Genomic DNA, 72,089 nt, shown 5'->3' with positions numbered 1-72,089 from the left:
TAATAACAGTTCAATGAGATGCTGAGGTTTTGCAGGATGCGAGAGGAGGCTGGAGATTCCATGGTGGCTGTCTAGAGAGGGAAGGAAGCTGCCCATTTAAAAACATTGGCAGATTCCTGCAGCTTCAAATGGTTCTGGTTAGAAATTTTGCTGTGTGGTGTAGTCTTCTACTAAAATCATAACAACCAACACCTCAACAAGGTAGGTTAAGTGGGAACAAAGTGCCACCCTGGGCTCCTGCTGGGAGCAAGGGCGGGATATAAATAAATAAATAAATAAATAAATAAATAAATAAATAGCTTTCTTTTTATTTTGATCATGGAGACCACTCTCAAAAGGTATTTCTTTGTACCCTCCCCTTCTGTCTGACTCCAATATCACAGTAATGAATCATCATAAATATGGATACGGTACACTTTTAACGGAGAGGTCAGCTCATACCTGCTTTGTTAGTACATCCCCCCATCACTGCTCCAACTTGGATTCTATCATGAGAATTTCATATTATGGTAATTTCCTAGAAGCACAGAATAATACACTTGTGTCTTTTAGTTCAGCTGTGTGAACTCAAGGCTTCTCCCCAATCCTGCCAAGAGAGAGATCTGATCATCAGAGAGATGAAGCACCATTTTGAATTGGGGAAATGGCTAAAGGGAAACTGTTAGGGGTAAGGATGCTGGTAGGAGTCTTTTGTACCAGGACACAGACCTCCTGTCTTTTCCACCTCCTTTTTAAAAACTTAACTGTGTATAGTAAAAACCTTTGTGTGCAGGGTAGTTTTCCCTCTAAAAGTGGCCCTGAATTTGCATCTGTACATATAAATATATAAATCAGCATATGTAAATTTGTGTCACGGGCCAGTGCCCAGAGTTTTTTTAAGGACCTAGCAATGTTCCTGGTTAGGGGAAAAGGTGGGCGACAGTTAAGAAAGAGTGAACCTAGAAAATAGTGCTTTTGTACATGCTATTGTTACTCACATAATGAGAGGCAGTTGTTGGACTCAGTTCAGGAAGATCCAGTTCCTGAAGGACAGTGTATTGCTGCTTGGATAGATTAAGGAGATATTAAATGTTTTAGTATATTTGACTGAACATCAAGTTTCAGTGCCTTTTATTTCTAAGGTTTACAGCACACATCACTAACATACACTAGGAGCCCAGGCTAAAGACCACCACTCTCTTCCAGTCTAGGAACTCAGCCCCCAAGTTCTGTGTTCGCCTTGGCCAGATTAGGATGATGCATAAATTGTCTGCTTCCTAACTCATCAGGCCCAAATGAGCAACATATTTGTAGGATTGTTGACTCAAGGCTAAGCCAAGAGAGGTTCAGCGAGGGAAAAGCAAAAATCCCAGGCAAAGGCAAACCAGATTATCATTATTACATCTTTGTAAGCAGAATGGAATCAGGAAGCCAGCCCTAAAGGGTGAACAGGGGCCAGTCTCAGATGATTGAAGAAAGCAGCAAGGTACAAAGTTTCTAAAAAGAAGGAGAAGGCTCATATAGATATGTCATAGATAGGGATAGAAGGCTCTGTCAATGACCACATTCACACCATACATTTATTCCACTATTAAATAGTCATGGCTTCCCCCAAAGAATTCTGGGAAGTATAGTTTGTGAAGGGTGCTGAAAGTTGTTTGAGACCCCGATTCCCTTCACGGGCCTGCAATTCCCAGAAGTCCCTTCTCTGGGAAGAGGGACTGACTGTTAAACCACTCTGGAAACTGTAGCTCTGTGAGGGAAATTGGGGTCTCCTAACAACTTTCAGCGCCATTCACAAACTCAACTTCCCAGGACTCTTTGGAGGAAAGCTTTACTGTTTTAAATGGAATAAATGTGGCGAATTTCAGTTCTATTTCTGATTTTTCCAGTCTTAAATTCAGTTCTCCATATTTTGCAGATTTAAAAAAACACTCATGAAAATTAATTACCATTTTAGTATGAATTTCTCCTAATAAACATATTTTTATGCAGTTTTCACTAATGTACACATTTTGCAAACAATTTCCCCTAGTATAATGCATTTTATGTTGTTTTCATAATATACTTTCCCCTAATATGTACATTTTGGTAAATATTGTTTGGTTGGAGAACTGCATTGCAAAATCTGGATAACTGTAAATTTACAAGGGTAGCTGTATTTCAGTTCACACTTTGTTTCAAAAAGTGCACATTTGGTAGGTTTAGCTTAAATGCAAACTGAATTGAATTTCTTGCCCAGCCGTAGTCATGGAAAAGTGATGATATAACATGTGAGCAAAACACAGCAGAGAACCAAGTGAGGCCTGAAATCTGCCCAGAGTCAGGGTCAGCAATGCCTAGTCACCAGCTATCTGGATATGCTGCCAGTCTTGTTGAAGAGCAAGAAATGACCGACCCTTGACAGTCCTGCTAGTCATTGTATGAAAGGAGTTGAGGATAGCCCAACAAATCCCATTAGAAATCTCATTAAAGAACTGAGGTGCAAGGCCTCACCAAACTGAGCAGTCACTGGACCACACTCCCCTAGGCCAAAGAGCCTTATTGCATCCATATAGATTACAAATGCAGGGACAGAGAAAATACATCTCAGCAAGTATATAGTGGTGTCATTTGGAGTCTTCTGAACTCACATCAGCTATAGTTTGTCTTTGATCTTTGACCTCCAAAGGTGGAAGGTCAACTGTTGATTTACTTTGGTCCGGGGGTCTCCTGTTCATCCATGTCCATTTCAACATTTTGTCATAATGGAAACAATTTTCTTCTCTGCCTAAATCACTTCACATTCAAAACACAGCAACTAATCGACACCTGATCCTTCTCTTGTATTAAGCAGCAGCTGTCCATCCCCTCCCCCTAAAAATCACCATGCTCTCAGAGCAGCACTATAAAGGTACAATAAGCCTCTTTGGACAAGCTTCTGCTGCATGTTTGACACATGTTAAATGATCCCATATTGATGTATTTTCATTTGGCAAGGTTCTAAAGCAGAAGACTTACTATATCTTTACACAGAAGACAGGGCCAGTGCAGCCTAATGGCTCTATTGATCTGAAAACAACTTGATTTTAAAATCTCTGTAGTTGCATTAACCTTAGATAAAAGGTGGAGCTATGATCATGGCACACTTGTTGTATAGGTGCATCTGAGTTCTGGTCTTAACTGAAGGATTAATTATCTGTGAAAAAAACTAAGCCAAACTTCAGTTCCTTACTCACTTCCTTACTCCTTATACTTCAGTCTTCACATTTGTAGTATAACAATACTAACTCTATACTTTGTGCCTTGCAAAGATTCAAGTGTCCATACAAATATTGATATATTCATGCTCCTGCAAACACAGATGCAGCGTTGACAAGCCTTGGAAACACCAAACTCAAAAACTGCACTGGCAGTATATATTCTTTTAAAAATAATTGTGTTCAATGTGTATATTAACATCTTGCTAAAATTACCCTAGTCTTTGCTATGTTTTATTAAAATTTCACATGCCCTAAATTGAAAGGGAAGAGTTTCTGTCTATGGTTTTGCATAACAAAACTTCAACCTGAAATGAGTCTGTGCCATTCCTCAAGTCATGTGTATGTTTTTCTATACTTGCAGAATTCAAGGTACATATACTAATATTTATTTACCCATCCTCTTACTTGCTTTGATAATGTATTTTTGCAATAATGTATCAAAGCAAGAAATATGATTAACTATTATATTAATTAAAACAGCATTTCTTCTACAAGGATAGGTACATTTCTGGAAATTCTCCTTCACACATTTTTAATAGCCTTTAAATTGGACTGAGAGGAACTTCCCCAGCCCTCCATTCTATCACATGTATGGCTTAGGTTGTTGAAGTGCCGGGCATTACTGCCAGGGCAACGTATGAACACATTTGTCAGCCATTAAAATCTAAAAATGTTCTGTTTTCACAGAATGTTTTTGGTATATGACATGTGCACTGCATTTCACCTTTCTGTATTTTGTAGAAATACCCCAATTTTGATATCCTAATAAGCGAGCAAGCCAAAGAGGTTCAACCACTTTAATATTTCTCAGCACATTATGAAATATCCATATAATATGCTAAGCATTTAACAAATTTGAGCATCAAAATATTTTGGTTATATGCTCGTGTTTTAAGTAAAATACAGTTATATATATTTTTGTATTATTGTTTGAGATAATTCCATGCTTTCCACAATAGTTTTATCTCAGTTTATAACTGGTGTAATATTATTTTAGATACCCAAACAAACTGATATTAATGCAGAATACTCACTGATGAAATTTTCTATAAATGTCTCTCTTTTTCCTTTTTCCTTCAGATTTTAGATTTACAATTTGCAAGGGCCAGAAGGGTTAATAAAGCAATTTTGCTAAACATAGAATATTAACATTAAAATAGAAATGTTGTAGCTTGTATTCTGAAAACACACAGAGAGAGACAGACACGTTGCTCATTGTTTGTTCAGGCATCCATGAGCTAAGAACTTTCCCAGAGAACAATATGGTTAACCCGGAAATATGTGTCCTCTCTAACTTTAGATGGCCCTTGCACAAAGGAATGTGAAGTTCTAGTTAAGAAGATATCCCCTGGGTGGTTGAGTGACAGACTTATTGGCCAGTGTTATTGTTGGAGACAATTGTAGATGATGCATGTTGACAATCTGTGTCACCATAACACCCTTAACTCCTCCATCCTTTCCATTTCCCTTTGGGAAAAAAAGTTGCCATTTCTTAGAGCTGCTTGTTGAATGGAGCTGGGTAAGCTGTTTTCTGCCAACAGTTCATAGAGCAGAACAAAGATTGTAGCCTCAGAAAGATTCTGCAAATGCTTTAGCACTCTTGCTGATGGTTGACCAATAAAATATAATAATGTAGCTATTGCCTTGGCTCTTTCATTAACTGCCCATGAATACCAACTACTATGCTGATGTCTCCAGCTGGTTTTATTATGGTGAAGCACATCGTTATTCAAGCCTGCCAGAGTAAGATAGAAGTCTTTATTCTAGTAGACACTGACTATGATTTGTGAAACTAGGCTACACCTTGTCTAAGGGGCTGTTTCTGCATTACCCTCTGACGTCTAAACATCACTGCCTTCATAAACAGACATATAATAAAAGTCTACTCCCTCAGTGTTGTACTATGACATTATAGGACGAAAGAGCCTCCATTCACACAAATCTAAGAAAGGTTGTGGAGAACTATTTTTCTGTGGTGCGATCTCACCATGAAGCTATATATATGAATACTGGAACTACATATGTGGTACCAGGCTTGTAAGTCTTTTGCTCCTGGTCAGTGTCTTCCCTTCCTTGCACCTGCAACACAGCTCTTTTTTCACACACCTGGTCCCTTTGGATCTCCATAAACCACCATAGACAATCTAAAATACTCTGAGATTGTGGAAACTTTTAATCTTCAAGGAGATCTTCATAGAATCATAACATCTGGCCTTTTAGATTGCAAAACATTGAGTATGGTTCTGTTCTATTCAACTGCATAAGAAATCTCACACACCCCCAAAAGTGAAATGAAAAGGCAAGCAAAACATTATGACAACTGTAAAACAATCTGTAATTAGAAATGATCAAAATTATTTATTACAATGATACATATTCCTTTAAAAAGCCCTTTCTCTTTAAAAATCACACACTACATTAAACACATACATAAAAATGTTAACATAGGAAACCGTCCTTCTAGCTCACTATTGTGTATATTGACTGGCAGCTGTTCAGCAAGGTTTCAGAAAAGGAGTCTCTCCCAGCCCTACCTGGAGATGCCAGGGATTGAACTTTGGACTTTCTGGATGCAAAGCAGATGCTCTGCCACTGACCTACAGCCCTTCCTCCATGTTGCAGGTTGAGGACATGGATAGGATGTATTTTCAACTCTTGGATGTCATAACAGATTACAGCTCACTGCAAAAGAATGTCTGTCAGAGTCATGAGGACTTGATGCCTCTTTTTGGGTGGTAGTGGTCTTGGCTGTCTTGAAGGAGACAGTTGTGAGCCCACTTCTGAAGAAACCTTCTGTGGACAAAGAGGATCTTGGCTGGTTTCAGATTCCCTTTATTTTATTAATTTTTATCACCCATTATTCACCTGAGAGGTTTACAAACTTATTTAAAAATACAAAATGCAACCAAAACATGTTAAAACAGTAAAAAAAAACACCCACAACTATATACAGTACAAATCAGCACCAAAAAAGTGTTGAGACTCATCAACAGGTGAAATTGCATATGATCCATTTAATAGTAAATACAGGTAGACAATATCAATTCTGGAACCTTAACAGCAACCACAAGACCGCTAAGCTTTGCTGCAACTAACATGATAAAGTCTCTATTACACAATGAAACAATCCATTCACAATAAATTAAATACATCTCCATTGATATGAAGTGAGTTTATTTCAATAACACTCCTAATGCATGAATACCTACTGGTAATGTAAGGGATCTGCCATAACTGTGATACAGTGAACAAATACAATTTTTACTTTAGTTTGTATTTATACATGCATTATTTTTATAATATATTGTGTATTTTATTATCTACTTGTATTGTTACATTTGTGGTTTTTTTTGGGGGGGGGGGTTCAACCCCGTCCCCTGCTTTCTCTTGAAGTTGTCTAACATGTCACACACTATGATCCATATATAAACATTATATGTATTGCCAGAGAAATTCTCTCTCTCTCTCTCTCTCTCAAACTGGAGGTTCACCAGGAGTTCAGGTCACCCATATTCAAAATCATGGCACCCAGCATACATAAAACATGACTTTAGAGGACAAGATCTGGTTAAAGCCACAAATGCCTATGCAGTATTTTGTGATGATGGCGTGGTAAATGGGAACTCAATTAAAACAGACAAAGGTTAAGATTCATTAGGAAGTTTGAAACTCTGAGTCATCAAAAGACTCTGATTATCCATCTCCTAGTGCATGAAGAAAACAGCTCAGACAAGCAAACTGTTCTTACGCAGGGAAGGAAATGTGAAATAGCATCAACCACACTCAGGTAGGAAGAGATGCAGTACTTGCCACTATTAAATTTTGAGACTTGATGCAGCAAGAAACTAACAAATCTCTAGGTCAGATGTTTAGAAGCTATCAAATATGGTGGTCAGAACTCTTTATATGGTTGGTCAGTGTCAATACGTCCATTTTATAGGTAAAGATGTATTGATACAGAATAAAATTTGAGTTTTTGAGCTTTCCAATAAACAGTTTACCCTGGACTCAGACAGCTGGCTACATAGGAAGGTGAAACAAATGGGAGGAGACCTAAGGATTCAATCCTGTTCTAAGTGTAGCAGCTGGATGCCTGGATGGAAAGGGATCTGCCCATACTGTGGACACAGCAATTTGGGCTCCATCTCACCAGGACAGAATAACAATAATGAAAGTCTTGGTTTACATAACATAATAGATAATCTTATATAACCAATCCACAAGTAGATGAATGCTGAGACAGAAAATAAAGGTCAGTTGTCTCCCCTTGCTGGGCAGGCAAGGTATAGCTTATATTGTCCCTGTAGACTAGAGTAAAGCCACAGCTTCCCCATGAAATAATCAGTAGCTAAGTGAAAATTCAGAAGTGCATGGTCCTTTCATGTTAGTCACAGCCACGCCCCTCTCCCCCCTTTATTTTTGCTGTGGGGTTGAGAATGAGTTCCTTATTAATGTCTTTTCCAACAACAACAGACACTCCTAGGAGCCAATAAGCACAAAAGAAGAGTGTTAGCTACTGAGAAGAGTCTTCTCAATGACTGACTCACCTTCTTTCACTCTGATTGGTAACAGTCAGTGGGAAAGGATGTTAGAAGACTCTTCTCAGTGTTTAACACACTCCCCTTTCATGTTGATTGGCTAGTATGCTGTAAATATAGGGACCCTGCTGGGACCCTGCTACTAAAAAAGTCAAGGATCTAAGACCCCCCCCAGACCCTGGATGACTACACCCCTGCAAATAATGACTTGGGGAAAATGATAAAGGATGCGTAATTTAAGAAGATGAACACTTTCCATTATGGGAACCATAGGAGATATGTGGGGAGCACAAATTTGGTTAGGATCCTAGGCAATAACATATTTCAGCCTTTCCCAACCTTTGGGTCCCCAGAAGTTGCTGTACTACAGTTTCCTGACTATTGGCCATGCTGGCTGGGGATGATGGAAGTTGTAGTCCAACAACATCTGGTGACCCAAAGGTGGGAAAAGGCTAACATATTTAATATAATGCCTCATAATATATGCCAAAAGACGTGCTGTGAGGCTGACTGGGCTTGAGTGAAACAACAGAACCATGCCTACTGTGTGGTTGTGAGGCTGACAAAGAAGACTCACTTCTCTGCCTCCATCGCATCCTCAAGTAGTAATTCAGTGGAGCTTTTTCATATTGTCTGGGGTCTGCTAACATCTACTCCAGAAAATGGAGTTTTAGACCCTTCGGAAGCCCACTGTGAATTGTTTGCAAGGCACTTTGAGGGTAAAGTTGTCCACCCCTGCAGCATTCTTGATGTCCCATCCACATTTACTGTGCCCCCGCATGAGGTGTTGAGTGCACTGTCTGCTGCAGCTTCTTGAGATTAGTTTTAATTATTGCAGCCTGATGATATGGACAAGGTGCTTGTAATGATGCAGCCAGCAAAATGTCTTCTCAACCCTTGCACCTCTTGGCTTATTAAAGCTTGCCGAGGGGGCATGACTGAATGGATCCAGGGTGTGGTTAATGTGTCTTTGCAGGAGGGAGTGGTCCCAGCTGCCCTGAAAGAGGCAGTGATCCAATCACTCCTGGAAAAGCCCACTGTGGACCCATTGGCTTGTGATAACTTCTGCCCAGTTGCAAATACCCCCTTTTTAGGAAAGGTGATTAAGAGGGTTGTGGCAAAGCAACTGCAAGTACTCTTGGATGAAACAGATTATCTCCATTCCAGTCTGGATTCAGGCCTGGTTATGGGACTGAATTGGCCTTGGTCGCCTTGTTGGATGACCTTTATCAGAAGAAGGACGGGGGGGTGCTATTCTTACTTGATTTCTCGGCAGCTTTTGATACCATTGACCATGGCAGCCTTCTGAGCTGACTTGGTGAGATGGGTATCAGAGGCGGTGTTTTACAGTGGTTCTGATCCTATCTTCAGGATCGGTTTCAGAGAATAGTATTAGGTGATTGTCCTTCAGCCCCCTGGCAGTTGTGCTGTGTACAAGTTGCAGAGTATCATCTTGTTCCCAATGCTGTTTTAACATCTATTTCAAGCTGTTGGGAGCAGTCATTAGGAGATTTGGGGTGAGGTGCTGATGATACCCAATTCTGTTTCTTGATATCATCTGAATCGTGAGAGGCTGTGTAAGCTGTGGACCTGTGCCTGGACTTGGTGGTAGGCTGGATGTGGGCCAGTAAACAGACTCTGAATCCTAGCAAGACAGAGGCACTGTGAGCGAGTCATTCCTAAGTCTGGATAACTGGCCAGTTGCCTGCTTTAGATGAGGTCATATTCCCTCTGAAAGAGCAGGTTCATAGTCTGGGGTGCTAGAGGCCCAGGTGACCTCAATGGCTAGGAATGCCTTTTACCATATTTGGCTGGTAAACCAGCTGCAGCTGTTTCTGGACTGGGATACTCTGACCACTGTTGTCCATGCAACCTCCAGGCTGGATTACTGTAATGTGCTCTATGTGGGGCTGCCCTTGAGGTTGGTCCAGAAGCTGCAGCTGGTACAAACCATGGTGGTGCAACTGCTCCTTGGGTTAGGACATCACCAACATGTTACCCTGTTCTGAAAGAATTGCACTGGCTGCCCATCACCTACCAGACTAATTTCAAGGTGCTCCAAAATATTAGACAGGCACCGTCTCTGTTGTCTTTTTGGCACCTACTGAAGACCTTTCTCTATAAGTCTTTTAAGTAGAGATCTTATCCCAGTCTGCATCTCTTTTGGAAATGTTTTTACTTTTTTAAAAAAATAAAAAGATGTTTTTAAGGTGTTTTGTTTTTCAGATTTTTTATAGATGTTTTTAGCATTTTGTCGCTTGTTTGCCTCCCTGGGCTCCTTCTGGGAAAAACACAGTATTTAAATTTAATTAACAGCAACAATGACAATAAATAATGTGCACTGGGAGCAGACTGGGACATGATGCTCTTCTCTCAATTGCCAAAGAGTTCTAAATCTGTGTACTTGTCTATATACTTACAAGGACCATACACAGCAAAGGGAGATCTCAGTTGGTCCTGCCCTGATGCACCAGGTGTCAACTTCACAACCTCAGGACTTTATAGGTCCATCTTAGAGCCCTCTGGTAGGACTGTGACCTGAAAGCCAGGACAAGTGGGAGAAACTGCTCAAACAGACCCAAGGATATTTAAAGGGAGCAGCAGATGTTCAAGCAATATGAGTTACTTTAAGTCCTGGGATGACAGAACTGGAAGGGGATGGTTTGCAGGCATTGACCTCTGGGGAACAGCAGAGGGAAGGGAGTATGAAAAAGAGAAGGAAGTGTCATCTTAATGATATCTCCTCCAGCAATGCTGTCAGTGTCAAAACCCCAGAAGCACACAAAGCTAGTAAAATAGTACTTTTTTGAAATGAGTCAGCAACACACCAGAATGAAATATATTTTGTATTGCAGAACAGAATATATTTTAGATGTGGCAGGAATCCCACCTGTCATATTTTCAAAGTTTAACACCTTATATTTTGAGAATTTATCATGAGTCACAAAATGAACTTATTAGAGATAAAATCCAGATTTTGTCACTACAGCATTTTCTTTCTCAAACAAATGTTGACATTTCCTCCCTCTTCCAAAACACATTCTGCAAAAACATTCCTCACACTATGGACCATATCAGACTCAAAACTAGTAAGTAGACCATGGAGGTTGGAGATTTAATTATATAGTAAATGAATTTTTATTGCATGAATAACTTTAAAAAGAGCCAAGGTGCTATTCCATGCATTATATACTTTGGAATTGCATTGTTTCAGATGCTTTTTGCCATGTAGGTCTCAATTACATTGTTCACTTGCATGTTGCTCTTACTATCTCATAACTAAGTAAAATTAGATTGTTTTGCTGCAGGACTTTGTATCATATTTACAGTGCAATCTACATAAGTCTATTCAGAAGAAAGCCCCACTGAGCTCAAGGGGACTTACTCCCAAGTTAGTGTGTATAGGATTGCAGCCTTAACTGATTGAAGTTGGACAAGTACATTAGGTGCTGCAGTTCGAGCTGGCAAAGACCTAAAATGTATCCAAGTTTTTCAAGATCCACTTTAGCAGTTGCCCTGTGATGAGCACATTCTTCAAAATGCAAGTAAAGGGAGCAAGCAACACAGTAAACCTGCCAAGACTTTATTTTTTATGTACAGCAGTGTTTTGCAGTATTGTTCTCCTCTTACTCCCATTCCCATCATCTATTAGAGTGAAGGGGGAGGGATTCAGGGAACATAAACTTTTATTATTTAAACATTTATGTTCTAAGTAGCTCACAAAACAAATTAAACAATAAGGAAGGATCAATTAAACAATTTAAAACATAGCAAAACCACAAACAGTAACACTACTGTTAAAAGTATAAAAGGCCAGCATGTGGGGTCCCCTATGTAGCATCCATGGTACCCTCAAAAAACTCCCTTGGCAACCTTCAAGTCCTCCTGCCCCTCTCAATTTTTTAAATTGAGGGGTTTTTTTTGGTTGGGCAAGTTCTCCATTTTGAGGGGGCTATTGCCTGCTTTATTGTCTGTGTTTTCTTTCCTTTTGGGGTGTGTGCAGGTGTTTTGCCTGTTGGGGGAGTTCTGAGCATCACCAGTTTTCTTCTGTGAATTGGTATTTTGTGATGCCTATGCAGTTTCTTAGGCTTCCAGATGTGACCCATACCAAAAAGGCTGAGTACCAGTGGGTTAAAACAATTCAAAATTAGCAAAGCACTATATATGAAAAGCTTATCTAAATAGCTTTCAAAGCCCATCTGAATGCAGGATTAAAGGGATCTCCTGAGGATGGGCATTTCAATGTTTCTGTGCCATTGCCAAAAGGGCCCTACCCTTTGTACCCACCAATCATATTTCTACTGGTGGCAGGACAGAAAGTGGGGCATCTGAAGTTGATCGTAGAACATGGCAGGTTCATATGCGACAAGGCATTTCTTGAGGTATTCTGGACCTAGGCTGAAGAGGGCTAACACCAGTGTAGTAAATTGGGCCTGGAAACAAATAGGTAACTAATGAAGTCTGATCTGTCTTGCTTGACCAAAGATTTTCCCTTATTTCTTCATTCCCTTTCCCTCTCCCCCATTTGATGTGTGGCTTTTCCCAGAGTGCACCTGGGGGACAGCAGGTAGCTGTAGTGTACGACCAGAAGTGTGAATAATTCCACACACACACACACACACAAGAGGCAGGTACCTTTTCCCCCAGGGATCCATCAACACTCAGTGTAGGATGCCAGACACGCAGACTACACAACCTGTATAAACCCATCTAGATATCTGCTACCCATGTGAGCTGATATAGAGCAGTGCCAAGTAGCAGAAGTCTTCCACAGGTCTGGACAGAGAGGGTTATAAGTTTAATCATTCAAAAAATCCATTTGCTACAGTTAAGGATTGTTTGAAAAAGTTGTTTTAGAACAGCAAGAAATAGCCTTCTTACCTTTTATTTATTCAACTGAAAGCTCTGTGCTGTGACTTCATGGATGCAATACTTCCGATACTGTTGCAGTATGTTGTTTCAAAATCCATTGGAACTGTTTCTTGTAAAGGCCTGAATGGAAGCTGTCCTGTTGCTGATCACATGTGATCTCTTCAACTCTTGCTGTGAGAACAAATGGTGGCAAAGGTTTATTAAAACAGGGTTCTATAAAGCTCCCAGGCCTCCAGCAGGATTTCTCCTACTTCAAGGGTAGAGTCTGGACTGGAGTCTGGGTTGTGCTAAGGTGACAGTGCACAGTTAATTCAGGCCCAGCTAGGATCTCTGTTTAGGTAATAGCTTCTACTGGATGAAAGTCTGTTGCTGTTGAAGTAAACAAGTTTTTGAGTAACACAGAACTTTACATCAGGCGAACTAGAAACGTAGCTGCTTATTTCTACATAAAGAGCAAAGCTGGTTGTGAATGCAAGTAAGTTCAGATAAATAGTAGACTATTTTTTTATAGTTCTCCTTCAGATAATATCTTATGACATGAAAGGCTACAAATGCTAGCAGAAGTTGTCCACAAATAGAAGTCCATCCACTAAAAGATGACATCATATATTTATTCTGTGTTGAGTGTGCTCCATATGTCATGGCTGACAATCAACATTTGATACATCAGAGGGAGGATGAAGTCCCTTGTGGTTCTCCTATGTTTGGCCTCTCCATTATCCTCACCTTTCCAAAACCGTGTTCTGTGATTGTGTCAGTTGTGATCCCTAGCATGTCCTTGACAGGTTGGATTTTGACAGAGCTGGGACAAAAATTCTCCCAAACAACAATTTTCTGAGAAATCACAAATAGGATGGAGAATTTTAGGATATTTTCACTTGGCTCTAGCTTGACCAAAAGAAAATCCATTTGGAAAAAGTTCCACCTCTCTCAGTGAGTTGGTTTTTCTTGTTCCCTTGTGATTAATTGTCAAGAGAAACTGTGTGACATGCTTGCACCCCCGACTTCCTTTGTCAGGAGCTTCTTAAACTCTTTTATCACCCCCTGAGGCCGGACTGGCGACGGCACCAGGCAGTCTGAGCTGGGCATGCACCTCAGAGACCTGGAACTTGTTTGTTTTGGTATGAGTCTGTGCTTAATTGGAGCTCAAAGGGAAACAACTCTTCATGGGGGGAAGGGGCTGAGCAGTGATGGACACATCCCTGCAGAAAGGATGTAGACAGAGCCTGTCCAGAAGTACACAGCTACAAAACTAAACTGGGCAGGTGAGTCTTAAGAGATGAAAGAACTCCTCAGCCCAGAGCCTGGCAATTTTGGATGTCATCATGTAATTTCCCTGTAGTCATCCTTCTGATAATGGAGCTCCATGGTCAAGTCCTCTTCGGCAATGCTTATACTCAATCAACTAGCTCAAAACTGAAGAAAATTAATAGAAGACATCAAGTATGAAAGAGAAACTATAAGCAAAGATATAAACAATGAGCTAGCTGTTCTGAAATAAGAGTAATCTGTTCTACCTGCTATAGACCTGTGATTATGCTTTGTACATGTCTCCAGTCCAAACCTGCATTTGTTTCAGTGAGGGACCACTTTGCACACCCATACCTGTTTCAGCTGAACTATGGTAATGCCAAAAACAAATAAGCAAGCAAAAACATTAAAACACAGTATAAAGCTATACAAAACTACAATAAAATAATTTTTAAAAACTGAATGAAAAACAACTGAAAACTCAATTTAAAACTGAAAAGCTCAAACTGTAAAACATAAAGTTGTATCAAATGCTCCACAAGGACTTGCCTTTCCTCCCCTCTCCCTGCTTGCCCCCAAAATCTTCTTGGAGGGTCCCCAACTCTTTGGAGCTGATTTTGAGGGTGCACAGGGAGCTACAGGGGAGAGAAGAGGAGAGGAGGGGTGATTTCCGTTCCACAAGTGAAGTGTCTTCCACCAGAGGAATAAGAACATTGGATACTACCCATAATTATTTAAAAGCCCTTGGTTAATAGAAAAGTGTGGCTTGGTAAGAGTGCTGCCCTCACAGAGGTACAATTTCCAGCACCCTTAACAAACCACAGTTCCCAAGATGTTTGAGAGAAAGCCATGAATGTTAAAGAGGTATAAAGGTGCTTTAAATATGTGGTGTGGATTTGAGCTTCTTCACCCAGTGCTGAGAAGACCATGAAGATGGTGTTAGGCAAACCTCTCTGGGAAGGCTGACTATTCCATATCTGGGGTTCCACTACCGAAAATGGACATTACCTCATACGAGAATTTGGGGAGTGGAGTCGTGGAGATACTGAGCGCAAGCCTAGATAATTTGGGGGAAGAATGGAACTGAGGAAAAAGGAGGAAGCAGTTAGGAGTGGCCAATTTTTGTTCTGGCTCTTGCACCTTTATCAGCCTCTTGATTTAGGGACTCCAGCCAATGATAATTCCAATTTCCATTTATTTACAATATCCACATGTTGCCCTATAACATTGCTGTAAACAATAAAGATCCATGCCATGAAAAGCTGCATCTGCTGCTTCCTGCATATCAAGCTGCACCTCGAGGCACAAGAATAGAATGAGCCATTTTTTTTCTGGTCAGATAGCAATCAAATTGTTATGGTGGCAAAATATCCTGTTACAGAGCTAATAACTACGTTTTCAAGAAACAAAATACTATGGATTGCAATGGAGATGTGCTGATCCCAATGTAGCTGAACTCACGTATTTTGGGGAGGGCGACAACCCCTTCCTCTGTGACCAAGTTTCTCCTGTCTCAAGAAGGGAGGACTCCACATGTGCACCAGGAGTAGAATAATAAAGGCATAATCTCTATTGTCTTTTAAAAGCTTGTTGAAGAATTCCCTCATTCAACCAGTCTTCTAGGTGGGGGGTTGTTATCCCAGCTGGTATCTGTACAAGATTTGAAATCGATTTTATATATGTAATTTTGTTGTATCATCTTTAATTTTTAAAAATGGTTTTGTATATGTAATTATTTTCGATATCTTTTTCTTGTATGGCAAATCACTTTAAGATACCTCATAGGATATGAGGTAAGATACCTCATTAATTAATAGTAATACTAATAATAATACTAATAATAAATAACACCAACAGAACGACTGATTCCATTTGTTGGCTCCTCTCCAACTTATTTTTCCTAATGCAATGAATTATTTATATATAAGACAAAGGAAATAATAAATCCAAGGCTATGATTCACATGAGTTATTTGATGAGAAAAGAAGATCTACTGCCATCTTGCTGTCAGATTACAGCTGATGAATACAACTCTGCTTCCACTGCACAGAGAAGCCAGCTGTGCAATTTCAAACTCTGCTGTGGTCTTGCTCGGAAGGTTTTCAGGGATGGGAAGCCTATAGCCCTCCAGATGTCATTGGACTCCAGCTGCAGCCAGCATGGCCAATAACCAGGGATGATGGGAGCTGGAGTTCAACAGCATCTGGAGGACCATAGGTCCCCTGTTCCTACTGGGATAGGACAGATGATGCAGTGGAGATATAGCATAAGGGCATTCAATTAGGTGCCTTGCACTGTTAGGAAAGATGGAGTATAAATTTATTAAATCACCACCACCACCCAAAATAATATAAATGAACCTATTCTGTTCTGATTCTTATAACCAAGCCCATTTAACCTAAGAGCCAGATGCTTAAAGTTTTGCACTTCAGGAAGGGTTTAATATTTATTATTTGTTTCTTTTTAAAGGTGTCGTTTGTTTGCCTTTCGACCAAATGGTGCACAAGGTAGTTAATGCCAATAATACTAGTACAATGGATTATAATACATCACAATAAAACATAAATTGAAATAAAAATATCAAGCCAGGTAAAACAGCAATAACAACAAGCTGTTAAAAGCAACGTATTTACAAGTCAGATTATGAGCCAAAAGCCTGTCTAAACTATAGAGGCAGAAGACCACTAGAAAAGCTTGTACTTACCCCAAAGACAACCATATTTTTATCAGGGCCAAATCAGATGTATGAAGCAGTTGTGTGTATGTTAAACACTTCACTTATAAAGTGGGATGGGGGCTCTTATATGACATGGAGTGGGGAAAATAAAATCAACCCTCCCCAACTTTATCTTGCTGCACTGGAGCTTTCAGCAAATTTATGTCTGTCCAACTCACTTCTAGTATCAGAGCCTGACTGGGGGAAGGTGCTTAAAAGTGAGTGCAGTGAGTTAAGACAGAAGAGAGGAGATGGGGTTTATTTCCCTTCTCACATGTTCTGTTTTGAATAAAGAGTAGACTTTCTCGCTGTTTTATATGTGATGGGGAAAAACACATGTTTAATATAATTGTCCTACATGCCTAGCTGGGATCTGAGAGAGATCCATGCAGGGTAGGGTTGCCAGGTTCATGGCCTGAGACTGATCCTGTATCTTTAGGAGAAGAGAAAGTCGGCCAAGTGCAGGTGTTCTTGCAACTCTGTAATGAGAAAAACCACAAGGTGGAATTCTCCCTTCCCCCTGCACTTTTAAAGATACAGAAGACCTCTTGGTTGCCAGGCCTGGCCTCCAAGAGGTCTTCTGTATCTTTAAAAGTTGTGGAGGGAGGAGGGAGAAGTCCACCTTGTGGTTTTTCCCATTACAGCGTTGCAAGAACACCTGCACTTGGCTGACTTTCTCTTCTCCTAAAAATACAGGATCAGTCTCAGGCCATGAACCTGGCAACCCCAATGCAGGGAGAATATGAAGTGTGTGAACAGCTCTTGCAACTTTCTGTATACAAGTGTGTATATCATGTACTTATATATCACTGTCAATCTCTAGCAGACAGGATACAGTTCTTTTACTTCTCTGAGAGAAGCAAATGCAGAAAGCCTCTACAGGCCCTGTGCTTTAGTATTCAACAGGGTAGCCACCTATATTGCACATGTTTTGGCATTCCTTTTTATAATAAAAGTTGTTGAATGAATATACCAAAAGCAATGTGGTTCTCTGCATATGCTCCAAGCATAAAGGCATCCCTAGGAGACCTGATGGTTGAGCGGTTAATCCATAAATGATAAAGAGGAACTAAAGAAATTTGACTAGCTTTTTTAGTGTTTAATCACATGTATATGAGCCAGCCCTGCCATTAGGCAGAGTGAGTCGGCTACCTCAGGCAGTAGATGAGCTGCAAAGTGTTGAAAGCCAGAACTGTGTGTCCATTCCAACCTGCCCTGTAGCTGCAAAGCTACCCTGCTGCCTTTGGGTGTACTGAAGGTAGGGGTGGGGGAGAAATTCAATTCACTTTGCATTTAAAGCTGTATTTATCAAATTCAAACTTTCTAAAACAATATGAGAATTGAAACACAGAAATTCACACTTTTCTAAATTTTGCAATGCAGTTCTCCAACCAACCAATGTTTCCAAAATGCATATATCAGGGGAAAATGTGTAGAAAAATGAATATATTGGTGAAAATAACATACAAGAATGAATTATATTAGGAGACGTTGCTTGCAAAAATGTGTACATTAATCAAAACTGCAGACAAAAATCTGCTTATTAGGAGAAATTCACCCTAAAATGCAGAAAAAAATTCATGAGGTTTTTTTTAAAAAAAATCACAAATTGCTTCAGAAATTTGGAGAGCTGAATTTAAGATTTAAAAAACCAAAAACCTGAGAGAACCATCCCTAGTGGAGGATGCTGTCCCATCACAAGTGTTGATGTAAGATTCAGCTTCTGAATGTGCAATGGGAGGGAGCATCTTGTCCTTTGCCTCAGGCCCCAAAATATCTTGGGTCAGCCCTGATGTATCCCACCCTTTCTTGAAGGAGTTCAGACTGATTTACATACAGTAATTCCATCTTATCTTCACAACAACCCTGTCAGGTAGGTTAACATGAAAGATGATGAGTTGTCCAGTACCACCCTGGGCACAGCAACATGGTTGCCAAAGAGATTTGAGCCTGTGTCTCCACAGCGCAAATTCCATACTCTGTCCACTACACCCCACTGGCACTTTCTTTTGATTAGCTATCCACATAGAACATACTGAATCTCTCAAGGTGGTAAAGGTTTTTTGGTGGTGGTGGTGGGTATTTTTGCTCTCTTCTCCCCTTGTTACTTTTCTCTCCCCCTTTCATCTCTCTTTGAGGAAAGGATTGTTGCAGGGAGGTAGATGGGGTAGGTTTTGGCCTTCCATTATGTTGGTTTATATTGAAAATGTTTAATAAAACATTTATTATGAAGGGGGGCTTGGGTACTGAAGATGTGAGTTCAAACCCAACCTTCAGCCAAGGATCTATTGCTGAAAGACCTTGGGCAGACCACTCTCTAGTGCAGTTCCCAGTTAGTAAAGTGGAGATAAGAGTGATGTATTTCCTAACAGGTTGCATACTAAAAATATTTGTTTCATGTGTGTTTGGTGTAAATGCCTTCTGGCAGCAGCTGAGCATTTGGCCTTGGGCCAGTGAGTTTGTCTAAGGTAAATGGAGATTTGGGTTGCCTAAGTGGGGCTGCCTCAATGCCAAAGGAAAGAATGGCCATCGATTCACCAGGGAAAGTTGTTCCATGGAAGAAGGGCAGGAAGAGACACATTGCCAGGAGAATAATGGCATAAAACATCTGGTTTGCTGTGGTAGTAGAAGATTCTATTTGAATAACAGGAAACAGTAGGAGGAGGAATTAAATACCAACTCCCTTCCTTAAAAAAAAAAAAAAAGCTCTGTGTGTAAGAGTGGGGGAGAGACAGAGATGGCCATATGCCAAGTGAGTGCAAGTTGTATCCCAATGCCTCTTCATTCCACAGGGACACCCCCAATGTCAGCAAAGTGACCAAGTTTCCATGGAACTCAAGTCCTGCATTTCTGCAGTTGAAGGGAAAGAGCAAATAGAAATCAATCTCCATACAGAGCCATCTAAAAGACCAGGAAAGGAAGGACCACTGAACTATTCTCAGACATTGTGTGTGCTGTGACAGCTGGGCCATGCTGTAGCTCTTGTTTTAGAACAGCAGTTAAGTTTTCAGGTTAAAGAGATGCTGTCTCCCTCCAACAATCACTTTTAGATCTAATTTTATTGTTCATCAACATCAACATCATCATCAGTCACAAATGGGGTGGTGATGGAAATGTATAGGCTTTTTCCAGTCTGCAGATAAAACCTACAAATAGATAAATGTTGATAAATATTTAACACTGCAATCCTAACAACGTTTACCCAGAAATAAGTCCTACTGAATTCAATGGGGTTTATTCTCAGATGAGAATGTTTGCAGCCTCATTTTGCATTCCTCTGCTTTGAGAAGTTACAATTGATCAATAGTGGCTGGAGTTGCTTCATGTGCCCTAATGGCCCTACCAAAGTGTGGCTAAAAAAGGCTCCTAGCACTTTATATGCATTTTATTGTGTTGGTTTCTCATGTGCATTCTCTAAAACCAAAGGTCCACTGCCAGTCTTCCTCTTGAGAAGATCTTTTAGGAAACACATTGGTTCCTCACTCAACCACCCCCCACTCCGTCATCACTTAGTTCTATGAGAGCACATGTGTTTTATACCTGTACAGATTTTATTGTTAAGTGATGCCAACTTTATTGTACAGCCTGGCCATCTGTGAGTTCAGTTTATGCACCCTCATCTCTGTTATGCATTAGCAGAGATTTAGCTGTGATGTAGCTTAAGCACAGTGGAGTCTAAGCAGCATGTGCACATGTGGTTCTCTATCTCCCCTCAGGCATGCATACATCACCCAAATTACAGTTGATTTTCCCATACCTTCAACAAGTTCAGGATCTAGACAATGGAATGGCTCCTAAGAACACAGATGTTGGCATTCCTTATAAATAGAGAGGGAGCTTAGAACTCCAATTGAAGAAAAACTTCCAGAATGTGTCAGTCTGCTGCCTATAGGCTACCTATATGTTTCTACAGGATTAGAGCCCTGTAACTGATATGTTTGTAAGAAAAGACAGAAAATGAATAAGAGAGGGGTGTCAGTGGAACCATTAGAAATTAAACAATTGCTTTGGGAGACTTGATAGGGCATGGGACAAAAAACGGTGTTTGCACAAGGCCTGTCTGCCACCTAGCAGCCATTGTCCTTCCTTAACTTATTATTTACATTTTCACCCTACCTTTCCTGCTAGTGCAAGGAGCTCAGGGCAGTACGGATGGTTCTTCTGCCCACTGTATCCTAAGAGGTAGGTTAGGTGAAGAGAGCGTGACTGGCCCAAGGTCATCCAATGAGCTTCATGGCTGAGTGGGATCTGAGCCCAGGTCTCCCAGGTCCTAGTCCAACTCTCTAACTGCTAGACAACACTGGCTTGCTCAACAAAGTGTAGAAATGCATTCCCATTTATATGTTGTTTTCCCTATCATCTTACAACAAAAAATGTCCCAGATGTTAAAGAGTCAAATAGAGAGAATTATCAATTGGGAATGAATCAATCGTGGAGCAGCCCCTTCATTCCCTTCACTCCAGACTACTTTCAGTTTTCCTCTTATTTATTATATACATGCCCTGGTCTCCCCTCGCCTAGACTACTGTAATGCGCTCTACATGGGGCTACCCTTGAAAAAGGTCCAGAAGTTGCAACTGGTACAGAACGCAACGATGCGCCTGATTAAAGGCAGCCACCGGCAAGATCACATAACTCCAGTGCTAAAAGAGTTGCACTGGCTACCAGTTGCTTGCCAGGTCCAATTCAAGGTGTTGGTTTTGACCTTTAAATCCCTATACGGTTTCGGCCCAGTCTATCTGAAGGAGCGACTCCAGCATCATCAGCTATGCCATCCAACAAGATCAGCCTCAAAAGACCTCTCTATCCCATCAGTCAAAACAGCCAGACTGGTGAGGACTAGAGACAGGGCTTTTTCAATTGTGGCCCCCACACTGTGGAACTCCCTCCCAAATGATCTCCGCCATGCCCCCTCTATACTGAGTTTCTGCCGGGCCGTGAAGACCTGGCTCTTCAGGCAGGCTTTTGGGGTGGGCTAGATTTTATTATCTTGTCATAAGAACATAAGAACATAAGAGCCTGCTGGATCAGGCCAGTGGCCCATCTAGTCCAGCATCCTGTTCTCACAGTGGCCAACCAGGTGCCTGGGGGAAGCCCGCAAGCAGGACCCGAGTGCAAGAACACTCTCCCCTCCTGAGGCTTCCGGCAACTGGTTTTCAGAAGCATGCTGCCTCTGACTAGGGTGGCAGAGCACAGCCATCACGGCTAGTAGCCATTGATAGCCCTGTCCTCCATGAATTTGTCTAATCTTCTTTTAAAGCCATCCAAGCTGGTGGCCATTACTGCATCTTGTGGGAGCAAATTCCATAGTTTAACTGTGCGCTGAGTAAAGAATTACTTCCTTTTGTCTGTCCTGAATCTTCCAACATTCAGCTTCTTTGAATGTCCACGAGTTCTAGTATTATGAGAGAGGGAGAAGAACTTTTTTCTATCCACTTTCACCAGATTTTTAATGTTTATTGTATCTTTATGCTTATTTTGTACATCACCCAGAGTGGCTGGATAGCCAGCCAGATGGGCAACTAAGAAATTCAATAAATAAATAAATATTTATTTATTTATTTGATTTATATCCCACCCTTTCTCCCAGAAGGAGACCAGGGTGGCAAACAAAAGAGCTAAAAACACTTTAAAACATCGTAAAAACAGACTTTTAAAATATATTAAAATAAAACAACCATTAAAAACATATTTAAAAACATTTTTAAAGGTTTTAAAACATTTTTTTTAAAAAAGGTTTAAAAATGTATTTAAAAGCAATTCCAGCACAGATGCAGACTGGGATAAGGTCTCTACTTAAAACGCTTGTTGAAAGGGGAAGGTGGTCTTCTGTAGGCGATGAAAAGATAGCAGAGATGGTGCCTGTCTAATATTTAAGGATAGGGAATTCTGAAAGCTAGGTACCACTACACTAAACGTCCATTTCCTATGTTGTGCATAATGGACCACCTGATAAGATGGTATCTGCAGGAGGCCCTTACCTGCAGAGCACAGTGATTGACTGGGTATATAAGGAATAAGACAATATTTCAGGTATCCTGGGCCCAAGCTGTGTGGGCTTTGTACACCAAAACTAGAACCTTGACCTCTTCCCTAACCACATTCTGAAAACATTGCAGGGGTGTGACCAGACAGTGGCTGTGGACATGTACCTTTGCATTGTAAGAATGGTCCATTGTGACTCACAGACTTAGCTCTGGAAAAATTCTTGATAGCCTGAATTCTCACATTAAAGAGGTGGGGAAATCTACAGTTATTTTTCTACATATATTTTCAGAAAACAAGCAGAACACCCCATGGAGCTTGCCACCATAAGCGGTGGTGGCAAACTCCACAGAACTCAGATCCAAACTCTGGATTTATTTGCTGTCCCAGGTAAATGATGCTAATCCTGTAACCTCAGGCTCCCATGGTCATCCCAGGAGGGATTAGGAGCTGTAGACAGCAGGGCAGTTACTCATCCCCTTAATTCCTTGTTTGTTTTGTTTATCCAGTGTATCTCCTTCAAACCCCATTAAGGAACCCTATTATCCTGCTAACAGCAAAACAAGTTAACCCCTTCCTGTCCTTTCTCTATAGCATACACACCTGTAGTTAGTGTAGGCTGAGCTCCAGAAGCAGTGATCCTAATACAAACTAGACACAGATTGTGGGCAAGCAGGGAGAGAGATTGGTACTGGTTTGGTTAGCTAATACCTTGGAATGTATTAAGTGGTGCCTGTCCAGACACTGACTCCCGTGTTCGGAAAGCACTTTTAATTCCATTACAAAGCTTTCAAGGTCCTTGCAAGAATGCACCCTGTCCCCCATGCCTCACCAGGCTTACAATCTGAATAACTGGCAGGTTGTTACTTTTTGAGGCTTCCACTCAGCCCTTTCCAGGTAAAAGACTTTAATGTTGGCATCTGTGGCAGTTGATGAAGTCGAATCTGTTCCATTTTTGCCCATTGCCTCCCTGTTTGATACTGACATGCTATGACTTTTCCTATGTCTTGTGTTTTCTCCTACAGCTGCATTCTTAAGGCCAGGCAGAAATGTTCTGATTCATAGCAAAGTGCAACTTAGCAGCACTGAGCAATGTGTATTTGTGTGTGCAAATGACTGCGGATTCAAAAATAATGGAAGGCTCTACATTCAAAGGACTTTCCTACAAGAAACAGGATGACTCAACACACACAAAAAACAGATATGAGGATGCTTTCAAGTACTACCTGCTGCCACAGCAAAAAATTCTGCTGGGAGTATCATCTGTAATTTATTGCATAATGTCTATTTAGCTTGATGTTGATGGAGACCTGACACTGTTCTAACGTTTGCCTACCTTTAGAGACAAATCATTGCTAACATAGAGTTAGGGTACCTGCCCAACTTTTTCCTTTATTAGCCAGATCACTGGTTCATAGTCACTAACGATATTTCCTCAGTGGGAGCTCATGATTAAGTGACAGTTCAAAATCTCTGTATTTGAATGAAATAACGAACTGGGCTTGCTATTTGTACCCACTTGACTTGTATGTTTGTTTTTAAAAGCAAGTATTTCAAAAAAGCCACAGGTCTCCAGTTCTCTCTCATCCAAAGGAAACTAAACCCAGGCAGTGCTGCCCCTGGGAAGTCTCACTGCCCAGAGACCATGAAACTATGGGAATGTGTATATGCTGTGGGACTGGCAAAACGATGACACATTTGAGCCTTTACTAGAGTCATACATTGGAAGAAATCGGTTGGGAAAGAAGCAAGGGCCTGGTGGAGCCGATGTGAGCTCTTTTCTCAGTTCTTCAACGTGCGACATCAGGGAAGTCTCTTGTCACCTCTTCAGGACAGAGGGATAGATTGAGCTCTCATTGTTTGCACACGTCCTACTTTGAAGCAAAGAGCTGCAAAAATCAGACAAATTGTAGTTATGAGTGTTACCTTGTGGACCTCAATGACATTAAAGTTGCTACCATTCCTCCTCTTCTCACAGAGGCTCTAGCCCTCTAGCAGCTGTGTGACAGGCAGAAATTCAATAGATGCAGACATGCAAAGTATGGAGATGCAGTTATGGGAGCAGTTGCACTTGTTGAATTTCTGCTTGCTATGCAGCTCTTTAAAAGGTCCAGAGCCTCTGTCATGAATTAAAAGTAGCAACTTGAACTGGCATTGGTAATAATAATAATAATAATAAACTTTATTTCTACCCCGCCCTTTTTCCAATAGGACTCAGAGCGGCTTACAACTAAAAACAACACCAATTAAAACATACAGAAGTATACTATTAAAAAAGAATTAAACTATGAGAAAAATTAAAACCATAAAACATAGGTTAAAAACAGCAGACGATTTAAAATAATAAAATCATATAATGTAATCACCAAACCTATGACACTTAATCCTGGTCGTTCTCTATCCCATTGGTAACATATTGCCTTTTCTAAGCCTACCCGACAGAGCCGTCATGCAAGCGTTAGGTGACTAGCCCAGGCTGGACAGATCAATGTGTGTGCTCAGCCACTCTCTCTTCCTGGGACTCCCTTTCCCCTGTCTTGCTATGATCAGCTCCCTGGTGGTTTCTTTTATCAGGGGCTGAAATCCTTGTTTTCTTAGTTGCTTGTACTAGTAGCTCTATCAGCATTAACCCCTGACCTCAGAATGTAGCTTTTTCCCCCTTCTTCCCACAATTATGTTTACTGAGCATTTTTTTTCCTTTAGTGAGAGAGGTTACCTTGTGAGTCATGCACCAAGGGTCCATTCATCCTGTAACTGAGCTGACATATGCAGGGCCTGTATATCCTTCTGCAAAGGTGCTTAAAATAGAGCTGAATGTTAGTTCACAATAAAGTTCATATTTCTGATTAGAATTGCTGAAATTTGGACAGGTCCTAAGAAAACCACATTTTTCTGGCAGGGCTGCTGTGCCTGGCAGACAGGCAGACAGAAAATCAATGGGTGAAGCTGTCCTCTGATTTTGTATGCTGTGGAAACTGTGATCTTCTCATGGGCAAAAGGAGTAGCTAAACAGAAATAATCCAGCTTCAGACACACATATCTGAAATTTTATTTGCTTGAGTGTGCACACACGCCAGCTTTTGGCAGTTTAAAAAGACTAACAAATATATATCATAACAAGCTTCCATAGGCAAGATCCTGCTTTGCCCAATGCATGAAGTCTGGAAGTTGTAAGATATCCCAGCATTTCCACTGTTTGGTGCACTTGATGGTCTACCACAAAATAGCTTCTTCTATTCAATTTATTATTGGCTCAGTTAGCATCTTCCTCTCTAATAATCTTATCCAACACAATACAAAAAAATGTTCCTCTGATCTTCTAAAGGGGGAGAAGATACAAGGAAAATAATGTTCCTTCTGCTGCATATACCCAATTGGACATTTGTAAGATAGATGGAGTCTATCCTGGATTGAGAGGAGGGTAGGAATTAATCAGCAAGTGTGTTGGCAACATTCTGCTCCAAAATACACTGGAGCATGTCCAGACAGTACACATTTGGCACTTTGAGATGGATCATGGCTGGCCTCAACATTCCATGGCAGCCTTTGGCTTTGGAGGAGTTAGCATACTATATACAGCAAGTGTGGGAAAACAGGTGTTTGATGAGTTGCAAAGCAGTTAAGAAGAAAAGTTCAGCTATAAATCAGAGATTGAACTTAACTGACGGATGGGAAGAAGCAGCTAACTTCTCCTGTGTTATTTGGCTGAAAATTATTTCTACAGCATCATTAGCATATCCTGATGATCATACAGCCTGAACTGGGAATCAAGAGATCATTCATTTCCAGGGTTCTATAGACCTGAGTAAACTTCTTCATACCTCAGACCTTTAAGCCTCAGAGCATATACTCAAGACTGCTTAACTTGTATTAGTTAGTTCAAACATTTAACCACCCTGTCATAGTCGCCATCAGGGTGGTTAAAGAGTGACAAATAAGAGAGCTTTCTCCATCCTTTTCATTCTAAGCTTATGAGGAGGTTTGCAATTTATGTTGCTGATCGTGATTACAGGATCATGATGGTTATTCTAGATTAATTTTGACTGGTTTGTGTTCAGCCACCCTCACCCACTTAAAAAAAAAAAGCCTCCCAGAGCAGTAACAGCACATAAGCCCCCCCTAGTGGTCATTAATAGATTATTCATAGATATCCATACAATCTTACACCTTTATAATAGTAGTAGTAGTAGTTGTTGTTACAGCCCATGCAAAAGTTATAATGCATTCCTCCACTCCCCCAAGCTGTGATCGTTGCCATATTACTTTTCCCGTGCTAGGCCACATAGCAGCAATGTCATTTTATCACTTTTTATAAGTTGTTGTTAGATAAAACATACACTAGTACTATTCAGACTCTGTGCTTGGCCACACATAAGCAAAGTAACCACCATGTTAGATTTCCCACAGTGTAATGTCTAAAGCATCAAGTGTAGCTGTATCATGTGCTCCTGGGCATTGCACTGTGGGAAATTTAACATGATAGCCACCAGGTACCAATCAAAACCAAGGAGCTGCCTGGCTCCCAAACTGCACCTGGCTAGGATGACTGGCAACTGTGGTGGCAGCACTGCCTGGGGGGAGGTTTGTGGCAACAGCTGCAATATCAAGGGAGGCCCAGGCAGGAGCAAGTGTCAGTGACAGGGGGTGCTCTTATGGTTCCTGGTGGAGATAGGTATCTGTGCCAAGGGGGGCACTGCCAACACTGCCACTTACACATTGCCAAAAAAAAGACACAAATTTGCCTAAAATATGCTCGTGCAAATATAGAAATTATAAATACTTACCATAATTTAAATACAAATAGAACACAGTTCAGCATAGTGTGCAAAACAGTGACCCAATGATCTGTGGGCTCTCCCTTCCTATAGTTCTTTATCTTTAAACTGATCTTCAGTTGGACAACTGTTCAAACAGAGGATGACTTCAAAGAGTACTATCCTCTGATAGCCCTTCAAACAGAGGATTTCCTCTCTAAAATAGGACACATGGCCACCCTAGCACTATGTCAAGATCTCACTCAAGCCTGGTGCCAACCCTGGCCCCACAAAGCTCCAATTATTTCTTCCCCTTTTAAAAGTATGGGCGGTGTTCATATTGGTTTTGTTGAAAATATGTGGTTCAACTTGTATTGGTGGGTTGGGTCTGCATGGGGTTAAAAAGGGTAGATAGAGAGGAGCCCTTCTGGTTCCTAGGTCACACCTGTCCTTTGATCTTCTCCTAGCTCTTCCTTCCTGTGTAAACTGATATTCTTAGGATGCTGGCTACATCTTCCAGCTTTCTTTCTTCTTTCTCTTGAGGGAAAGAGAGGACATTTTGTCTTTGTCTCTCTCCTCACAGCATGAGGGCAAACATTAGGCTTAGTGTCTGCATCTGCAGCTTAGATAGATGTAGAACTCTTTCCTATCAAGTATGCATTTCCAGAATAAAGTAGTTTTCATTTTGAAGCTTAAACCCCCAAGTTGCAAGGAAAGTGTGCTATTCAGCAAGGATCCAAACACACACAAAGCTCACTCAGGTGTTTCTTTGCTATTCTGCAATAAGTTTCAGCAAAGAATGCTCCCTCTTGATGCTCCTCAAGCGGTTAATAGGTGCCACTGCAATCTAAGGATTGCTGATTTCAGTTATGCCAGAAATGGATTTGACATATACCGATGTTGTGGCCCTGAAATAGTTTTTTTTAATTCTGCAAGAATACATAATGTCTGTGACTTTGCTGAAGTTCAGGCTTTCATTCCTGGATCCCAGTATCCCACTTTCAACATGTATTGGAGATAAGGTAGCTCACTTGTCATCACACAGTTTTTCCCCACTTTGCAGGAATATTTGAATGAATATTTCTCTGAGGCATTTCTTAGGATGTGACTGGAGCCATCTGCCATTAGAAAACAGCTTGCTTCAAACATATCTGGCAATCACACAATATCTCACCTCTCCTATGACCCTTCTAGGATAGAGGCTGCCCCAGCTATGGCTTTTTCAAGTGGGGACAATAAAAGCCAACCAGACTGTAGGTTGTTGTCATCCCTTTGGGTTGCCACTTGGGGAAGCCATGGGAGATGGGGTCTTCCCCTACCCTTGGGCTTTCTCTCTGTCTCTCTTTTTGTGGAAGTTGGTGTCTGGTTTCTGAGTGACAAACAGAAACTGGGGATGGGGGGCTAAGGAATTCAAGCTACCAGGTTCCTGGGTAAGAACCAGGTGGCCAATCAGGGTTCAATGATCTGAGTACGATCAGTAAATTTGGAAAGTTTACTGGGTTTTGTGGACAGCCCAATTTTACATGTAATTGTCACGTTAATGTGGCATTTTAGCATTCTTTTGTTGAGGTCTATGCAGCTTACTTTATAGCATTTTAGATTATAATATCTAAAAGTATAGCATCTGTAGATCTTCTATCACTAGGGCACTTTATCATAGTACTGATGCATTAATTGGCTGTAGTGGTATAGCATCTAAATTATTACAAAAACCTTGTAGTGCTCTTACAACCAGCACAAGAAAGATTTGTCTGGTACTGGGATTTTTACTGGAGTAAACAATGTGCTGTAGGAGAGGAGAGGGGAGAGGAAGTGGGCACCACTACTGAAACTGCCATGAGCAGGAGGAGATATGTCATTGGAGATGGAATAGGCAGGAGCAGAGGAGGGCAGCCAGTTGGTTACAGCCTGTTCTAGCCCACTTCCCATCTCCCAGGATCCTGGCTGCTCTAATACCATGCCCTCCAGTCTGGTGCTGCTGTTGTTTTATGTTAGGTTAGTCTATAATACGATCTACACCATCTACAACTTGGTTGTGAATTAGAGGGCTAACCTGGCATGTTTTACTAAAACCTGGGTAGACAAGCTGGGTGAAGTTGATGTGCCCCTGTTTTGTCCACCTGGATATTTGGTGAAGAACCAGTCCAGACTGGAGGGTCAGGAAGGGTCGTTGTCATTCATAGGAGCAATGGGACCTATAAGTTGCTTTAAAAGAGAGAGAGAGAGAATAAGGGTAGAAACACTTTCTCTGTTCTGCTGGTTCCAATGCATCTCCACCTCTTTCTGACGTAAACGGGGACACACATCGCTAGTCAAATCTCCTTTTCACTGTAAAACCTGGTGGAGCAGCTTGAGTGCATTTTTTAAAAATTCAGCTTCAAAGATATTTCTCAACTGATTGGCAGATCAATCCATTCCTCCTCCAGGTGTGGCTAATGGAAATACTTTAGGCGACTAGTGTGTTCACAGCCAGAGAGAGAGAGTAAAGTGATGAATAAATGAAACAAACGAATAAATAATAGGGATTCGATCATCTCACCAGGAAACTCTTGTACTCTAATGTGGGACTTGTGGGAACATACCTAATGTTGCACCACAAAGACAGAGTGGGAATGCTCTGGGGCACTACTCACCCCACTGTAGAGCAGCATTCTTACATGAGCTGGTGTCCTATGCAACTTGGGTCCAGGATACCTGAAAGAATGCCTTCTCCTAAATAGGCTGGCCCATTTGTTAAGGTCTACTGAGGAGGATATCTTGGCTATACCATCTTCAGCTGACTCCCACTATATGGCAATATGGGGGAGAGCCTTCGCAGTGGTGGCACTCCAGTTCTGGAACTCCCCTTTGTGATACAACTGGTGCTTACAGTTTTAAGTTTTAGATGCTAGCTATTCAGCTAGGCTTTTAGTGGAATCTGATGCCAGTATTTAGTGGGCTGATTGTTACTTATCTGCCTTTTTAAAAAGTCATTGTATTGTGAATTTGGAACTGTTTTAGTTGTACTTGTAACCCACCCTGAAACCACTGTGCAATGAAGAGTAAATAATACATGTTTAAACATATAAATAATATACCCAGCCAGCGAGCCAGCATTTCAAGAGGAAAAATTATATAAAGAGACTGAAGAGTATATGAGGGGTTTATGTGTTCTTATCATTGTTCCCATGTGCTAAGCGCAATGAGTGAAGCATAGGGAAAAACTGTAGCTTAGTGCAGAGCATCTGCTTTGCATGCTGAAGTTCTCAGATTCAAGCCCCAGCATCTTCAGGTGGAACTGGGAGTGTCCTCCAGCTGAAAATATGGAGACCCATTGCCAGGCAATCTAGACAATTCTGAGTTGGATTGGCCAATGGGCTGATTCATTGTAAGGCAGCCTCCTATGTTCCTATTGGGCTTTCCTACAAAATCACAGAAAGTATGCCATGGCAGAAGAACATGCCTTGACAGATCAGGACAAGGTCAATCTAGTCCAGCATTCTGTTGCCAACAGTGGACAGTCAGATACCTCTGAGAGCTTCCCAAAGTTACTTTTCTATACATACGAAATAGATTGAGGGAAGGGGATAACAGTGCTGCAATTTTGCACTCATGTACTACACTCTTCAAGAGGAAGTTCCCATACCCTCACATTTATCTTATTTAGGTGCTTGTGTAAAAGACGTAATATCATGACTGACTGTTCGTAAGAGATGGTTTAAGGGAAGGGAAGTAGGAAACAGAAAGCTTTTAAAAGATTTGACATTGCTTCGGAACTGTGGTTACTCTCCCATATACCCTCCACTCCCAGTGCATTTCTCAGAAGGTTTGTCACCTCCCACATAGAGTGTGCCTATTAGGGAAGATTCCACTTGAAACAAAAAGTATCAAACTGGGAAAGAGCTTGACATAACCTTATATACCCGGTATTGTGTTCTGTAAGAGAGTTTCTCCTTGAAGTCCCTAAATATCAGAAGCCAGCTCCACAGCAACTGAGACAGGGTTTTAAATGTGGCTGTCCTTGTTTTGTGGAACAGCATCAGTGATGAAATACAAGATACACCAACTATTTGTACTTTCTGGAAACATCTGAAGACATTTTTGTTTCAGCATGTCAAAGGTGTTTATTTTCTATTTTATTTAAACCTATTTCAAATGTTTTAATTGTACTTTCATAAATCACCCTGAGACCCATGTGAATGGTGATTAATAAATTAAATCAACAAGTCCATTCCATCCTAAACTTCACGTCATCATGAGCTAAGGGCCCTTAGAACAATCAAACTAGTTGCGGGTAAGGTTGCAGCCACAAAATATGCATGGTGGCCGCAGGTGTGTAAAACTCAGTGTAACAAGCACTTTGGTTTTCACAGGCCCACCATGAGATCTAAGCTGAGACGCAAATGGCATCAAAAAGGGACACACAGAAAAAAATGTAAAGTGATGATCAAGAAAGGGGTTCAACAATGTTCAGAGCCCTGGCTAGTCTAAGTATATGGTAAACAGTTCTCACTGCTGTTCAGTCCCATAGCTACTGCCAAGTCAATATCTCTGCCTGAGTCAGCATCACACACCTCATTAACTATTTCTAATTCCTAATTAAATTTTGTATCATCACAACAACCCATATCCAGGCTTTGGCAACAAACCATTGTCACTAGATTAATCACACATTTACACCAGAGTAATTATCCTAGAATCCCATGCTCTTGATGTGTATTCACAGTCACAGGTCACACTCCACCCATTGAAAGAGTAGAAAAAGCCACCTTTTAGTACTCTATCTCCAACCAGATTTTGAGAATTAAATAGGTGGCTAATGCATACTAATGGGATGGCAAATCAGCACAGGGTTGATTCTTTTCCCCCCAGGTTGTCTGTTCACAGTCACTGAAGAAATATCAGGCCCTGATGCCCATTCCCTCCCTCACCACCACCACCTTCCGGACTCCTAGGTAAATGTTTGAGTGGAAGACTGTAGTCAAGTAAAATTGGAACTGAAATCTAAATTATGCAGAATTATTTTTTGGACAGAGTGTGGCAGGTTAACCATCCCACCCTGACACCACCAGCACAACCAGACAAAATAGGCCAGGGAAATAATAGTCATTGTGAAAAGAATTAAAGAGGCCTGCATTTCCGTGAGTCCTGCCAGGTTAATACCACTGCCTATCTCCCTGACAGCTACAAGATTGATTACCAGCCTCAGCACTCTTTATAACTTGATCAGGCGAATTAATCTCTGGCTGTGGGCCCATCTGATGCCTGGCATCACAAATTTAATTTGGAGGTGTAGCAGCTCTTTTACTGGTTTCCCCCTTCTCTTCATCGTCGTCCCCTCCCCACCCTGCTGTGCATGGAGCAAGTGTGGTGTTGCCGTAACAACGAGGCCTACTGATGGCTTCTAACTTGAGGCCTGAGCTGTCAAGGCTTCAGCGATCCCATGGGAGGTGTTTCATCAGGTACGCAGAGAAAAAGAGGCTTAACAGACACTAAGTAAGACATATTAATGTACTAAAGACTTAATGAAGTTTGGAGGGGTGGGGGGGTGCAGAGGGGAAAGTGCTTACTTTATTAGTTTATGGCCGATTAATGGGAATGGTCATTACAGTGATGGAGATAGATTACGCCCATCAAAGAGCCCCTGCCATTTCCATTCAAATAGTGGGGTTGCCTTGATGCTGAGGCTTCCTCTTGGTCTGCCTCTGAGATCTCCACCCTTTGAGCCATCATAAAAGTGTGTGCATGCACAATGTAGACAAGGGCTGGTGAGGGGTTATTTTTTTAAGCAGTGAAATAAAGAAAAACTATTAAAGGTTTTTTAAAAAATAATTAAGTGCATATGTCAGAATGAGATTTTTTTGAGGGAGAGGATTTTAAAGTGAAAAGTGGGAAAAATCATGAAAAATTAGAAGATGGAATTTGATGAGAGCAAAGATTACTGATCATGAACAGAAATTATTAGCTATATGGACAAATTGGTAGGTTGTTTAGTAATAAAGTATTGTGCCAGGTCTACTGAGGCTCAGGCACAAGGTGTGGATCCTGCAAACAAAGGGGAGGTACCTGGCAGATCTAGGGGCTAAGTTGGATAGAATAGGGGTGGAACTCTATGGTGCCTGATGTGCAGAGCTTGGAAAAGTTACTTTTTTGAACTACAACTCCCATCAGCCCCAGCCAACATGGCCACTGGATTAGGCTGATGGGAGTTGTAGTTCAACAAATTAACTTTTCCGAGCTCTACTAATGTGGTAGCAGAGGATGGTGTCTGGGCAACCAGAAGAAGAGTCTGGTTGGATGGATGGATGGATGGAAATGGCAAAACTTCTCAAGTAAACATCCTATTACCCTCGTAACTTTTTGCCAAATAGTACTGGAAATTGTCATCAGTAGTATTTTCCCATTGACCTGTGAAGTTGCACTCTAGGTGCTTTTGGCTGCAATTCTAGACACATTCTAGATAATGGAAGAAAGTCCCATTGAACTCAGAGGGCCTTACTTCTGAGTGACCATGCATAGGATTGCACTATGACAATATTTATTTATTTATTTTATATCCCGCCCTTCCTCCCAGAAGGAGCCCAGAATGGCAAAAAAAAAAAAAACATTAAAAGGACTTAAAAACAAAAGGCTTTAAAGCATATTAAAACAAAATATCTTAAAAACAACTTTAAAAACATCTTAAAAAGCAATTCCAGCACAGATGCAGAGTGGGATAAGGTCTCTACTTAAAAGGCTTGTTGAAAGAGGAAGGTCTTCAATAAGCACCAAAAGATAACAGAGATGGCACCTGTCTGATATTTAAGGGGAGGGAATTCAAAGTGTCGGTGCCACTACATTAAAAGTCCTCTTCCTATGTTGTGCAGAACAGACCTCCTGATATGATGGTATGTGCAGGAGGCCCTCAACTGCGGAGTGCAGTGATCGACTGGATATATACGGGGTAAAACAATGTTTCCAGTATCCTGGTCCCAAACTACTTAGGGCTTTGTACACCAAAACCAGAATCTTGAACTTGGCATGTAGCTAATGGGCAGCCAGTACAATTCTTTCAGCAGTGCGGTAACACACATGTTATTGCAGATTATGACAGCCAATCACTTTCTGAGGGATCTTATAATCTTATGAACAAGAAGACAGTTAACTGCTTGGAAATTCCAAAAATGCAGTTTCCCACTGGTGGAAAATTGTAGTTAGGAAATAAGAGGGTTACATTTATCTGTTAAGAAATCAAACTACAAATAATCTTTCAGATAAACTCTATATCATTCTGAACATTTCTACAGAAGACAGTGAACACTGAGAGTTTCTTCCATGTCCCATCTTGTATGTTCCACGGCTGACATAGCTCCTTAGAATCCACTTTGACTTACAGCCTGTTGTCAATCACTGAGTGATTTATATCTTTCCTAAACAACTGACTAGAATTAGATTAGCTGTGAGCACCCATGTGCTCAAACTGGGCTTGATTAAAATCCCATCTGTGCATTTCCACTTTTTGAAGGGTTTATTATGACTACTGTTTTGAAACTGCATGCATGTGTGGGAGGAGAAGGGTATAATGGAGTCTCTTATTAATACATTCAACTTATTAATGTCTCTCAGGGATTATACTTCTTTTTAGTTGCCAAAGCAAATATTGTGCTAACTAGTTCTCAGGTTTGTTTTACAACTGGGATTGCTGCCCCCATGGCACCCCTGAAAATTTCAGACTGTGCTTCTTGTTTTCACATCATAGCACAAAATATTATTGAAGCTTGGCCTGTTTAGTTAAACTTCATTGAAAAAATATGTTAGCATAGGGGTTCAGTGGATCAGAGCATAATACAAAGGATCAGCGGATGTTCAGTATGTGTTACATTCACGACAGATTGGGGCTTTACAAAACAGTAAGGTTTGGTGGAAGTTCCAATCTTGCAAATTTTTGTGGATCCCCTTTTTAAAAACAGGAAGGATTATTTCTGACGGGTAATCAAGTGGTTATCTAGGGACTTAGATGTTTGGGTTCCTGGCTCTGTCACAAAATCTTAGAATAGTATTGGGAGAGAATCCAACTCTGTGACAAGGGTAAATTTAAGAGTAAATTTACTATTACCAAACTGGAGTAAAACCTAATATGCCTGACTGAGTAGAAAAGCCTATTAACAGTGATAGAAGCAATGAAAAGGAATCAAATCTGGCAATGCCCATATTGTAAAAGAGCAAGTACATCACCTTGCTTTCACCGGTGCCAAGTGTTAGAGGTGTGAAACAGAAAAAACCAGCTTTTCTTTAGATTTGTTCACACATTTCCCCCCTTAGTCCCTCAGCTTCTCCCTCAGTGTTATTATTTAGTTAGTTTGTATATTTATATACTGTTTAATATAAGATAGTCTGTAGCAGTTTACAGATTATATGGCCTTTATTGATAAATCCATAGGGCACTGTTTTTCATGATGCTGCAATATAATGTATACTGTCTTGCCAGGAAAAGGTTCTTTACAGGATATTCTTGGGAAAGGGAAATTCAGGGAATGAACTTTCCTTCTGGAGAGATTGTGTGGTTATATCCTTAGCCAAACAAATTCACATAGTCGCTTTCTCTGAATTAACAAAACCCTTTCTTGAATATTCTCAATTTTAAGAGAAGCAAAGCATCCTGTCTGGCTAAAACATGCTTAACATTAGGGATAAAAATCCATTTGAGCTGCATCAGAGAGTTACTGCATTGTTCCAGATGACTGTGAAACAGGCACACATGTTCAGGAATAAAGCATTTTGAAGGGCTTCTGCTGCAAAATTGCCAAAAAGGACATTTTTACAGCATGCTAAAATGTTTGCTAAAAGTACCTCCCCCCTTCATTTCACCACTGCTCAGGATAACCCTTTCCAAAAACCACAGACACTACTATCAAAAGCATTTTTGCTGAGAAATATCTATGGAGAAGTCTTTGGGGGGGGTGTAGGATATCTCATTTTGCTGAGTTTGTGTTTCAGCACATTGGACAGCTACTATGGTTTACTTTTTCAAAAGGGCAGTATGCAAATAATTTTTTCTTGGGCCAGTGCCTTTTAACAATGTCATAAAATCATAGAATCATAGAATAGTAGAGTTGGAAGGGGCCTATAAGGCCATCAAGTCCAATCCCCTGTTCAATGCAGGAATCCAAATCAAAGCATTCCGAACAGAAGGCTGTCCAGCTGCCTCTTGAATGCCTCCAGTGTCGGAGAGCCCACTACCTCTCTAGGTAATTAGTTCCATTGTCGTATGGCTCTAACAGTTAGGAAGTTTTTCCTGATGTTCAGTCAAAATCTGGCTTCCTACAACTTGAGGCCATTATTCCATGTCCTGCACTCTGGGATGATCAAGAAGAGATCCTGGCCCTCCTCTATGTGGCAACCTTTCATGTACTTGAAGAGTGCTATCATATCTCCTCTCAGTCTTCTCTTCTCCAGGCTAAACATGCCCAGTTCTTTCAGTTTCTCCTCATAGGGCTTTGTTTCCAGTCCCCTGATCATCTTTGTTGCCCTCCTCTGAACCTGTTCCAGTTTGTCTGCATCCTTCTTGAAGTGCGGAGACCAGAACTGGATGCAGTACTCAAGATGAGGCCTAGATGTTGAGCCTCGGCTCTCCCTGAAGGAGCAGGGAGGGAAGAGGCATGAGTTTCAGGCACCTCAGCTGCCAGAAGACACGGAAGACCAAGGAGTTATTGAGTCTGCTCGGGGCTTTGGGGGGAGCAGTGAACTTGAACTCCAGCCAATTCCCACAGGTAGCACGAGCTCCGTAAAGGAGAATGCGCCGCCCCCAGTCGTTCCCGAGGGCCCATCAGGGGACGCCCCAGAGGTTGTACCAGCTCCTCCCTTGCCATGCAGTTCCCAGGACACTTCCAGCGCGACGCCACCTCCTGACCTCAAGCCTGCAGCCCAAGAGCAGGTGTCTTCCGACGAGCCATTGGAAACACGCCCTCCCTCGCCTCATGCCCACCGCCGTGAGAAACGGACAGGGCAGAGACAGGACTTACGAAGGAGCCAGAGATTACGATCGAAAACATTCCCTACATAAGTTGGCCTCTCAAAGAGGGGAATCGCTGAGTCAACTTCCTTCACGCGCCACAGAGCATGTCTAGAGTGTAGTTAGGGGTTTCAAGTGAGTAAGGCAGGTTTCTCTATGAAGCGCAATGTCCTAGATGTATCCATTACTCTAATAAAGCAAGATTTCATTGCACCCGCATCTCTGTCTCATGGTTCCAGCTCTGAACGGGACACTAGCCAGTGCTGAATAGAGGGGAACTAATACTTCACGTGATTTGGAAACTATACTTCTGTTAATGTAGCCTAATACAACATTTGCCTTTTTTGCACCACATCACACTGTTGGCTCATATTCAACTTGTGATCAATGACAATTCCAAGATCCTTCTCACATGTTGTATTGCTGAGCCACGTATCCCCCATCTTATAACTGTGCATTTGGTTTCTTTTCCCTAAGTGTAGAACTTTGCATTTATCCCTGTTGAATTTCATTCTCTTGTTTTCAGCCCAATGCTCCAGCCTATCAAGGTCCCTTTGAATTTTGTTTCTGTCTTCCACGGTATTAGCTGTGCCCCCCAATTTGATATAATCTGCAAATCTGATAAGCATGCTCTGTACCTCCTCATACAAGTCGTTAATAAAAATGTTGAAGAGCACTGGGCCCAGGACCAGCCCTGCTTACAGAATGACTGCTTTATAATCTGTTCCAGAGTTTTTCCAGGGATTGACGTTAGGCTGACTGGTCTGTAGTTTCCCGGTTCCTCCATCTTGCCATTTTTGAAGATAGGGACAACATTAGCTCTCCTCCAGTCATCCAGCACTTCACTGGTCCTCCATGATTTCACAATGATACTAGACAGTGGTTCTGAGAGTTCTTCAGCCAGTTCCTTCAATGCTCTAGGATGCAGTTTATCAGGCCCTGACGATTTGAACTCCTTCAAAGTGATTAGGTATTCCTTGACAGTTTGTCTATCAATCTCAAGCTCCAAACCTGCCCCTTCTACTTCATGTTTCCCAGGAGGGTCATAGACCCCTTTTTTGGGAGAAGACTGAGCCAAAGTAGCATTGGGAGAACATTTCTGCCTTTTCTTTGTCATCTGTTGTCATTTTGCCATCTTCATTGAATAGCTGTGCCACCATTTCTTTTCTCTGTCTTTTACTATGGATGTACCTGAAGAAAGCTTTTTTTGTTGCTTTTAGCATATCTCGCTAACCTCAGCTCATTCTCAGCTTTAACCTTCCTGACATCATCCCGGCAATTCTGTGATACCTGCCTGTACTCTTCCTTTGTGGCCTGGCCTTCTTTCCACTTCCTGTATGTGTCCTTTTTTGTTTTCAGGTCATCTCTAAGCTTTTTGTGAAGCCACATTGGCTTCTTCTGCTTCTTTCCCCCTTTTTTTGTTGCAATTGCTTGCCATTGTGCTTTTAGAATTTCCTTTTTTAGAAACTCCCACCCATCTTGTACTCCTTTTCTCATTAGAGTCGCTTGCCATGGACCCATACTGACAGTTGTTCTGAGTTTATTAAAATCAGCTTTCCTGAAGTCCAAGGTGCGCGTATGGCTTCTCTCAGCTTTTGCTTCTGTTAAAATCAAGAATTCAAGTATGGTGTGGTCACCTTCCCCCAGAGTTCCCGTAACTGCCACTTCATCCACCAAATCATCTCTATTGGTTAGAATCAAGTCCAGGATAGCTGATCCTCTGGTTGCTTCATCCACTTTCTATAGGAGAAAGTTATCCCCAGACAAGTCAGAAATTTCTTGGAGGGGTCGTGTTTGGCAGAATTTGTCTCCCAACAGATATCGGGATAATTGAAGTCCCCCATTACTACTACATCATGCCTCCTCAAAACATTGGCAATTTGCTTTTCAAAAGTTACATTCTCGTCTTCTCCTTGATTGGGTGGTCAGTAGTAGACTCCAAGCACCACATTCCCTTTATTACTTGCCCCATTAATTTTAATCCAGATACTCTCAGTGGAACTACCAAACTCACCTTCCTGTATTTCTGTGCAGGGATATATATTTTTAACATATAGCACGACTCCACTTCCATTTTTATTCCTTCTGTTCTTTTTGAACAAGTTATATCCTTCAATTGCTGTATGCCAGTCATGGGAGTCATCCCACCAACTTTCAGTTATACCTGTCAAGTCGTAATTACCCTCCTGTATTAAGAGTTCAAGTTCGTCCAGCTTGTTTCCCATGCTCTGTGCATTAGTATAAAGACATCGACCATGTGATTTATGGCTTGGCTTCCTTACTACATTTTTCTGAGGACTGTTACTGGGCCCTATTAGAGCCAATCTCTCTGGTCCCATTACTGTGCACAAGCCTTCATCAGTTGTTACCAGCAAGTTTACATCTCCCTTCCCCTTAGGATTTAGTTTAAAGACGTCCTGATGAACTTCTCTATGCTGTGGCCATACACATTCTTCCTAGACCTTGTGAGGTGCAACCCATCATTTGCCAGCAGCCCATCTTCCAGGAAGCATAGCCCGTGGTCCCAGAATCCGAATATCTCACGACAGCACCACTTTCATAGCCATTCATTCACACAGAGTATTTTTCTTTCCCTTTCTACTCCTCTTCTTAGTACTGGAAGGATGGATGAAAAAACTATCTGGGCTCCAAAGTCCTTGTTTCCTTCCCAGGGCTTCAAAGTCTGATGTGATTTCTTCATAGCTCTGTTAGGCAGTATCATTTGTTACCACATGGATGAGGAGAAAGGGATACCTGTCGGTGGGCTTGATGAGTGATGCCAACCCTTCTGTCACATCTCTAATCCATCGTCCTGGCAGACAGAATAGCTGGTGAGTCCACGGATCTTCTCGGCATACTTGAACAGAACAGAAAGGCATCAACAGCCATGCTGTTGTACAGATAGTCAGAATGTACCTGCTGATTTGACAAATATTATTGGAGACATGACCATTTGTACATTTGATGGAGTTGGGTTTCTGTTGCCAGTCATGTTTGGCCATCTGTTTTACAATCCAATTTTAATGGTAGGTTTGGGTTCTCTTCCCCTTTCCCATTTCATCCTCTTTTTTCATCCCTGCAGAAATATCCAGAAAATTACCATGGTCTGCCTTCTGTATTGTCTTTGTGTAGGGTCTTTGTGTCATGAGTGCTTTTGCAGGGGATTATACACAAGGAAAGCAATATAAATTAGTGATTAGAAGTAATCCAAGTCACTTTATAGAGGAAGACTACTGGACACCAAAGGATTCCATGGGATAGTACACAAACTCAGGAACTAGGAACTGAAAATGGTTCATATTCCAAATTCCAATAAGGAATAGTTTCTTAACAATTAAGAGGATTTATCAGACAACTTGAGGAAGGAGTTCCCTGTCATCACTTTCAATGTGCAATTCAAAACTACTTTAGCAAAATAATGATTAGATTAGAGCAGGAATGGACTGCCTTCCCTTATAGGCAACCTTCTAAGGACTGCATGCCAGTGGTGGATGGGGCATAAGTGGGCAGAACCAGAAGCAAAAGTGGACAGAACAATGGATGTGACTCTTACCTTTGTACCCATGTATAATTTAGTGTGCCTGTGTCTGTGTCTGTGTTTTAATTGCTGGTTTTATCTCTGTTATATTATCGTTATTTCATTATGTATACTGCTTGGAGATTTTTCTGATTAAACAGTCTATGAATTTTTCTAAATAAATAAATACAGTAAATTTCAGCCAGGCAAAAACACTCATGGGTACAGAGCAGGGCCAGAAAGAGGTTTTATTCATTCGTTCATTCATTTTGTATCCCGTCCTTTCTCCCAGAAGGAGCCCATGGTGGCATTTTGGCTGTGGAGAGTCCCAAGGGCCTGACAGAGAGGCCTAGAGGGCCACATTCAGATCTGGACCTGAAGTTTCCCACCCCAGGTTAGTGTAATGAGAGCAGAATTCGGTTGTGCAGAGAAAACAACACTGTGTTGCCCAGAAGAGGCTTTGTAGATGCCAGAAGTGGCTCACTGGGTGGTACAGAGCTGCTACACTAGCTTCATGACAGGTGGGCCACTGTTGCTGTTGGAGGGGTGGGGTGGGATGAGTGAGGGTGAGTCAACATGGTGCAAATGCACCAACATGAGCACCAGAATGGCTCTGCCAAAGATTATGTATGTGCTGAACTTTCTACAACCTCATCCCTCCCCCTCTCCGTCCTGGTAAGCAAAAGAGATTCACCTTCTGCCAAACAAACATAGTGGTTCCACCCCAGCCAATGGCATATGCCCAGCCCCATTTTAATTCTTATAAATCTAAGCACACTGTGAACTTCAAAATCTTCAGACTTGTTCTGTAACACCCAATCTGATACATCAACTGAAAATGAGGTCCAGTAAACTGTTTATTGAAAAACTTTTATTTGTTTGTTTGTTTGTTTGTTTGATTGATTGATTGATTGATTGATTTATATCCCACCCTTTCTCCCAGGAAGAGACCAGGGTGGCAAACAAAAGCACTAAAAACACTTTAAAACATCATAAAGACTTCAAAATATATTAAAACACAACCACCATTAAAAACATATTAAAACAAAACATCATTAAAAACATTTTTTTTAAAAAAGCTTAAAAAAAATTTTTTAAAGCAGGCTTAAAAATATATTAAAAAGCAATTACAACACAGACGCAGACTGTAAGGTCTCTACTTAAAAGGCTTGTTGAAAGAGGAAAATCTTCAGTAGGTGCTGAGAAGATAACAGAGCTGGTGCCTGTCTAATATTTAAGGGGACGGAATTCCAAAGGGTAGGCATCACTACACTAATGGTCCATTTCCTATGTTGTTGGAATGGACCTCCTGATAATCCTAAGGGAGGCCCTGACTTGCAGAGCACAGTGATTGACTGGGTATATAAGTGATAAGGCAGTCTTTCAGATGTCCTATTCCCAACCTGTATAGGGCTTTGTATACCAAAACTAGAACCTTGAACTTAGCCTGGTAGCTAATAGGTAGCCAGTGCAATTCTTTCAGTAGCGGAGTGACATGTTGGCGATAACCTGCTCCAGTGACCAATCTCGCTGCCACATTTTGCACCAGTTGCAGCTTCTGGACCAACCTCAAGTGTAGCCCCACATACAGCACATTAGAGTAATCCAATCTGGAGGTTACCAGTGCATGAACAACAGTGGTCAGGCCATCCTTGTCCAGAAACGGCCGCAGCTCTCTTACCATCCAAAGCTGGTGAAAGGCACTCCTAGCCACTGAGGTCACCTGGGCCTCTAGCAACAAAGTTGGATCTAGGAGCACCCCAGACTACAGACTTGCTCTTTCAGAGGGAGTACTACCCCATCCAAAGCAGGCAACTGACCAATTATCCAAACTCAGGAATCAGCAACCCATAGCATCTCCATCTTGCTAGGATTGAGAGTCAGTTTATTGGCCCTCAACCAGCCCACCACCAAGTCCAGGCAGCAGTCCAGGGCTTGTACGGCCTCTCCTGATTCAGATGTCACAGAGGAATAGAGCTGGGTATCATCAGCATACTGCTGACACCTTGCCCCAAATCTCCTGGTGACCACTCCCAAGGGCTTCATATGGATGTTAAACAGCATGGGAGTCAAGATGGTACCCTGCGGCAGCCCACAGCACAACTGCCAGGGGGCTGAAATACAATTGCCCACTACTATTCTCTGAAAACAACCTTGGAGATAGGATCAGAACCACTGTAAAACAATGACTCCAATACCCATCTCACCAAGTCAGCCCAGAAGGATACCATGGTCAATGGTATCAAAAGCCACTGAGAGATCATGTAAGAGTAACAAGGTTGCACTTCTCCTGTCCTTCTCCCAATAAAGGTCATCCATCAGGGTGACCAAGGCCAATTCAGTCCCATAAAAAGGCCTGAACCCAGACTGGAATGGGTCAAGATAATCTGTTGCATTCAAGAGTACTTGCAATTGCTGCACCACAACTCTCTCAATCACCTTCCCTAAGAAGGGGGTATTTGCAACCGGTCAGTAATTGTCGCAGACCAATGGGTCCAGGGTGGGCTTTTTCAGGACCGCGTCTTTCAGGGCAGCTAGAACCACTCCCTCCCACAATGTTGCGTTGACCACACCATGGATCCACTTGGTCAAATCCCCTCGGCAAGCTTTAATAAGCCAAGAAGGGCAAGAGTCTAGCGGACACATTGCTGGCCGCATTGTCGCAAGCACCTTGTCCACATCATCAGGCTGCATCAGCTGAAACTGTTCCCAAGAAGGTGCAGCAGATGTTGCACTGGACACCTCATTGGGGATTACAGTAGATGTGGATGAGGCATCAAGATTTCTACAGAGGTGAGCAACTTTACTCTCTCAAAGTGCCTTGCAAACAATTCACAGTGGGTGTCTGAAGGGTCTAAAACTCCATTTCCTGGAGTTGATGTCAACAGACCCCTGACAATACGGAAAAGCTCCACTGGATGACAACTTGAGGATGCGATGGTGGCAGAGAAGTGGGCCTTCTTTGCCACCCTCACTGCTGCACAGTAGGCACAGTTATGATGTTTTACTCATGCCTGATGAACCTCACAGCATGTCTTTCACCACTTGCACTCTAGCCATCGTCCAGCGTGTTTCATTGCCCTTAGCTCACTGGTGTACCAGGGTGCCAACCAGGCTCCACAATGCCAGAGAGGGCTCTCTGGGGCCACTGTGTCAAAAGTGTGATGTGCCTCGCTGTTCCACAGTGTGACAAGGACTTCAACAGGGTCACCTACTCTATATACTGGGAACTCCCCCAGGTCATTTAGGAATCCAGTGGATTCCATTAGTCTCAGGGAGCAACCATCCTAATCCATCCATCACTCCTGCAGGGACGATCGGAGCCATAAGTCTAAACTTCACCAGGAAGTGGTCTGACCTTGACAATGGGGTGACATCCACACACCCCATCTCCAGACCACCCCTTCCTCCATCTGGAGCAAAAATCAAGTCAAGGGTGTGCCCTGCCCTATGTGTCGAACCGTGACAACTTGAGACAGCCCCATGGTAATCATGGAGGCCATGAAGTCCTGAGCCAGGACACTAGAGGCAGCCTCAGCATGGACATTGAAATCACCCAGGACTATTGTTCTGGGCTCCTCCAATACCACCAGCTCTGTCAGAGAAGGTGCTGGAGAGCAGGGTGGATGGTACACCATCAGCAACCCTAGTTTACTGTCTCCTTGGTCCAACACCAGATGCAGACCCTCACAGCCAGCTCCAAGACAGAGTGATTTCCTGGTGACAGAGATGGAAGTTCTGTAGACCACAGCAACTCCTCCCCCCCCGTCCCTGCAGCCTGTGCTGGTGTTGCACCAAGTATCCAGGTGGGCAAAGCTGGGTCAGATCAACTCCTCCCAGCTCACCCACCCAGATCTTGGTAATGCATACCAAATCGGCACCTTCATCCATGATCAAATCATGTTCTTATTTTGTACCGATCTGGCATTAAACAACAGCACACACAGGCCAGTGAGCACAGCAGATAAGCAACGAGGAACCCATCCATGAGAGGAGTGGGAGCGAGAATCATGGCATAGATTGGTCCTCCCCATAGCTATACCTCCCTCTGCCCATGATCACTGAAATTGGGGTGGCATCACCCATGTTCCTCCTTACTAAGACTCCTCCTAAATACCCAATATGAACCCAACAAGAGCCCACCAACAAAACCTACTTGAACCAATTATCCCAGTAGGCCTCTGAGAAAATTGGGAACAGTCAGACCCACTCAATATTTTTCACACAGGGCACATCTGCTCCCCCGTCATACCCAGGGAGGGCCATCCTTCTGCCAGTTACAGACTCTCACTCTGAGGGCATCTGGCGACTTTCTCCCAAAATTACTATTAGCCAACCAAGAGACCTAGGAGTAATGGGTGCCTACTCCTAGACAAATAGGGTTTCAGCTGTATTTTCTGTGGGCTTTCCATTGGTCAGAAAAAGAGAGTATGGCATTCTGTTTCCTGAATTTCATCCACCATGTGCTCTTGGGTTCTTTCAGTTCCTTCTTTGTTCTTTGCCTCACCAACTCAAGTTCTGGAACCATCATCTTCAGGGTTGTTGTTTTTTTCGCAAGTGACATACTTTATACAAAAATTACCCCTCTAAATGTATGCTTTACCAATAAACAGGTTTGAGGATGCCCAAACAGGTCTGTTGTCATAATAGTTTACATAATGCAGAATACTAAATTGTCCTATTGCAGAATGTTAAGGTGTGTGGGCATGGAGTTGTGGATCCCTTGAGATGATGAATCAGCGGCAGCCTTTCCTCTAACAAACTGAAGCCCTTTCTCGGTCTGTATCACAGGCAGCACAGCTCTAAAGAATCCCCTCCTACACACAGGATGAATCGGGACAGCCGGGCAGCAATAAAAGTGTCAGGACTGTCTCCTTGTGCATCATTGGGCTACGGTATTTCAGCAGAGCAAACTGCACAGAGGCTAATTATTGCTTCCCTCCACCCCGACTCTCTCCCAATTTAAGATGGATCTCACTGTCAGTAGAGGTGACAGATGAAGACAAAGCACAGGTACAGCTCCCATGAACTCCAGGCCTGGCTACATCATTTGAGAGCACTGGAGAGGGGGGCTCATGTGCAGAAAATATTAACTCTTCTAGTTCTGGAATGTATGCAGAGTAGTGGATTAACAGCTGAGAAGCTTTTGCGAGCACGTCCTCTTGTTGGACATCTATTCTCAACGTATCAAATATTTTATACAGTAGAGGCAGCACTCCAACATAACCTGCTGCTAAGCATCAAGAGTTCCCCTTTCACATTCAAAGGCTTTCAGAAATATTGAGGGAAAGCTTTGCCAGCATATAAACAGAAGAGCTATGGTGGCATAACCCAGGGTTAGCCAACATGGTGTCTTCCAGATGTCATGGGACTACAACTCCCATCAGTTCCAGCCAGCATGCTTAATGGTCATGGATTATGGCAGATGTAATCTAGCAACATCTGGAGGACACCACATTGGCTACTCCTGGCATAAACTATTAGAATACCCTACCTTTTGAGCCTCTACTATTGCTTCAACACAAAAACATAACATTTGTGTTCCCTGCAACCCAGCTGATATGCAAAGCACAGCTCCTTAACTGCACAGCCTAAAAAAGTCATAATCATATAGTCATGGTCAATGTAATACCTATGGCCACTGTTTTGATACCCAAACAAGAACAGCAGATGGCATGGCAAACTTTGCAGATCTAACATGCCCATATCCCTGAGTGTTCACTTCACCCCAAAAGCATGTGAACTCTTAAACACTCTGAACCTGGAATGGTAGATGAAACCATGTGTCAGACGATCTGGTCTGACTTTATTAAGTCCTGCCATAATTTATCTGGCCTGCTGCAATGTTTGCAGTCCCAGGCCCCGTAAGGCCCACTCTTTCAAGCACTGTAGTTTATTTAGTTTTCTCTATCAAAAACTTGCCAGCACTAAGTTTCTCTTCTTCTCTGAAGACTAGGGTCCAAGCATTTTCCTAATCTTCTGGGCATCTCTGAAATATGTTTTGCCCTGAAGACCGAAGAGAAGATGTCACAGTTGTGCTAAACTAATAAAAATACCCTTTCCAGACCTTGTGGGAAATGTTTGCACTTCATTTAAGGGCCTGACTTCTTATTAATCCTTAACAAGTAGATCCCATCCCATGCCTTCAGAGACTATTTTTTTTATTCTTGCCCTTCTTTCATTGCTGCTGGAACATCTCCCATTTCCACCTAAAATGTGGTCAGAATTTTAATAAATTCACTTCGGAAAGATATTTATGCTGCCACTCTATGCAAAACCCTTAAAAATTTAATTAACCTAAAGACTGTTTGCAAGTTAATGGAGCAGGTCTTGGGGAACTTCCAGCATCACCATTGTGAGAGGACAGCAGGTCTGGGGGATTTGCCTTGAAGGCCTTTTCTCTCTCCCACCCACCAACTCCCACAGGATTCTCCTTTATGAAATGGGTCTTTTCTACAGCAGTGCTCAGGCATATCTGATTTCTATCCCCTTTGGCCTCAGTGTGAGGGACACAATTACATCTGTTTTGCCAGAAAAGCACAAGGATCTGCCGAGGAGAGAGACAGATGCTCCTTCAGCAGAAGTGTCTGGGCTTCAGCCATTACAATGGGTTTTGTTTTTAAAAGCAAAATGAGAAACAACACTGCTTACGTACTCTGTGTACACACCATATATGTAAAGCACATTTAAAGCACATTATTTTCCCCTAAGAATACTGGGAACTGTAGTTTACCCATCACACAGCTATAATTCCCAGCACCCTTAACAAACTAGTTACCAGAATTCTTTGGGGAAAATAATGTGCTTTAAATGAAGCACATTATTTGTATGCTGCTGTTCTCTCCTGTGATAACACAGAATTTAGGAGTAGAAGTCATCACAGGCTGTTTATGTATTTCATGGTTGATTAGAGTACATGATCATGTAGCTTCTGACTTTGACTCTCAACTATCCTAACTCTAGCCCAATTCACACTACCTTTTGTTTATACCCACATATGAGTGCACCCTTGTGCACTGAGTGAACTATTTAGTTTCATTTACTTTTTATGAAGGAAAATAAAGAATTACCATGCAGAGAAAAAGAATGATCCACTAGCCAGGATGTTGGTCTGTATATTCTGGTCCTGGAGTAACTGTCTCAGATTCCTGTTATCTGGTTAGAAATCTTCTGCTTTTTATTGTTTCATTTGAACAGTTTTAAATTTAGGAGGTGGTGGCCCCAAAAACAGAGTACATGAATATATGTTGAAATGGAAATGGACTGCCTTCAAGTTGATCCCAACTTATGGCTACCCTATAAATAGGGTGTTCATGGTAAGCGGTATTTGGAGGGGGTTTACCATTGCCTCCCTCTGAGGCTAGTCCTCCCCAGCTGGCTAGGGCCTGCTCAGCTTGCTACAGCTGCACAAGCCAGCCCCTTCCTTGTCCACAACTGCCAGCTGGGGGGCATCTGGGCTCCTTGGGACTATGCAGCTTGCCCAAGGCTGCACCGGTGGCAGGGCACGTAACCCCTGAGCCACTCACTGTGGAGTGATCTTTAGCTAGACTCCCAGCCAGAGTCTCCTCCCCACTGTGCTATACCAGCTTGAATAGATGTTAACAAGCTCCAAAAACAAATAGGATAAAGCAATGTTTAAAATTTCATTTTTTTAACATTCTGAATTGCAAATGTTGCCACAATAAAGTAATGACAATGTTTGAGATAAATAAGATTTGCATCATTTTTTCTTGGGATGAAAAGCTAATTTGCATTGGTTGAATGCTTTAGGAACTGTACAACTCTCTCTTGGATGTGTGATGCAAAATGCTGATACAATGTAATATTAAAGGTTGATACAATGTAATATTAAAGGTTGATACAATGTAATATTAAAGGTTGATACAATGTAATATTAAAGGTTGATACAATGTAACACTAATGGCTGATACAATCAGAGATGGCGATGCAATCATAGGTGCTGATACAATCATAAGTGTTGCAACAAGGATACAGCCCTTGAACAAATATGCAGTGATAATTACTTACCTTAAGCAATCTCCATGCCCGAAATGGAACAGATAAGCCCTCATCCGAAAGAAAAACAAATAAACGTGTATCACACAACCCTTTAAAAGCATGTCATGTAAAGAGAAACGTCAGAGTTGGCCCGTGCTGCTGCTCTCCGTTTGCAAACGTGCAATAAATCTATTGGCATATTTCTATCCTCGTCTCGTCTCCAAGTTTATTGACTCGAACTTGGGGAGCACGAACCTAGCCCCTCGTTGGGCGTAACAATTGGCGAGCCAGCCAGGAGCCGCTTAGCGACCCCTCGCTCCCCCTTGGGGGAATCCGCAGAGAGTCGGGAAGAGCGCTCCGGACCAGATTTGTCCGCCCCAAGACCGCAAGGATTCGGAAGGAGGAGAGAGGGTATCGCAACAGTGGCTCCGTGAAAGAGACGACAGAAGGGTGGGGAGGCCGGTGTCCACCCGGGTGAGTATAATCCTTCCTGGCTTGTGTGAAAGAACGAGTGCAACTGGAGTGGATGAGACGGGACTTGTCCCGAAGCGAGTGTGGAGCTGCAGTACCGCGTTTCCTTACTCCCGCGAGGGAATAGGCCGGGAACCCAGCGAAGCGTGTGGCTTTAACCCCTATCCGTGTCCAAGGAAGCGGGCCCTACCATCTGCATAGACGAGGAACCCTGTGCAGGGATGGGGAAGGGGGCTTCAAAGGAGAGTGGAAGAGGCAGTGGGGAAAAGCCGGGGGAAAAGCACGCTGGGAAAGACACCCCTCTCCAGTGCGCGCTCAGTGTCTTTCCGACCATCCAGGAACATACCACTTACCCCCTCGAACAAGGGAAACTGTTTTTTTATTGTCAGAAGTTGTGGCCTTCCCTGAATGTGGGATGGTCCCCCCAGGGGACGTTCGAATTAGCCAGAATTGAGACAGTACTTAGAGTATTGCGGGATCAGCACCAATGGGACTCCATCCAATATGCCCTGATGTGGAGGGAGCTGGATAATAACCCCCCAGAATGTGCGCTGGCCATGGCCTTGTCACAATGCGGAATAAGCCCCCGGAAGCAAAACATGCCGGTCCTGCAGAGTGAGGACGAATTTGATTGTCCCCCGCCTTATAGAGGAAGGGCAGAAGGAGAAAAGGAAACTTCTCCCCCCTCCTCTTCTAGACCAGACCCGACCGCACCGTACTACCCCTCCCTAGGGGCATATCGGTCCCCGATTGAAGATGACCCGATAGACCCCCCAGAACATACCTGAGCGAAACACCATGGGCTCAAAATGCCACGGGAAACCAAGGATCCCGGGGGAGCGGAGACACAGGGCGAGGGGATGACATTAAGGGAAAGGAGACCCCAAAGGATCCCAGAGTCCCAGTTCCAGGCACCCATGAGGGAGGTGCCAGGACCCACGGACCAAGGCCCCTCCTATGTATATGTGCCATTCACCACGTCCGATCTCTTTAATTGGCGCAATCAGATGCCCACCCTAAGAGAAGACTCAGAAAAAAATGGTTAATCTGTGGCAGACAATATTCGCAAGCCACAACCCCACCTGGGGAGATATCCAGACCCTGATGAATATCCTCCTGAGTACGGAGGAACGGACCCTGGTCCTATCCAAAGCGCAGAAACAGGCAGCCCAGGAATTCGCGGATGCAGGGACAAGGGGGGGTTCCGGTAGACGAGGCCCTCCCTACAGAAGAACCAAATTGGGATGCAAGGGGAGGGGCGCCACGCTCCTTACGGGACTACAGGAGACTCATTCTCCATGGCCTCCGCACGGCCATCCCCAAACCAGTAAACCTTGCCAGACTTTATGAAGTGAGACAGGGAAAACAGGAAGACCCAGCCACGTTCCTAAACCGCCTCCAAGACACAATGAGGAGATTTAGCGAACTAGACCCGGAGAAGGAAGAGAATCAGAGACTGTTAGCAACATTATTCATAGGCCAGAGTGCCGCCGATATTAGAAAGAAACTGCAGAAAGTGGACGGTGCCATGGCTATGGCGATGGGTCAGCTTGTAGAGATTGCATATAAGGTATATGTGAATAGGGATGAGAGAGAGAGAAAGGAAGAAGGGAAGTTGTTGAGAAAACAGTGTGCGATGATAGCCGCTGCTGTGGCCGCACCCCAGAAGGATCACCCCCGCCCACCCTCCCGACCTCGTCCCGGGGGCCCGCGGAGGTGCCTAGAAAAGGACCAGTGTGCCCGATGTTTGAAAAGGGGCCACTGGGCAAAAGATTGCGAGGCTCCAAAGAGGGAGAGGGAGGAAAACGAAGGGAACATCAACTACGCGGGGGAGGAATCTGAATGAAGGTGGTTGGGCAGAGAAGGTGGTCCCCAATGCCCGGAACCCCTGATCCCCATCAAGATAGGGGAGAAGGACGTGACGGCATTAGTAGACACCGGCACCACCTTCTCCATGATCCCAGGGGCGGACCCCCACCACCTGAGCCCCGAAACTAAGACTGTAATGGGCATCTCACGACAAAAACAGAGGCTTCACCTTTCCCGCATGATAAAAGTACAGGCAGGGACCCAACTAGTCAAGCATCGTTTTTTAATCTTGGAAACCTGCCCGCTCGCCATCCTGGGGAGGGACCTCCTAACGAAATTACAGGCCCAGATTAGCTTTAAGAATGGGACATTAAAAATCCAAATACCAAAGGAACAGGAGGCCAATTACCAGATGGCGATAATAGGAGGGGGAATCCCCACCCCAAAGAAAGAGGACCCCCAGCTTGATGACCTACCCATAAGCCAGGAAGTTTGGGCCAGAAAGGGGAACCCAGCGAGGGCAAGATATGCAGAACCAGTATGCGTCCGATTAAAGCCAAACATGAAGCCCACCCCTGTGAAACAGTTCCCACTAAAACCCGAGGTCCGGAGGGGACTGGGAATCCTGTTAACCCAATTCAAGAAAGACAGCTGGGTTAGGCTCACTACCAGCCCACATAACACCCCCATTTTCGGGGTACCCAAGGAGGGGAGGCCGGGCCAGTATAGACTGGTGCAAGACTTGAGAATTATCAATAATAAAGTACAGGAGGATCTGCCAGTGGTCCCTAATCCCCACACTATCCTTACGCAAGTCCCGGCGGGGTCCCGCTATTTCACAGTCTTGGACCTGAAAGACGCATTTTTCTCGATCCCCTTGCACCCGGACAGCCAGGAACTATTCGCGTTCCAATGGGAAGACCCGGACACAGGGAGGAACTGTCAGCTCACGTGGCAAGTTCTCCCACAAGGGTTCCTGGGGGCCCCCTCCGAATTCACGAAAGCCCTCCAAACGGACCTCCAGGGGTGGTATGAACAGAAGCCCCCCTCGGCGCTCCTAGTTTACGTGGACGATCTTCTCCTCTGCAGCCCGGATAGGCTCCAATGTGAGAGAGATTCAGTGCACCTACTTAATTACTTAGCAGAAAAGGGGTACCGGGTCTCAAGAGAAAAGGTCCAGTGGTGCCAGCCCCAAGTGACCTACCTTGGATACCTAGTATCCCAAGAGGGAAGGGTTTTGTCGACAGAAAGGAAAGAGGCCATCTGTAGGTTGCCTGCCCCTCACAACATAAGGACCCTGAGACAATTCTTAGGTCTGGTCGGCTTCTGCCGAGCTTGGATCCCCGGCTATGCAGAGATCGCGAGACCCCTGTACCAGATATTGGAGAAAGCCCAAATGGAGGAGGGGTGGAAATGGACAAAGGAATGCCAGGTCGCCTTCTCCCGACTAAAGGCATTGCTTCAACAAGCCCCCGCGCTGGCCCTCCCCGACCCTAAGAAACCATACCGCTTATACGTGTCAGAAAACAAAGGGATGGCAGCGGGAGTGTTGACCCAGAAATTCGGCCTCAAACCAGTCCCAGTAGGCTACTACTCCACAAGATTAGACCCAGTAGCACAAGGTTGGCCGGCCGGCCTGAAGACGGTGGCGGCAGCATCAGTGCTGCTCAAAAAGGCTGACAAAATCATGATGGGGGGGGATGTGGAGATAACAGGACCACACGATCTAGTAAAAATACTGGGGTCAGAAGCGTCCAAAATCCTTAACCCAAGCAGACTCACCCAATACGAGCAGCAACTCCTGGGAAGGCAGGGAGTGAAATTAAGGACTTGTAACACCCTGAATCCCGCCACCCTGCTCCCAGAACCAGGGAACCTCACGCATGATTGCGAAGCTGCCCTGCAGATACAAACTAAACCCAGACTAGATCTGACGGACAATCCCCTTTCCCAAGCCAGGGAAATATACATAGATGGTAGCAGCAGGGTGGTGGATGGGAAAAGACGCACAGGGTACGCGATAGTGGAAGATGGCCAGTGCGTGAGAAAGGGCCGGCTCCCAGACCATTATTCAGCACAACAAGCGGAAATAACCGCCCTCATAATAACCCTGAAATTGACAAAGGGAGAACGGGTGAATATATATACCGACTCCCGATATGCATTTAACGCGGTACACGCTTTCGCCACCATATGGAGAGAGAGGGGATACACGGGGAGCAACGGAAAGCCAATAGAGAATTTAGACCTGATTAAAGAATTACTGCAAGCGGTAGAGCTCCCCGCGGAGGTATCTATCATGCACATCTTAGCTCATGGAAGGGAAAGCTCCCCTGAGCATAGGAAGGGAAACGCGGCGGCAGACTCATGTGCCAAAGAAGCAGCAATAGGGAGCGAACGGGAGGAGCTCCCCCTCCAAGCGGTCGTGACCGTGCCCCTAACAGAGTATAAACCTCAGTATTCACCCGCCGAAATAAATCAGCTCCTGGAACAAAAGGGAGTTTGGCTGGCATCAGGTTGGTTCCAGCTGCCCACGGGGCAGATCGCAGTCCCCCGGCCCCTTTTACGGCATATCATAATGAAGGCACACGCACAGACACACATGGGAGGAAGGGCACTGGGGGATCTCCTCATCAGACAGGTGATTCCACCCGGACTCTATGTCGAGACCCAGCAACCAGCATCCCAATGCCCGACCTGCGCAGCAGTAAATCAGAAAGGTAACACTCCGCCACAACGGATGGGAGGACGGCCCTGGGCATATTACCCCTTTCAGAGACTACAAATAGACTTTGCCGAGCTTCCAAGAACCCAGACTTTTAAATATCTCTTGGTAATTGTGGATCAACTGACCGGATGGGTTGAAGCCTACCCTACCCGAAAAGCAATGGCACACGTGGTAGCCAAGACACTGCTAAAAGACATAATCCCCTGATTCTACCTGCCTGAGGTTATCGAATCTGATCAAGGCTCACATTTTATATCAAAAGTGGTGCATCAGCTACAGGAGCCACTAGGATTTAAATGGCAGTTGCACACTCCATGGAGACCGCAATCCTCCGGGCAGATCGAGAGGTGTAACAAATTGATTAAAGCCCTGCTAACCAAACTTTGCATAGAGACAAAACTGAACTGGGTGCAAGCGCTACCCCTGGCACTAACCATACTCCGAAATACCCCACGGGGAAAGACTAAATTGACCCCTTTTGAGGTCTTGTATGGGAGACCTCCCGTTGTGACAACGCCACAGACAGGATCCCTTGAGCCTACCAAAGTGGTAGGAGATATCATTGTAAAAGAATATGTTGTTGCCTTGCAGTCTGTTCTCTCCCCTATCCACAGGCACGTACGAGAATACCAAAGGCTGCCCCTGGACGCCGCGATCCATCCGTTCAAGCCAGGGGACTGGATCTGGATAAAGACTTGGAAGAAGGAGGCGTTGCAGCCCACCTGGGGGCCGCCAGTCCAGATTGCGATCGTTACTGAGGCCGCGGTCAAGGTCTTCGGCCAAGCCAAGTGGACCCACGTCAGCAGGGTAAAAAGAGCGACAGCACCTACTCACGAGGAGCCAGGTACGGGAATAGCCAAGGATTACCCAACAGCAGGGGCAGGTGGGACGGAAGAGCCTGAAGACAAGTGGCTGTCAGAGACAGTCCCCGGTCTCGGCCTGAAGCTGAAACTGACCCGCGTGGAATAGCCCATAAAAGTGGCAGGCACAGGACAATATGCTCCCCTCACGAACAAAAACGTGCCTGTGGTTTTCCCTCCTACTCCTCTCCGGCTCCTGGAGCCAAAGCGCGTGGCCTAAGGACCAGATACCAGGGGGAGAGAACCAAGTGCTCGACGTATTTAGGAACATTTCTAAAGAATTTAATCTAAGTGTTGGGTCTGCATACCAACGGGTAGGGCTCATGTCCCTCTAAGACCGCTCCCCTTGACTTCTCTGGAAATGGCCGTGGATTACCCCGCGAACCATACTTGGGACAGAAACGTGTCACTCACGGTCATTCCAGGAAGGGGCAATTGGTGTTGGAAACGGGCATCGGAGGGGAATGACGCAATTCCGGTAGGACATAGCCAGTGTAACTACACCCTTTCCTGGGAGCCCGACTCGGTGACTACCTTAATGATTAATTGTACTAATAGATGGAATGGCACCCACCTCCGGTATTCCAGCAAAAACGCGACGGGGTGGTGTGAACATGGGGAAAAGCTGTGTACACAAGAGAAATTAGGCACGGGTCACTGCAATGCTTACTTTTATTCGGCTTGGGAAGCATGTATCTGCAGAACGCATAACATAGCAACTGGGATCCTACGGGATAACTCCACCTCCCTTAAATGGAGGCGGGAAGATGGGAGTAGCTGGTATGCCAAAGAATCATGGGTCCTCCAGAACAGTTGGTATAGCCAAAGTGACGGATGCCTAAACAAAACATCTAACTCTTCCTTTATCCAATGCAGCTATAACATTGCCGATCCAAAATCCTTTAATGCCCCCTTCCTCAGCGGATGGTACCACATCCAAACAGGGGCCCGATCGGAACCCAATGGCTCCAAACCCACAGAGGGACAAAATGGGAAAACTCTCCCATGGAGAGGTAAGAAAGCCCTCCAGCACCATTATTTCATATGCGGTAGTCAGGCGTATACCGCACTACCGCCGGGATGGGTAGGCAGCTGTTACTTGGGATACATAATACCAGCCTTTCAGAAATTTGACACAGGGGCCCCGATACTCACCCCCCAGTACCAGAAATCCCGCGGCGCCCTACACGCAGGGAACCAGAAATGGGGGCAGAAATACTGGACCCCTCAGGATTTAATCGACTATTACGAGCCCCTCACCTGGAGCACTATAGGAATTAGAGGCGCACGCTCCATGACCAATAGCATAATTTGCCTACAGGCAGTAGTGGAAATAGCTACAAATGCCACTAGCCAGGCGATCCTAGCCCTATCCAAAGAAGTCCAACAATTGAGGAGAGAAGAGATGAATAACAGGAGGGGGTTGGATATCATTTTCCTACATATAGGGGGGCTCTGCGCGGCCCTAAATGCAACCTCCGGTACTTGCTGCATGCAGATAGACGACAACAGTAATGTCATTCATCAATTAGTGGAAGAGGCAGAGAAGGTAGCACACGTACAGGTACAGGAATGGAAAGGTTTAAATTGGGAGTGGCTCACTGATTGGTTACCCAATTGGGCATGGTTGAGACAGTTATTTATCATAGGATGCATCTTTTTGCTTATTCTAATCACCATGCCATGCATGATCTCATGTGTAATGAAGATATTCTCCCGAATACTGACAAAACAACAACTCAGGTATGAGAGGATCCTGTACCAACGCATTATACAAAATGTCGAACCGTATGAAAGAGTGTAGAAGACCTCAGAAAGGACCAAAAGTCTTTCTGAGGCTTCTGAGAGGGGATTGTGATGCAAAATGCTGATACAATGTAATATTAAAGGTTGATACAATGTAATATTAAAGGTTGATACAATGTAATATTAAAGGTTGATACAATGTAACACTAATGGCTGATACAATCAGAGATGGCGATGCAATCATAGGTGCTGATACAATCATAAGTGTTGCAACAAGGATACAGCCCTTGAACAAATATGCAGTGATAATTACTTACCTTAAGCAATCTCCATGCCCGAAATGGAACAGATAAGCCCTCATCCGAAAGAAAAACAAATAAACGTGTATCACACAACCCTTTAAAAGCCTGTCATGTAAAGAGAAACGTCAGAGTTGGCCCGTGCTGCTGCTCTCCGTTTGCAAACGTGCAATAAATCTATTGGCATATTTTCTATCCTCGTCTCGTCTCCAAGTTTATTGACTCGAACTTGGGGAGCACGAACCTAGCCCCTCGTTGGGCGTAACAGATGTTAACTATCTCTTAGAACCATTTGTAGTATTAACAGCATGCTATTTATCAATGGCAATGGCAAGTGAGATACATAAGCAGGACCACACAATTAATTTTACCCAAGTATCATGATCCCAGGCAATATATTGGCTGTATTCCTCCTTTTTGTCAAGCATTATACTGTTGTGAACAGACATGGTTAGATATACCAGCGCTACTACTACTCTTTTTCTGTTATGCCCATTTATGCTCAAGCCACCAGATGCAACTCTTTCAAAATGATTGGAAGTTTAAAATGCCTCTCTACTAACATGTTTTGTAAGCATATCACCTGCTTTGAACTTAGTTGTGGCTTTCTATGCAGTTCAAAGCACAGCAGGAGCAAAAGAAATGCCTAATCTTAACAAAGTGACAGTCCATAGGCAATGGTAACTGCAGACCAGGGCAGTAACAGATAGCAATGGCTAGGGTGGAAATGAATGTGAGGAAAGACAACAAGCAGCTAAGCTGCTTTCTGATAAGCTTTTTCTCCACAAAACAGGCACATTACTCAAGGAGATAACCTGGAGCAGAGGGTCAAAAATGACTGAAGCCAGAGCTACTACTGATTTTATGAATGGGGGTACACTTAGCTGACTCCTAAGCCAAACCACATGCAAATATAGGCTTCTCCTTTTTGTCCACTGACAATGAACTTATTGCCCTGTATCCTATCATCACTTATAGTCCATTTTCCCCCAGGAAAGACAAGAATCAGCTCCACAGCATTTCTCATGACAAGTTTGACCTACAAAGTGCCACAGGTCTTGAAGAGATATAATTCTCTTTCTGGTGCAATTTCATCTAGTGATTTCATTTCATTTACTGTATAATAACATGAATGCCCCCATCAATGCTTGCATGAAAGGGCACAATATGTTATTCAAGTGCTAACAAATAACTATTCTGAGTCTGTAAAAACTCAAAATAAATAGAATGATGAAACTGAGATTATCATACTTTGGACACATCATGAGAAGACATGATTCACTAGAAAAGACAATAATGCTGGGAAAAACAGAAGGGAGTAGAAAAAGAGGAAAGCCAAACAAGAGATGGATTGATTCCATAAAGGAAGCCATAGACCTGAACTTACAAGATCTGAACAGGGTGGTTCATGACAGATGCTACTGGAGGTAACTGATTCAAAGGGTTGCCATAAGTCGTAATCGACTTGAAGGCACATAACAACAACAACAACAAAATAAATAACACATCATTCCATGCATGGGGGGGAAGCACTATGTCAATGAAAAGAAAAGGTGTTTTCATGGGTGACATGACACTTGAATCCCTCCCCTTCAATTTGGTTTTGATTTATTAAAAAAAACTGCAACAGCTTGATGGCCACTTCCCTTATGTCCCATCACACTATCTCTAAGATAGATTGGGATCACCTCTCGAAGTATCTATGTGCCAGGTTCAGACAGTAAAGAAGAGGCATTCTTCATGGCTGCTCCATATGTAAGACCTCTCTGTCCTTTGAGACTTGCTATCCAAGCTACAGTATTAAAAAAATACCTCACCATTGGAAGACATTTGTTTGGGCTGGCTGTTAGGAAACAGGGTTTAAATGAGCTTCAGGATTGAGCAAGGATCAGAGCCATACTGAATCCATTAAAGGGTTTTTTAAAAATATACAGACTGTGCAACTCCTGTTATCTTAATCTGCAATAGGTTGCAGTGGACATGAATATAAAGATAATGTGGCAGGAACTCCTTTTATTTTGGTCAGAGTATTCTTGCAATATGAATCCCTTCACGTTCTTCACCACAATCTTGGGCAGCAGCTTTATGTTGCTGGTGTTTTGCACTTTTTCTGAGATGAAGGTCTAACAACACAAGTCCTGCATTATCTAAGCTATGGATATCTTTTCAACTTCCTGTGTTAGGTTAGGATAAGAGATGCTTGTCTTCAGAGCACCCCAGTTTCTCTGTAGATCATGGTCTCCAGGTTAGATGTGTATTTCTGTCTGAGTTCTACTTTCTCCATTGGCATCCAACCCCATTGCCTGATCCAATTCATTGTCCCTCTTCAATTTAGTCACGACTTGAAATGGAAGGATACAATGTAGAGTCTTCCTCAAGCAGAAAATGGCTGCAAGTAGTTGGAGGCTGAAAAAGTGACAACTCTAATTATCTTAGAGCTGTATCTTGCAAAGCATCACATCAGATCAAGCATATTAATTATAGCTGCTCATTCTGTTGTCATATTCTTTAGGAGAATTATGGAGATAGACTCATTGTTGTTGTTACATGCCTTCAAGTCGATTACGACTATGGCAACCCTATGAATTGGCATCTGTTATAAACCACCCTGTTCAGATCTTGTAAGTTCAGGTCTGTGGTTTCCTTTATGGAATCAATCCATCTCTTGTTTGGCCTTTCTCTTTTTCTACTCCCTTCTGTTTTCCCCAGCGTTATTGTCTTTTCTGTGAATCATGTCTTCTCATTATGTGTCCAAAGTATAACCTCAGTTTCATCATTTTAACTTCTAGTGATAGTTCTGGTTTAATTTGTCTTTTTCCAATTATTTGTCTTTTTCGCAGTCCATGGTATCTGCAAAGCTCTCCTCCAACACCACATTTCAAATGAGTTGATTTTTCTCTTATCCATTTTTTTCACTGTCCAACTTTCACATCCATATGTAGAGATCAGGAATACCATGGTCTGAATGTTCAGTGTTCAGTGATAAATCTTTGGATTTGAGGACCTTTTCTAGTTCTCTCATAGCTTCCTCCCCAGTTCTAGCCTTCTTCTGATTACTTGACTATTGTCTCCATTTTGGTTAATGACTGTGCCAAGGTATTGATAATCCTTAACAAGTTCAATGTCCTCGATGTCAACTTTAAAGTTACATAAATCTTCTGTTGTCATTACTTTAGTTTTCTTGATGTTCAGCTGTAGTCCTGCTTTTGTGCGTTCCTCTTCAACTTTCAACAGCATTAATTTCAAAGCATTACTGGTTTCTACTAGTAGTATGGTATCATCTGCATATCTTAAATTATTGATATTCCTCCAGTTTTCACACCTCCTTCATCTTGGTCCAGTCCTGCTTTCCGTATGATATGTTCTGCATATAAGGCTAAGATAGACTGAAACTACTATATAAATAGATATATACTATATAGATAGATAGACTAAAACTACCTAAGCTATGATATCACAGATGCTTTGCCACATAGGATGTGGTTAGCCTTAACAAAAATTCTTTACCTGAATGTCAAAATGGCTGAAGCTTATAAAATCCTAAGCAGCTGTTTATTGTAGGTGAGAAACTGACCAGAAAATGATGAAGTACCTCCTCCCACCTTCCTCTGCTCCTAATTGCAGCATCCAGCAGCTGTTTTTCATTAAAAGTGGGCAGGGAATTATTTGGAACTCCATGTAATGTGCAGTGTAGCTTTCAATAAGTTCTATAGTTCTCTGTTTATTTTCTATACCCTTGTTTGTATATCCATAGGGATCAATTCCCAAACAAATAAATTTTGAAAAAGTTGTCCTGATTTTGCCTGGAAATTCAAGGGTACATTCCCCATTCCCAGCAGTCTTCTTTGCTACAGGGATCCAGATCTCTTCTGCAAGGCGATGGAAGAAAAGATAAGGACCCTGTTCTGACCCAGAGGAGGGGAACCTAGTAATTCTTAGCTATATCCTGTACCACTGCTGTGTCTTCAGTTTTTCCTAATGGCCCAGAACTCACAATAGGTGGATCGGTGGCTGTGTAGTCCTAATGTAAAGTTCCTTTCATACTTGGGTGCTAAATTCCTTGCTTGTATATTTACCCAGTCATGGCCAAACCTGAGTTCAAGACTGGAGGGGGATAATTCTTGATTAGCAGCTCATTCTGTGACAAGAGCCGGCAGTGAAAACAGTTTCAAACATGTGGTCTAGGAAGGTAAAGAGAAAGCTAGTAGCAAAGAGAACAGTCCTTCCTTCCCTGCCCCCACCACAGTCTTGCCAGTATATATCCTTCCTTTCCCCTGCATGTATCAGGGGACCAACTTAGATATTATTCATTAAAACCCTCAGCCAAATCCACAGCCTTCATCCATTTGCCATGACTAATATCAGGCGTTTGAACGTTTTTATTAAACTCTGCCGTTTCCTCTCCTTTTTAAAGTTTAATAATAAATTGGATGTCACATTATAGCTGCATTTATTAAAACCCACCAGAGCTCGCTCACTCAGTATGCTGCAGCCTTGTGAATTATTGAAGCCCCCCTCAGCCCCCACCCACCCATGAGGCCTCTTTGCTTCAACTGCAAAGGTGTTTTCCCCTTTCCCCATTTTATTTGCCAGACAGAATAAGTGCCAGCAAGAGACAGAGATAAAGTGGGTTATTCTTTTAACTGAAATTAGAAAGTAAGCATTCAAGAACAGGATGAAAATGTCACTACAGCTACAGAGCAGGACCTCTAGTTAAACTTTATAGCAAATGATTAAGTAAAATATTTGAAACCAAGTGCAAGAGGAAGATGCCAAATATTCTATGATACTATGATTAAATAGTGATTAAGAGTGCTTATTGGTTGAGCCACTTTCCATGGATGATCCTTTGGATGTTTGGTTGCAACCATTAGCTGGAGATGGGAGAGTGGCCAAATCCTACACTTCCTTCCCTACCCTATGCATGTTTAGCTTTAGCTCCCATGAACTAAAATATCCTCATATATATAATACAAAACCTTTTTTGTTTGATTTTCCATGAAATAGCATGAAATCCAAGGAGCCCTGGAAGGCAGAGCATCTGACAATATTCTATATGCTTCCTATGAAGTGCATTTTTAGCAAGCCCTTGGGGAATGGAAATCATATAGCGTAAGACAACAAGGGGGAGGGGGTGACAGGAACATGGCTGATCCAAGGAGGAAGTGTAAACACCAGGGCCAGGACAGAGGTTTCCTATAAAGAAATATGCTAGATGGAACAATACACTTCTAATGGCCAATTGATACAGGAGACCTGTATATATACAGGTGTATGCCTGTATACAGGGTATAGTTTATGAGTTCATCCTGCACGAATTCACCCCAGCCAGGCAGAGACAGAAAGATTCTTCTGTAAAATCATAGTATTGTAAGTGTTGAAGACATAGGTGGCAGGCATTTAAATGAGGAATACAGGCCCATATAAGGAAACTGTATGCAAGTACTAGAGGAAGTGCAGGTATGCACTAATTCTAGGGTCAAGTCTGACAATGTATTTCCATATTCATATCAGTTACTTGAAAGGCCAGGGTGACAGAATGGGCCTAGGTGGAGGGGAAAGCAAGTAAAAAACCATTCTTCTTTGGACTACATGGATTTCCATCACAAAATGAGACCATTTTCTTCTGGTAAAAAATACAGATGTTTCATGACACACCTCTGTCCAGGAGAGTGAAACACCTCACCTATCCATTTAGAATGGTTTTCAGCTTCAAGCAACACAAAAAGGAGATCTCAATGTGACTGAAGAATTTGCCAGTAGATGGCACTATTTAGTGGCCAATCATTGAACAACAGGGAGGAGGAGGAGGAGAAATACAAGAATTTTGTTGTGTGTAGACTACAGTAGAGTGAATCCAATATGCTTTTCAAAATCACCACTGGCGATTTTGAGAGCAAGAGAGAGAAAAGTTTCAGTCCTTGTTCTTGAAACTTAAAACAGTGATCCTTCTTTCTCAACAGTCAGAAATCTGAAGAGAGATGAATCACAACATCCTGTAGTTTAACAGGCTGGGCACCTATTCCCTGTCTCTCCTCTCCTGTTGCCCCAACTTGCTATCTCTACTATATCTATTGTCCTCCACAGCTGAGCACGTGTCTTACATGAAGAAGGTCTCAGGTTAAATATCCAGAATTTTCATTTGAAATGTTCTTAAACAGCAGGGCAGAGAAGGGTCCTAGAAAGTTATAGACCAGGTCCTAGGGAGGGATCTTGTATCAGTTACAGAGCATATGCTTTACATGCAGAAGATCCCAGGTTCAAGCCTTGGCATCTTCAATTGAAGGCTCAAATAGGAACAGATCAACAAACAACTAAGGGGTAAAAACTGTCAGAGACCACGGAGAGCTAGTGAGTCAGGGCAGAGGTACTGGTTTATGTGGATCTGACCTAGCATAAGTTAGTTTCCAAAATTCATAAGAGCAGACTGCGCTAGAAAGGCAATTATGTAGCTTAATGATACAACACATGCTTTGCATGCTAAAGTCCCAGGTTCAATCCCTATCATCTCCAGGCATAGGAAAGTTCCCTGTTTGAAACCCTGGATAGCCCTTACCAATCACTGAAGGCAATACTGAACTTGATGGGACCAATGGTCTGACTTTGTATAAGGCAACTTCCTATATTGACAAAGGATCTGATTCCATATATTCTCTTTGTATGTTTATATTCCCATGAACCATTATTTCTTTACCTTCATACCACTTTGTCAAGAAAACAAATTCTATGCAACTGCTACATTCTGCATCCAGAATAAAATATAGAATTACCTAATTTATTACAGCTGCTTTCTCAATTTGTCTTACCTAGCCTTCTTTTTGGGAGAGGGGAGATTGTTTGGGCCTCTGTAAATGGAATTTCAACACAAAGAAGTTGTTAGTTTGGTTGGTGGCACTCTCCCTCAATTAAGGAATTAAGAAGATGAAAGAAGAAGACAGAGATCAGGACCATGTTCAGTTTTACAGAGTATATCCTGGGGCTATACCACAAATGTAAACTAATATGGAACCTTGGGAACTTGAGATGCGCAAGGTGAGATAGGGCTACTTTTGAACTGGCTTCTGTAGCTGTCCTTTCAATAGCAATTTGATCTGCAGCAATTAATAAGTTAAAATGCATATTCTTTTATTAATTTAAAATATTTTAATGCCTCCTTTAAAGGTAAAAAACCCTCCCAACATGGTGTACAGTTAAAATATACAATGCAACTACACCAATAAAATCATTAAGAAACTGTATTAATGAACCACAAATGTCCAGTCCCCCTCAAATGCTAAAATACAGTATGTAACTACTACAACAAAAACATCAGCAGAACACAGTTCAAGAAAAAGCAGTCAAAAACTAGTGGGTCTTTAGGGATTTCCTAAACACTAGAAGTGATTGAGCCTGCTGGAGTGCAGCTGGCAAAGCATTCCAAAGATACAGGGCCACTTCAGAAATGGCCCTTTACCTTGTCCCCACTAACAGGTTTGCTATAGAGGACCTCTCCTGCCAATCTCAAACTTTGGGCAGGCTGGTATTAAAACCAGCACTTTAAATTGGCCTCAGAAACACACTGGTAACCAGAACAACTAGTACAATGCCAGTTATCCAACCATCTGGTATCCGCCAGCACTTGGATGGCTGCACCCAGGGAGCCATTTAGTTGTGCAGTGAAAGGTTTCACTTGATGATTTCTGCATATCAAATATCTGCTAAAGGTACAAAAAAAGGCCAATTGGGTTGGGCTTTCTTCTGGCTGTTTGGAAGTTAGAGATTTCTAGCCCCTAAAAATTATTAATAACTTCATGAACTTCATGTTGAGGTTTAGACTCACAATGGCTTTCCCCCTCTGCAAGGGTGGGGGACCTATTAAGATGGTCCACCCCCAGAGGCTGCTGGATCCTGATGATTTTCAAAAAGCCCTGGGGAGTTTTCCGGCTGATAAGGCTGGTGCTCACGTCGACACCCTGGTCGATCTGTGGAATGCAGAGATGACCCGGGCAGCTGACGTGATCGCACCTGTGCGCCCTCTCCTCTGTAGAGCTCATACAGCTCCATGATATACTCCAGAGCTGAGGGCGATGAAACAATGTAGGAGACAGCTTGAGTGCAGATGGAGACGGACTCCTGACGAATGCAACTTTGCACTGGTGAGTGCTTATAATAAGACGTACTTTGGGGCGGTGCGGGCAGCAAAGAAACAACATATCACTGCCTCTATTCAAACCTCTATCTCCCGTCCGGCGGAGCTGTTTCATACTGTCAGAGGGCTTTTACATTCTGGCCCTAAGGACATGATGGAATCTTCTAAAGCTCGATGTGACAAATTTGCAAAGCACTTCCAAAATAAAATCTCTTGCATTCGTCAGGACTTAGACTCCAAAGTTATAGCAGTGGAATCAACTGAGGTCTCCGGAGCACAGTCTGGTCATATTTTGTTGGATGAGTTTCAATTGGTACAGCTTGAGGACGTTGACAAGGTGCTTGGACAGGTACGTGCAACCACTTCTGTGTTAGATCTTTGCCCCTCTTGGCTAATAAAAGCTAGCAGGGATGGCACTGCCGGCTGGGCCAGGGAAGTGATCAATGCCTCACTAGGTGAGGGAGTGGTCCCGCACTGCCTTAAGGCAGCGGTGGTGAGACTGCTTTTGAAGAAATCTTCCCTGGACCCAGATAATTTGAATAACTATAGGCCGGTAGCAAATGTGCCATTCCTGGGCAAGGTTCTGGAGAGGGTGGTTGCATCCCAGCTCCAGGCACTCTTGGATGAGACCGATTATCTGGATCCATTTCAATCGGGTTTCAGGCCCGGTTTTGGTACGGAGACAGCCTTGGTCGCCCTGTATGATGACCTGTGTTGAGAGAAAGACAGAGGGAGTGTAACTCTGTTGATTCTCCTTGATCTCTCAGCGGCTTTTGATACCATTGACCATGGTATCCTTCTGGAGAGGCTTGCGGATCTGGGAGTTGGAGGTACTGCTTGGCAGTGGTTCCGCTCCTATCTGGCAGGTCGTCTCCAGAAAGTAGGGCTTGGGGAGCACTACTCGATACCCTGGGTGCTCCAATATGGAGTCCCGCAGGGATCAGTTCTGTCCCCCATGCTCTTTAACATCTATATGAAGCCACTGGGTACGGTCATCAGGAGTTTTGGAGTGCGTTCTCATCAGTATGGTGATGATACGCAGCTCTACTTCTCCTTTTCATCTTCTTCAGGTGAGGCTGTCAAGGTCCTAAACCGATGCTTGGCCGCGATAATGGACTGGATGAGAGCGAACAAATTGAAGCTCAATCCAGACAAGACTGAGATGCTGTTAGTAAATGGATCCCCTGACCAGTTGGATGTTCGACCTGTTCTGGATGAGGTTACACTCCCCCTGAAGGAGCAGGTGCGTAGCTTGGGAGTCCTTTTGGACCCGTCCTTGTCACTTGAGGCGCAGGTGGCCTCAGTGGCACGGAGTGCTTTTTACCAACTTAGGCTGGTGGCCCAGCTGCTCCCATATCTGGACAGGGAACATCTTGCTACAGTTGTCCATGCTCTGGTAACCTCGAGATTGGACTACTGCAACGCACTATACGTGGGGCTGCCCTTGAAGACGGTTCGGAAACTGCAGCTTGTGCAGAATGCAGCGGCCAGATTAATAACGGGGACCAAGCGGTCAGAACATGTGACACCAATTCTGGCCGGCTTGCACTGGCTGCCTATACGTTTCCGGGCCCAATTCAAGGTGCTGGCTTTGACCTATAAAGCCTTACACGGCACGGGCCCACAATACCTGGTGGAACGTCTCTCCCGATATGAACCTACCCATGCACTACGCTCAACATCGAAGGCCCTCCTCCAGGTGCCTACTCAGAAAGACCCCCGGAAGGCAACTACAAGAAAGAGGGCCTTCTCGGTAGCGGCCCCCAAACTGTGGAACACCCTTCCTGACAAGGTACGCCTGGCGCCTACTTTACTATCCTTTCGGCGCCAGGTGAAAACCTTCCTCTTTGCCTAGGCATTTTAATATTTTTAATATTTTTAACATTTTAGTATTTCAGTATTTGTATTTAATGTTGTATTTGTTAGTTATACGTTTTATTTGTTTGTTTAATTGTTGATTTGAGAATTAGATGTTTTTTTAATATTGAAATGTAAAGATATATTTTTATTTGTTGTACACCACCCTGAGAGCTTTGCTATGGGCGGTATAAAAATTGAATTAAATAAATAAATAAATAAATAAAATGAACAACAGTTCTCAGGAATTACTGGTTTGAGGGTATTATAGTGTAGACCAGATGTTCTCAAATTGTGGTCCATGGACCACTTGTAGTTCTGAGCTCTATTTAGGTGGGCCACACAAAGACTGCAGAAAATCTGACAATATCTATTCTTGGCCCTACACTTGATTTATTTTTTCTTACAAATGTAGATCAAAGCTGTTTTGACCAGGGCCATATTTATCAGACAGACTAACAAGGCCTAGGGTCCATGATATTCATAATATTACACTGATTTTGATGAGCCCAGCACTGAAGAAAAAAAAAGATTCCCAACAAATGGTCTGTGAGTAGGGCATTGGGGACAGGGAAGTTTGTTAACTGCTGATATACACATTCCCTTACATTGACTCAGCTGAGAAGCCCTGTTTGAGCCGTGTTGAGAAGCCTTGGGCAGTATCACCTCCTTGTCCATCACCAGTCCATCTCCTGCATCCCAATATATACAGAGAACACAACTCCTCCCCTGAAGTATGGTCCATCATTAACATAAGAAGAGCCCGCTGGATCAGGCCAGTGGCCCATCTAGTCCAGCATCCTGTTCTCACAGTGGCCAACCAGGTGCGTGGGGGAAGCCCACAAGCAGGACCCAAGTGCAAGAACACTCTCCCCTCCTGAGGCTTCCGGCAACTGGTTTTCAGAAGCATGCTGCCTCTGACTAGGGTGGCAGAGCACAGCCATCACGGCTAGTAGCCATTGATAGCCCTGTCCTCCATGAATTTGTCTAATCTTCTTTTAAAGCCGTCCAAGCTGGTGGCCATTACTGCGTCTTGTGGGAGCAAATTCCATAGTTTAACTATGCGCTGAGTAAAGAAGTACTTCCTTTTGTCTGTCCTGAATCTTCCAACATTCAGCTTCTTTGAATGTCCACGAGTTCTAGTATTATGAGAGAGGGAGAAGAACTTTTCTCTATCCACTTTCTCAATGCCATGCATAATTTTATACACTTCTATCGTGTCTCCTCTGACCTGCCTTTTCTCTAAACTAAAAAGCCCCAAATGCTGCAACCTTTCCTCGTAAGGGAGTCGCTCCATCCCCTTGATCATTGTGGTTGCCCTCTTCTGAACCTTTTCCAACTCTATAATATCCTTTTTGAGATGAGGCGACCAGAACTGTACACAGTATTCCAAATGCGGCCGCACCATAGATTTATACAACGGCATTATGATATTGGCTGTTTTATTTTCAATACCTTTCCTAATTATCGCTAGCATGGAATGTGCCTTTTTCACAGCTGCTGCACACTGGGTCGACATTTTCATCGTGCTGTCCACTACAACCCTGAGGTCTCTCTCCTGGTCAGTCACCGCCAGTTCAGACCCCATGATCGTATATGTGAAATTAAGATTTTTTGCTCCAGTATGCATAACTTTAAAATTGTTTATATTGAATTGCATTTGCCATTTTTCCGCCCATTCACTCAGTTTGGAGAGGTCTTTTTGGACCTCTTCGCAATCCCTTTTTGTTTTAACAACCCTGAACAATTTGGTATCGTCAGCAAACTTGGCCACTTCACTGCTCACTCCTAATTCTAGGTCATTAATGCACAAGTTGAAGAGTACAGGTCCCAATACTGATCCTTGAGGGACTCCACTTTCTACAGCCCTCCACTGGGAGAACTGTCCATTTATTCCTACTCTCTAGTTTCTGCTTCTTAACCAATGCCCTATCCACAAGAGGACCTCTCCTCTTATTCCATGACTGCTAAGCTTCCTCAGAAGTCTTTGGTGAGGTACCTTGTCAAAAGCTTTTTGAAAGTCAATGTAGGCAACACTGAGCTAGGTGAAGCAATGGCATGACGTGGGATAAGGCAGATTCCCGGCTCCCTGTTGGCCACGCTGCTGCTGGGGCTGATGGAGTTGGAGTCCAACACCCCCTGGAGGGCCACAGCGCCCCACCCTTAACTGACACCCAGCCAGACCTTTGGCCCACTGAGCCAGTTTTGGCTGGCTGCAGTCCCCAAGGCTTTTCTCCATAGGGCCGGCCTATGGGGCACTGAACCGAGGACCTTCCGCTCTGCTGCTGAGTGCTGAGAAGCTCCTGGAAGAAAAGACCCAGCTCAGCCTTGTCTGGAAGCCCCGTGTTTAAGCCCAGGTTGAAAGCTGCGCTTCCTCCACAGTGGAGGGACAGATGCTCTGCACATACCCCGTAGTCCCTTGCAACTTGCCCATTTTACATAGTGAAGGAGGCAATATAATCAAGTACATACCATGAGCAAATCATCTTTATAGGTAAAATATAGTGTCTCTATCTATTCATTATTTTGGCAATAGGACCACTGAGATACTAGAAAATGGAACAACGGAAGGGGAAATACAATGCCCTGGGGTACTTTATTTGGCAAGTAAAACTAACCAATGGTATATATGTATTTTTTGCAGAGTTTGCAGCAGATAGGAGCATGCTATATGACCTCTGATCCCTATCTGTAGAGGGTCAGACAACAGCCCTATGAGGTCACACATTAAATGATGCATTTTTCACAGCACCATGGTTTTTGGGCCTGTGGTTTCTTTTTTCTCTTTTCTCTTGGGCACAAGCTTCCCAAACATGACATGACCGATGTTTTGATCAGCCAGCTAAAGACATTTCAATGAGAATCCCTAACCTTGCCTATGTATCCTCACCTGGACCACTTGAAAAGCAGTTTCCACTTTCTGCCATGAGTTTCATGAGAGAGTAGGAATGGGAAGTTATAAAGCCCGGTAGTCACACTTGATCCCATTTCATCTCTCTAACCCAAAAACAGAACCCTGATCCTAGAAGTATTTTTGTACTTTACAAGACAAGAAGCAAATGTGACAAATGTTTATAAGTGAATGCATCTAATCTGGGTTAATTGGCTGTTTTGCTTTGTAGATCCTCTCCAGAAAGGCCCTTCTGACCTGAAGGAAACCAGGAGCTTTTCCTTGGCTTCTGTTAATGGAGTAATACACTCACTGCTTTCTCCTTCCTCAGTCTATGCTCCTGTCTTGACACTGAAACTATGGCCTGTCATAGGATAAAATGGCTGCTTTTCCCCAAAGGCTGATCCATATGTATGGAGTCATAAATCTATGTTTTTTGCTATGAGGTGGAGATCCCTGACTCCCTAGCCTATATTTCTTTTTTGGCAAACTGCTGTGTGGCTGGATAAGTGATGAAACCCAGACCAAAGAGATGTGATATATGCTCCCCATTTGTAAAGGATGCTAGGATTAAACTGCTCCAGAAGGTTCCATGCTGTACACATACTAAATGATGCCTTTTTTAAGTGGCTAGTCCAAAGCCTGCACAGCATCATGGGTTTAGAGTCTCTGCACGTTCATTTTTCTCTTTTTTTTTCTCCCCCCCTTCCCCACTTCTGTTGCCGTTGTTGAGTTAAATACTAGAAATGAGGAAAATACATTAAAGGCTTTGTTTAGCTTGAACAATGGTTCTTAAACATTATTACCATAGTGAGCCTCCCTAGGGCATGATTAAAAACTTTTGCAAGCTTCTCCAAGTGTAACTAAGACAAAACAGACAGTTTTTATGGCAGTGCTTGTTTTGGTCCACTGCCCAGAGGAAAACTGATTTATATGAAGGAGAGCGAGCAGTGCCCTCACTGGTTCATGGCAGGCTCTCGGGTGCCTGGTGGAGGAACCGTAGCAAAGAGGAATATTTGTAAGCAGTAAATGGCTTTCCTAATGGCCCCCAATGCCAACACAAGGGAAGGACACAGCTATGATAATACACTGGTAAGGAGATAACAAGAGGAAGAATGAAGTAGCACTAAGGCTCACACACACACACACACACACACACACACACACACACACACACACACACACACCAGAAAGGCTTCTGTGCCTTTAAAATCTGCACAACAAGAATAAATTCAACAGATTTTTTTTCCCAATCAAGGAGATGCAACATTGTAAAATGCTTCTCCAGTTCCATTTCTACCTGTAACGCCGGAGTCTTGCTCGTGTGTTTTTTAAATGGTGTTGTGACCCTGGCTGAAACTGTTGGTAACCAAACAGAAGCAGTATGGTAGGTACTGGGAAGCCCAGACACAGCAGGGTTAATTGAAGCTTCCAGTAGGAGCGCCAAACCAGCATATTTTAAAGTAACACAACAAATAACTTTAATTAACTTCTGTGGCAGTGACAGATTCCAAACAATTAACCTTAGGCCTGGTACAGAAGAGGTTATTTTCTTCTTTTAATTTTTAAGTGGTGTTGAAACAAGGAAGATTTGTGACCCATGAGACTCTCCCTGCAGCAAAAGAACAGGCAGAGCAGACTTCAGCGTCCTGTATGAACTCCCCGGCTGATAGAATGTAACAGTGGTAACAGAAGGAAGGCACCTCTGGGAAAGAACCAAAATCAACTTTACAAGCTTCAGCCACTACTCAGGCTGGAAGGGGTCATGTGACATATTTTAGCTATTTGGGAAGCTTGTCAATGGCAGCTGAGTCAAGTCAGGCACCACCAGGGATATTTTTTTAAGTTCAGTTGAACTACGACTTGCACTTTGGCCAAGAGAGACATACCTTGTGATGATAAATGGATGGAGGAATCTGATGTAGTCATGTGTTGTTATGATGGAAAGCTCACATGTAGCTGGAAGTTAAAAACCCTTGAGAAGATGAATGCACTGAACAGCTTAATGTATGTTGATTCCAGTGCCCAAGTGGCATCATTTCTGTGGGCCAAGTACAAACTTGTAATACTTGCTGTCCTCCACCGTCTTTTTGTCTGTTTTTGTAAACTGACAAGAAAAAACTTGTCTGTTTTGAAAACAGGATCTTAGATTGGTGTCCTTTAGCTTCTGTTAGTTCACTTAAACTCCTTACATTTCTGACTGCCTGACTTGTATCAATACCCAGACATAGCAGTATGGCATGCATGCATATTAATTATAGACAAGTATAATTAATGAATGCATAGAGGGCAACTTGTGGAGATGACTTCTCTCTCTCTCTCTCTCTCTCTCTCTCTCTCTCTCTCTCTCTCTCTCTGTTCTAGAGGAAGGCCTGGGCCATCAGCTCACAGTTTGGAATGTTGCTTATTCTGTTCTAACTTTGTTTCCAAAGAGAAACTGTGGCGTAGTGGTTAGAGTGCTAGACTAGGACCAGGAAGG

At 43.1% G+C, this 72,089-nt stretch overlaps 1 long non-coding RNA gene across 1 annotated transcript; it reads right to left on the bottom strand.

The window, feature by feature from the left end:
* Positions 1–23,383: 23,383 nt before the first annotated feature.
* On the bottom strand, positions 23,384–71,010 carry LOC133388438 (uncharacterized). The gene is made up of 3 exons (XR_009763807.1): positions 70,911–71,010; positions 25,300–25,381; positions 23,384–24,472 (listed from the first exon to the last, which is right to left on the bottom strand). It is a non-coding gene; the product is annotated as an uncharacterized LOC133388438 (long non-coding RNA).
* Positions 71,011–72,089: the final 1,079 nt, after the last annotated feature.

Source organism: Rhineura floridana, chromosome 7 (assembly GCF_030035675.1).
Source record: "Rhineura floridana isolate rRhiFlo1 chromosome 7, rRhiFlo1.hap2, whole genome shotgun sequence".
NCBI classification, from domain to species: domain Eukaryota; kingdom Metazoa; phylum Chordata; class Lepidosauria; order Squamata; family Rhineuridae; genus Rhineura; species Rhineura floridana.
This window is presented reverse-complemented; position numbering and strand designations above follow the sequence as displayed.